The sequence below is a fragment of the Hordeum vulgare genome, chromosome 1H, assembly GCF_904849725.1.
Source record: "Hordeum vulgare subsp. vulgare chromosome 1H, MorexV3_pseudomolecules_assembly, whole genome shotgun sequence".
NCBI lineage: Eukaryota > Viridiplantae > Streptophyta > Magnoliopsida > Poales > Poaceae > Hordeum > Hordeum vulgare.
The window spans coordinates 57,436,220-57,508,308 of record NC_058518.1 but is presented as its reverse complement, the minus strand read 5'-3'; the positions used below and the strand labels follow the sequence as shown (position 1 = coordinate 57,508,308).

The window sequence follows — 72,089 nt, the reverse complement described above, 5'->3', positions numbered from 1 at the left end:
TTGTTTCAAATCCGGTGAACTGTTTTTATTTGATGATTTTTCTTTCAAAATTGATGAATTTTTACAAATCGATGAACTTTTATATCATTTTGATGAACATTTTTCAAAATCGGAAAATTTTCTAAAATTTAGTGAAATGTTTTCCAAATTTTGTGAAAAAAATCAAAATCAATGAACTATTTAAAATTGGCGAACTTTTGTTCATGCCTGATGAACCGTTTCAAAATCGATGAACTTTCAAATTTGTGAACTTTTTTTCGAAATTTCATGATCTTTATGATAATTTTTGCGAACTTTTTTAAAATTTCTTTCCAATTTGTATGTACCTTTTCAGTTTTATTAACTTTCTTTACAGTGACCTTTTTATATCGTTCACTCATTTTTCAATTGTTTTCATTTTATCATAAAATATGACGCATAATAGGCTCAGTATATAATAAGGATATTTTGTCTTCAGAATGAACAGCTAAGGGAGTTCGGCCTACTGCCTATGTTCGAAGGTTTGGGTACAGGCAGTCAGATGGAATTCTGACTCTACCATATTTTGGAGCATTTCTTGGGATAGGCCTCCATCGCTTCTCGCTATCTTTCCCGGGCCAGCCCGCTGCATGAGGCGCGCGAGCGCTAGTACTGTTATCCGGCGACTGCAAGGCCGAACAGGAGCTCATCGCCGGCAGCAAATAGGAATTTGCCCATAATACTCCGTGCCCACTCATGGGTCACACAGGATAGGCCATACTGTATTACTCGTGGCTATATTATATACGCAAGGCTTCAGGCTATATGAATTCCTCGGTATTTTCCTTTCTTCGTGGTTGTCGTTTCCAAACAAGTTAACGCTAAAACGATTTACGTCATCATTTCATTGATTTATCTTTTAATATTTTATCTAATTTTATTTTCCTTAGCTTTAATTTATTTTAATATTTTCATGTTTATTTATATAAAATATAAAAAATTATGACATTTTTTTCCTCTTCCCGTTTTCCCTCTTTCTTGTATTTATTCAATCTAACACATGACGAATAATTTTTATATATGATTAACAGTATATAAATACATGATGAGTATATTTGTAATAATTTACTTACATGATAATATGTGTATCATTTGTATCGTAAAAATCATAGTATGACCTGACAGGACTGGAAAGGTATCAGAATGCTATCTTTTATACAAAGGAACAAAAACTAAGATGTAATATTATAAACTGTCGGAGCTCAGGCATGCAATCGAATATAACTTTTGACGCACGAGTTGCCTATATGACGCTCTTTGCGTAACATCGCCCAGACAGTTCCATCAAAGGTAGGCCCATTTCTCAACATTAGGTCCCTGAAGTGGTTCTATATTTATATATTTTTATTGGCTTTCCACGGGTTTTCTTGTGTTTTTAATTTTTGTTCTTTCAGTTTCAGTTTGTTTCTTTTTAAAATTACAAATTTTGTAAAATGTTTATAATTCCAAAACATGCAAACATGTTCACGAAATTTAAAAACAAATCCTATTTTCAAAAAAATATAATTAAAAAGTGTGGCAATTTCTAGAATATGAAGCAAATTTTGAAAAATAGTATTTCAAAAATATTTTTAGTTCTGAAAAATGTTCACAAATAAAATTGCTCGCATTTTGTTTTTCGCAAAATGTGTGTATTGTAAAGATAACTTAAGAAAACCAATCGATGCTATATATATTGCGAGAGTGGCCGCTCTGCTAATGTACGTCATCCCAGTTTGCTACAGTGCTAGGTTCCGCTCGCTCCCGTGGATGTACGTCTCGCTCTCGCTCAGTCGTGCCATGGGCTGGGCTACTAACACGCCTCCCTTTGTGGCTTCCCTCCTATTGAGCATCAAATATGACATCCCGCGGACACACTCGGTTCATATTCCGCGTCTTAGGTGCCGGTCATAGAAGAATTAACTAACCGGCGCACAACCCTCCACTGATGTATGTAAGTGGAATTGCTCATCTAGATATTTTTTCCATCGGGTTTTCAGGAACATTTTCAATGATAAGACTATTTTTTTAGGCTTTTTTTTCTCGTTTCCTCCATCATGGGGCTTTGCTGGTTTTCTGGTTTGATTTCTGTTTTTTGTCTTCTATTTTCTTGTTTAATTTAATTTTACATATTACAGTCTTTTCGTCAAATTTAGTAAACATTCTAAAATACATTAACTTTATTTTCCTTTGTAAAATAATTTTCGTAAAAGATGAAAATTTTCAAATCCATGATTTTTTTAAAAAGACCACAAACTTTTTCCAGTGCATGAACATTTTCAGGATCAATGAACTTTATTGAATTTTAAATACCTTTTTTCAATTCCATGAAACTTTAGGAATTCATCACTTATTTTTCTTTCCAAGAGTCAATATTCAACCAGTCAACTGATCAACTGTTGGCCGAGCGGTCCAACTGGGAAAATTCTATCTGCCGCATTATGTGGCTGATTGTTGACCTTTCGCACAGGAGGTGCAAGCGAACGATCGGATTTCGGCCGGCCGTTAACACTTTCACCGATCCCAGTTTTGTGAACCTCCTAGAGGATTTTAGGTGTGTTTTTCCGGGTTTGAAAACTTTTTAGAAGAATCCCAGAACCAGATTTTTCAAAAAAAATTGTTTTCTTCTTTCTTTTATTTTTTTTTGTTTCTTTTTTTTATTTCTGGTTTTGTTCTAAAATTGTTTTTGATTTTCAAAAAATATTTCGGAATTTAAATATTTTTTCCAAAATTCGAAACTATGTTCCGGATTTTGAAAAAAAAGTCGTCAATTTAAAAAATGTTCCGGAACTTAATAGAATGTTCCAGATTTGAAAAAATGTTCGGGAATTTATAAAATTATTCCAGAATTTGGAAAATTATTCTGGAATTTGAAAATATGTTCTGAAATTGTTATCAAAAACGTTCCTGGATTTGAGAAAATGTTCGGGAATTTATAAAATTGTTTCGGCTTTTTTAAAAAAAATGTTCCTGGATTTGAGAAAATACTCCAGAATTTGAAAAAAAATGTTCTCAAGTTTAAAAAAATCTTTGTGCTTTAGAAAATTGTTCGTGTATCTTCATTTTAAAAAGGTTCATATTTTAAATAAATGATTCGGAAATTCTATATTTCTTCATTTTCAAAAAAATATGCGTTTTTAAAAATAACCGTGTTCGTAAATTTTCTTAAAACTATTTAGTTTTATTTAAAAATTATTTGGCTGCAGATTTAATTTGTAAAATAATCTGTTTTTTACTTTTACAAGTGTTTTAGAAACCATCACAGTTACCTTGTAAATGCTTTTTAAGTATATTTTAAATTTTTAAAAATTTGTTCTAACGTTTTGTTTGAGACATACTACAATTTTTTTCGAAGAAGCACTTTGTAACAAACGGCAACTCTCAAAAATTTCATTTAATTTTACAGTTGAAAAACAATTGAATTAGTAAAAACAGCAGAAACAGTTCATTAGCAGAAACAATACAACAACAAACAGTTTAGCAATCGAAACGGTTCACGTGTGACGAGCGGCTCGGCATATGCGCTCGGCCGAAACAGCTGAAACAGCGACGCGGCCCAGTAATCAGTTTCCCTGTATGAAGCTGCACCTATTGACACGGTACACGTCAAATAGGACGTCCCGTCCAAGTGTGCCCTGACGAAGTGACAGCGTAGCCGTGTGACGGCCATTACATGGCTGCGGGCGCGTGGGCTCCAAAACTTCCAGCCGGTGCAGAAGGCATCAATTACGAGGTTTCACAGAAAATTTTCTAGTTGACGCAATCTGCGTCAAATTGCGAAGCTTCGTAGTGGTGAGCGTCCCGAGGCGATCAGTGGCCCATTTCAGCTGTTCGCTTACTGTTATGGGCGAGTGATTTTTTCCTAGTTTTGGGAAGCTTCTAGAAGTTTCCTGAAACAGTTTTTCTTTTTCCTGTTGTTTTCGTGGCTGGTTTTCTTTATGTTCTTCCTTTTTTTTCTGATTCTGTTTCACTTGTTTTCGTTTTTGCTTTTATCGTTTCTTCTTCTTTCTTCTTTTTTTCCTTTTCTTTTCTTTTTCTGTAACTTTATTCAAAAATTAGAAAATTTAAAAAAATTATAATTCAAAATTGTTCACACATTTTAAAGTATGGGTTTCCAAAAAAAAATCATATTTATGAAAAAAGGTTTGCAAATTTGATTAAGTGTTCTTGATTGAAAAAATGTTCCCAAATTTTATTCCAGTTTTGAGTTTTTGAAAATATTAGTAAAGTTCAAAAACGTTTATAATTTCAGAAAATGTTAGTACATTTCGCAAAATGTTCAAGTTTTCCAACGTAATGTTCGCAATTTGAAAAGATGTTCTCGCTTTCAAAACAATGTGTCGAACTTCGAAAAACAATAAACAATTTGAAAAAATGTTCGCAAAAATCAAAATATGATCATAATTTTTAATAAAAATAAATTTCGAAAAATCATTGCATAAATTGTTCAAGTTATCAATTTGTTTACACTAGTACAAATGCCCGTGCATTGCGCCGGGCTAAAAAAATTTACAAAACCTACTTGTTTTGCTATTTTTGGACGGAAGGAGTTTCTTTTAAAGTTTTAAAATCTCCCCTGATAATAAAATAACCTGATTATGCGGAAAAATCAAAAACAAAACATGTTTACAATATCCGTCTACTCTCAAAAATCAAGCACGTAATTTATCATATTTTTACCCTAGAATAACATACAAAAATTATAGTGCATGCACTGGTTTCAAGTCCAATTGTTACTTATTAGCAATACAAAATTCAGTACCCTAACAGTGAGAAAAACAATTAGAGAGAAGATCAGCAACTCTAACCTCCAATGCATTAGGCAATGCAAAGTTTGGCAAGACCATGACCTGATGAGATATATGATTCATGCATTGGCCTATTTTGCCTGGAGGGGTTGCCATAGTTCTTCTCTAATTCAGTCTCAAGCATTCAAAAAGGTTAATTACAATCCCTCCAATTTCGTGATCTGCTGGCTTTCGTTGATACGGATAAACATTCCTTCTTGCATGCAAAATATATGGAACATTAGCATTTTCTGCCTTGCTGATTATAACATGTGCCCAACAATGTTGCTAGCCTGGGAAATAATTGATTAGTCACCCTTCATGGAAATTGAGAACATAGATTATTAAAGTTAGAATCCCTTGAGAAAATAAAATCAATTGCATAATATGCTTGGAACCTGAAAAAATGATTAATCTGTTGGAATGCTTATAAAATCGATTTAAATCAGGCCCGAGAAAGAACATGATTAACAAAATACACATATAGGATAGAACTTCAGAAGCACAATCCAAGTATAAGACGTCAAAAAAATGAACAGGATTGCACAATAACTTCTTATTTACTCCTACCATGGGCTTCGGTAGTTCCTCGATCAACAACTTCATGGTCTCAATTTAGTAATGAGAGCCAAAATCAGTGAAAAGATATGATTGTGCACTGAGGGTCCATATAATCAAGGAAGATGCTGATCTTATTTGTAGAATTGGGGTTTTATAGTACATGTCAGAGATGAGGAATAGGGACAGTGTGAATGCGGATTGGTGGTACAAGAAAATGTGTCATGATAATTAAGGTATGAAATATGAAAAACTGAGACAAAAAAAGAGAGCCAAAATCAGTGAAAAGATATGAAACTTGTTTCCTTCAGCAAATCTCCATGCTCCAAAGGATAGTAAATCACATAGCTTGACTCATTTGAGTGAGCATAATTATATATCTATGCTTTTCCGCCATCACTGACTAAGACCTAGGGCATACAAACACATGTGAGTTGTGTGTCTTGCCTATAATTAGTTAATGAACCACAATCTTCCTTCGATGACCGCTACCTGTAGACAAATAGCTTACATAGATGCATGCTAAAAAGACACTGTATTAAATAAGAAAATATTATACTACCTCACAACAAAAGTTTCTTCACACAATTAATCCATCACCGGACCAGTTGCTTAATGATGAGCTTATTACCTCACCTCGTCCTCGGCGGTGCCGCGACCAAGAGGAGCTTCCCATATGCACCCTGTATCGATAGTCTAAACAATGTTAGAACTGACACACTGCACAGACAGACATCAAACTGTATTTACCTAATCAAAAGACTGGCCTGGGTGATGTTAAAAAGATCGCTGCATAGGGGACGGTCCTGCATTGTATTTCAAGGACCAATTTTGTAAGGTAACTAAATTTACGCTGCCAGTATCCCTAAGAAAACTTACTTGAACCAAAATACATGTATCAAGCTACTGCTTTAATAACTTCTTGTTTCAGAAATCTTCGAAAAAGGAAGCTAGTAGCTCAAAGCCACCTGTGAAGAGGAAACCAAAGAGTGTGGATGTGGAAAGTTCAGAGAAGAGAAAGCCGAAGAAGAAGAAGACGAAAGATCCCAATGCCCCGAAAAGAGCAATAGCACCATTCATGTACTTCTCAAAGGCTGAGCGAGCTGTAAGTTACTTGCATCCATCCATATTTTAATTTTCTGCTTTCATGGTGACAAAATTTTAGTCCGAACACATACCCGCTCCATCCAAACTGCATCAAACCAATACCAACAGATGCATCATGAAACATATTAACTGCGTCCCCATGACGAGCCGGTAGCCTGCCTCCAGCGAGCTGGGCATGCTCTCCTAGACAGGAACCACCACGCCGTGGCGATGAAGCGGAGCTCGAGAAATCCCATCACCCCGGCGAACCAAAACAGGTAGGACAAATTTGGGGCGCTGCTTGGTGTCCCCTACGTGTCCGCGTATGTTGGCGGGACGATGGCGGCATTTTGATTGCAGTCGAGGACCGTGGATGTCGGCGTTACTGAGGCGTTGATGTGGCTAGGCAGCTTGAGATATATGGTTCCTTCGGACGTGGGCGACGTGTAACCGTTGAAGAGGATGCCTTTGGGATAGCAATTGCCCTTGCCGTCCGCCCTGTATTGGAAGGCGGCGCAGGAGCAGAAGTATGTGCTCTTGCAGTACTGGAACGTGACTGACTGGTTGAACCCGAGGTCGTAACCGTAGAAGTCGGTGTGCGCCAACTTGACGAACGTGGATTGCTTTTCCGACGTGCTGCAGTTGGTGGTGGGTCCACCATCTCGTACCCCGGCGCGCAGGAGCATCGCAGGGTGGGTAGGTACTCGCAGAGGGCGTTCTTGCCGCACAGCCCACGGACGGAGCACGGCTGCCTCACCGCAGCCCACGTGACGGTCCATCCTCCGGCCGCGTCCACGCTGTAGATCTTCGCGTTTCTGTCCTGCTCGATGGTCAGCCGTCTCTTGACGCCGGCGGCGCCCAGGTCGGAGGCCACGACGCGCAGGTTGTCGCTGGAGAGGAATACGCCGGTGTCCTCTAGCACGCCGATCCGCGAGCTGTTGTAGTTGGTCCGGCCGCTGTCGAACACGTTTGTGGTCGGGTCAGGCCAGTAGATGCTCGCGATCTCCGGGCCATCGTACAGGAGCCGCAACACGTTGTCGTTGTCGTAGTAGAGGGCGTAGTAGCCGGACCCCATCCTCGGCGTCACCGAGGCCTTCCTCGCCGACCCCATGGCCGGGAAAGACCCACCTCGATGCGTCCGGCCGGAGGTGGAAGAGGTTGCCTCCCCTGGCCGCGGCGTGCAGGAAGGTCCCGTTCCCGCCGCGGTCGTCCCGGAGCTCGGTGGCGTCGGGACACGCCTTGATCAGCGCCTCGGCGACACGCTCGTGGCCCATCCCCGCCGCGACGTGGAGAGCCGAGAGGTCGCCGGAGTCCCCCATGTGCACCACGCACGGCGGCACGGCGCGTAGGATGGCGCCTACGACGGAGAGGCGGTCGCCGATGGACGAAGCGAAATGAAGCGGAGTGCTGCCGTTGCCGTCGGCTTGGCTAGCAAGGGATGAGCCACATGGTGGCGTCCACTCCAGTAGCAGCCTCACCATTTCTGACAATGTTCGGCAGATCGATGGTATATACTTATATGATGTATGACTGTATGAGGCTATGAGCACAGGATTAACAAATTTGCATGCACTTTGAGAGCCCACGGCACGGATCCCTAGCTAAGCTAGCTCACCTGAACCCTGGAAGACGGCGCCGTGGAGAGCATTCTGCGAACTCAGGCCGGCAGCCGACGCGTTGGGGCACCTGGTCGTTATCGATCTGGCGGCTGGCACCGACCTGCTCATCACCGCCAAGTAGAGCGCCGACACGCCGGCGTTGTTAACCTCAGAGGCTAGCCCCGGCACCGCGGAGACCATAGCCTCGACTGCCGCGGCATGGCCGAGGCTCGCCGCCAGATGAAGGGCCGTGTTCCCAGCCTCGTTCCTGCACCACAAGGTGCTCTCGTCTCCGCCCTCACACGAAAGCTGGACGAGGAGGGACACGACCTTGCCATGCCCCGCCCTTGCCGCGTAGTGCAGCGGTGTGTCCAGAGTCGAGTTCGGGGAAGAGAGTTGGCTGCTGCCTTGGCCCGCCCCGATGCAGGGGTTTATTTAAAAAACGAAACGTTTTTTTCCACTTAATGAAGGACCGCGGCTTGATAACGAAGAAATAGAGGGGTGTTTTTACAAAACTGCCACGACGGACGATATCATATTTGCTTTATTATTAGGGAGAAATTTCCTAAAAGTTTTTGCATTGGTTTAATTTTTTATTTTCAGTTTTATCTATTACATTTTGTTTATTAATTTTCCCTTTTTAATTTAAAAATAAGTTGCAGAATTTAAAAAAAATCGAAATTCAAAAGGTAAACCTTGCTTTGAAAAATTGTTTAGAGCTTAACAAACTGTTTCTATTCCAAAATTCTTCTTATTTTTTCCAAAAATGTTCACGAATTGAAAAAATGTCAAGCTTTACAGTTTCTTTTTGAGAACTGTAAAAATGTTCCAGTTTCCAGTTTTTGTTTGAAAATTTTAGAAAATTGCGAAATTCTAAAACAAATCTTATTTAGAAAATATTTTCATTTTCATATTTTTCTGGAAAATTGTTCATAGATTCAAAAATACCTTTAAAAAATATTTATAGATTCAAAAATGTTTTTATTTTTATATTTTGTTCATATACTCGAAAAGGTTCATGTCTTCAAAAAATCTTATTTTGTGAATATTCATATCTTTAAAAAAATCTTATTTTGTGAAACGACCACATTTTTGAAATTTTGTACAAAATTATAAGACCTCCAAAATTTAAAAATTATATAAATGTTATATGGGGTTATCATACATTTTCTTGCAAAAAAGGAAAGAAAATACTAACGAGAACGTTTTCTGAAAATAAGTTTTTTTTGGAAATAAATGCATTTTTTAGGAAACAGGAACACAAATTGAAAACGGAAACATTTCTCAAAATTTTGGACAATTATTTGAATTTACAAACAAATTTTGAAAAAATGCACATTATTCGAATTTGTGAAGAAATTTGTATAGATAGAAAATTATTTGAAATTTCCAAACATTACTAAAATTTGTGAAATAAATTAAAAATGAGAACATTTGTTTATTTCCCAGAACTTTTCAAATTGGTGTACAAAATTAGAAATTTGGAATATTTTCTGAAGTACCCAAACGTCTTTTGTATTTAAGAACAAATTTTCAAAACATGAACATTTTTAAAATTGACAAAATAATTTGTTAACATTTTTATAAAAAATTCAAAACTTGAAAACATGTTTTAAAATTCCCCAAAATTGTCAGAATTTATGAACAGAAAATAAAAATGTGAACATTTTTAAAATTTCTGAAAATTTATTGAAAAATAAACATAAGCATGAAAATCACAAAAAGTAGGAATATAAAAAGGATAAAAATTAAAAAGCAAATAAAAAAGAAAAAATAAACGGTTCAGGAACCTTTCTAAATCGGAATAAACCAACTGAAATTTTATAGAGGGTTCCTAAAAGCAGGATCCCTACACAAAGTTGTAAGTGGTCAATCCCCATCAAAATAAATTTGTAAGTGGTCAATTAAGACACAAACACCGAAATATGCAAAGAGCGACCGACTATCATGATGCCCGAAATCATTAGTTAGCGAATACACCTTCCAACGATTACTCCCACCTTCACAGGTTGCGGCAAGTGACGCACGAACCGTTTTCACCGTTGGCTTTCTCGCGTCGAGATCTTCAAAACTAGATCACATGTTGATATTGTTTGACCAACTTTTTTTTCATGAAAAAAACCAGAAGAAAAATACCGGACGAAAAAATCATGCCTCACATGATAGAAAAAAAAACAGAAAACGCGCTTTTTTCCCTTTTAAGAGGAACGGGTCGTGCCACTCGCGAAGGCAAAACCGTGTCTCTCACAGAAGCAAAACCGTGCATCTCGCAAAAAAAAAGCAAAAAACATATTTTTTCAATTTTCGGGAGAGGCACGGGCGTACCTCTCGCAAAGGCAAAACCATGTGTTTCGTGAAAGCAAAACCGTGCTTATCGCAAAAAAACACACACCAAAAAACATTTTTTTTTCTTTCGGGAGAGGCATGGACGTGTCTCTCGCGAAGGTAAAACCGTGCTTTTCTTGGAAGCAAAAACGTGTCTCTCGTAAAAAAACAGCAAAAACGTTATTTTTTCCTTACCGAAAGGCACGGGCGTGCCTCTCGCAAAGAAAAAAACCATGTCTTTCGTGAAAACAAAACCGTGCCTCTCGCAAAAAATGAAAACACATTTTTCTTCCTTTCTAAGAGGCACGGTCGTGCCTCTTGCGTAGGCAAAACCGTGCCTCCTTCGTCGAAAAACAGAAAACGAGTTTTTCGCGTAAAAAAATGCGTTTTTTCACGAAAAAAATTGATTTTTTTTGCGTCCAAAAGTCACGAAAGACCGATGGAGAACCATAACACCAAAAAAACCAGAAAAAACCACTCAAAAAACGTGTGTGAAAAAAAATCAAAGAAACACGTGATAGCGGCTAGAAACGCGTCAAGTGGCAACGTGCGGGAGCGATCGCTGGAAGCCTCCTGAAGAGCGCTCGCCAGCTAGTTGCTACATAAAAATTACAAGTCCGAAGCGCACATCTCTCCTTAATAATAAGCAAATAGGGTTTCTGATAGTCCGTCGTGACAGTTGTGCATAAAAGTCCCTGAGGTTTTAGATGTTCAACCCACAGTCCCTGTTAAGTGGCACTCCACGTTTCGTTTTTACGTAAAAACCATTGCAATTCTTCGAAATTATGCCGCAAACCCTTATCCCCAGCCCCGGCCCTGCCTCGGACACCCACGCGCCCCGCCACCGCGAGCGCCGCCCGAACCGCAACAACGGCCCCGCCCCGCCCCCGCAAGTGAGGGCCGCCCCGTACGGGCCCGCTAACGCTTCCGCGCCGCGGCGGCAAGAGAGGTTCGGCTAACCCGTCCGCGCCACAGCGGCAGGAGACGGTGAACGCCCCCGCGCCGCAGGACGTGCGGCGGGGGGCGGGTCGGCGCCGCAGCTGGTGCAGGAGATCCAGGACAAGCTGGCGCGGGGGGGGGGGGGGGGGGGGCGGTGGAGTGCATGATCTGCTACGACATGGTGCGCCGCTCCGCCCCCGTGTGGTCCTGCGGCAGCTGCATCTTCATCTTCCACCACGCCTGCATCCGCAAGTGGGCGCGCTCCCCGGTCCCCGTCTCCGACGCCTGGCGCTGCCCCGGCTGCCAGTCCGTGCAGGACGTCTGCGCCCGCGACGTCGCATACACCTGCTTCTATCGCCGCCGACGCTACCCGCCCATTGATCTCTTCCTCACCCCGCACTCCTGCGGCGAGCCCTGCTCCAAGCCCCTCCATTTTGTTGGGGCGACTCTCAGCCGGAGGTAGAAGAAAAGAGAACAACACACTATAGTTTTTCGGCGACTAACGCCTGGCCGCACACACAGCCACTTCTTTCTTCCAGAGCTCAAACTCTACATCGGATACATGATTAGTTATAGCCTAGCTAGCAACCCATGCAACACACTCAGCGAAACCAACGCGCACGCACATGCCCTCATTGAGTCCACGATCCTCATGACTCGCCTGCACCCCACGACGCGCGCGGACACGTACGTCTCGGCTGGCAACCAACCGATCACTACATGCACTAACTAGCTAGCTATATCCACGCACACGACTATGACACGAACTCAAGCACGGACGCGGCAACACACCGACATCCGGTCTAGACCTACACACATACGTATACACACGGCCGTGACCTAGCCCGCGGACCCGACCTGACGCACTGACGCCGGTCGCACCGCCATTGCCCCGACCTGGCACACTAACGCCGATCGCACCGTGCTCCGGCACGACTTACTTCCAACACATTTCAACATTTTGTTATGATCATTTACCCATTCAAACATTTCGGGTGCTTAGTTGCTTAACCATCTAAATTATTTTAATCTCTTCCTGTCTATCTCATGAGCAAACTCGGACGATAATAGGAAAATGATTCCAGTATAGTCCCCGCTCGATCCGGTCAAGCAGGTCTGCGCAGCGCTGCGGGGAACGAGATGGACGCACAGAATATAACGGCGGCGGACGTATCAACTTGAGCGGCGATGGGGCCTTGCAAGACGATGTGCTGCCGGTTGCTCCGGTGAAGTCACCAAAATTTGATATGTTAGGGTATTCAGCCATATTTATTTGATTGTGACATAATATTTTTATCTCCCGTTGCAACGCACGGGTATTTTTTGCTAGTCTCTCCCTAATAATAAAGCAAATAGGGTTGCTGGTCGTCCTTCGTGGCAGTTTTGCAAAAACACCCCTCTGTTTCTTCTTAATCAACCCGCGGTCCTCCATTAAGTGGAAAAAACGTTTCGTTTTTTCATAAAAGCCCCTGTCCTCCACCGGTCCAGGATGGGGTGGATCGGGACGGTCCGGTCCCGATCTGGCTGAGGAGAAGGCCGGTCGACGGCGGCTCCGGCGCCGGCGAGCGTCGCGGCGGTGGTCAGAGGTGGAGGCGAGGCCGAGGGGAGCGTCGGGCCCGGCGACGACAACCCGCCCATCTTCCTCCCCCGCCAGCCCGCCGCCTCTCCGCTCCTCGCCCTCGACATCGGAGGTAAACTCCTGGTACCACAGCTCCCCGGCTTCTTCTGTATCCTGGTTCCGTCCTCGCTGGTCTTTATGCGGATGGATGTGGCCTGTGAGCGGTGACATTAACATTCACATCTGGAAGATTTGGGGCAGCATTTGCAGGCTTTGTTGGTTCTTCCTCGCGGAATATCTAATAACCATATGTAAACTTTTAGTCAAACAAGCTATTCCAACAATTATTTTTTCAATAACCGGCATAGTTGTTGTGATAATCATCTGATTTTAGTTGATAAAAGTTCAAACATATGAACAGGAGATCATAAGACTTGACGGTTCAACAGGATGCGGCAGAACATCTAAATTGACAAATATTGAGACATGTCCTATGCATGTATATGATAATACTTCGTCATGCATTAAGAAAACAGAAGAACATAGTCGAATCTGCATTGACCATCCATTCAAGCAAATGATGATATACAAGCTGAATGAACTGTAACAGAAGACTGAATGTACACAGCTTTCCTGCAGGGGAGACACAACACAACACACATAAGTACCATCATGTGCCTGTTCTTGAGTCTTTGTCTTCCTGAATCCCATGACCAGCTTCCCTTCTGGATCTATTCGGCTGAAGTTTACTGGACAATATCACATGGCATCAGTTATAATAGCAAAACAAGTGGCCATTTTCTTAAGAAAAAAGGTGCATCGCATATGGAGAAGGGAAAAAAGACCATTGCAGCTTTCATCTATTCCCAAAATCCTTTTCAACCTAAAACTGTTTCGATGTAATCTCAGGTTCTTAAAACCATTGACTTTACCCCTTTTGTCCCATTCCAAAGTGGTTGTCATTGACAGCGGTGGTCTTCACTAACATGGTGGCCCTCCTGTCGAGGCCTGTCTGAAAGCAGACGCTCAAGGCCAAGCCAACATAGCTCCATTGGAAAATACAGTATGTAGGATAGGGTGTCAAGGTACTAGCTAGGCTTGATCAGCGGTTGTTACTTGCTCGTGAGCTAGGGTGTTCTTCGGAGCATTCTGAAGTCTTTTGCTGTCAACTTTGTGGCTCATGATCGATTCTAGGAAGAGGGGAATCTAGAATTTAACTGTTGACAGCGGTTAGCGGTATTTGCAGTCACTCTTTTCTGGGATGCAAACATAGTGTTTTACTCTGTTTTCAGTGTGTCAAGTTTCAGTTTTTGCCCAACTCAAAAATAAAAAGGTTTTAACTTCTTTTGTTTTATGATTTAGTTATGTGTTGGAGTTTTATCTTTGTCCTGGGTTAAAGTGTAGCATTTTCATGCCAGGGACAACAACAGGGTCAAGCAAAGAAATCATGACACTGAAGGTATGATTTTTTTCTCGTGTTACTACGTACCGATGACCTTATGGGTTTATGACCCAAAAGATGAATACATTAATGCAAACGGAGACCATTTATGCAGTTCGCAATTGGAAGTGCTCCTCTATTTATTTGTAGTAACATGTATGGCATGCTTCACCTCTTCTTTAGCCAAAATATGAAATTTCAAATGATACATTCATTATGTGCGTTGCCGTGGACAGTTACATGGGATTTGAATTAATCCATTACCATTTTTTATTACGTGCTCCTGTCAACATCCACCAAAGTCATTCTTACTATTTACAATTTATTGTTAAAAATAATTCTTGAAATTAATTTTCATGGACTCATCCTATCACTAATAAATACTCCTGAAGAGTTGCAGGAATGATTTTTTGTCACCAAGCGACAGATTGTAACTGTTTGTGGCGCATTTAGGAAACATAGATTTTGCCCCTATAGTTGAAACTTATGCATACTTTCTTTGGGTAGTTTATATAATATATGGTGTGGAAGAATTGGATGCACATCCACTATTTTCCCCCTCTGAATTTACTGCAATGCATATTTACCTGGAGCTAGCATCACATATTGTATGTCAAGTGCCAAGTCAGTTTTCACTAAATACGAATTAAAAAAATATATGAATCGTTTCATTAGCTTTGGCTACACGTTTCGGATAATGCCAATATCAATATTTGCAAGTACTCCTATGAACTCATATGATGCATCTCCCACTTTTTTATTTGCGAGGTACCTGACATAGCAGTGTTTGGAAAGAACTTATTTCTGGTAGTAATTTCTCCATTATGAAACTACTTTCGACTGCAGTAGCTCGAGGACAATGTGGGCTACTACAAGACCAAGACATGCATTAAAATATGATTACATTTAGTAGTGAATGGTAAAGAAGGTTATGATTTTCTTCAAATTGCAAATTATTTATTCATGTTCAAAGAATGTCCTCTAGATGCTTATGTAGAAAATAGTTCATCATGCACATTTTTCTCGACAAACTGGAACTTCCAGTTATACTTGTTGTATATTTATAGGTTGTAGACTTATAGTTGAAATTTTCAAATGATCAGATATTTTTGTAGTTGTAGTTCGAGAAGTGCCTAAAACTGAAGTATGCACATCTTGACTAGAAGCTATACTCACTAGCTTGATTTCTCCTATGAGATGTAGAATATTTATTTCTGGAGTGTTGTTGTAGTTTCCTTTTTTGCCGTAGCTGCTTATCTATCAAATTTATTTTGTAGAGTATCTATGCATGTGCGGGTTATGTTTCACCCTGTGTCCTATAAATAATATGAATTCTTTCAATTAGTTCATTGTTTTGGAACTTGGCCCATGCCGCACGGCATAGTTCCTCGACACCAGGTCATTCCTGGATTATAACAACATCGGGAGTCTGACCATGTAGTCTACTTATTCGTAGTGAACCACATGTGCGAACCATGTATTCTAAACCCGATCAACCGTATTTCTCCGTAGGTCGACGAAATATGAGTCGGAGCATGTCTTAGGTTGTGGAAATGTGAGCCGAACTAGGAAGGAGTCTTAAGTTATTAAGGACATCTCTTTCCATTTCTCTCGTTGCAACGCACGGGCATTTTTACTAGTCTCTCCCTAATAATAAAGCAAATACGGTTTCTGGTCGTCCGTCTTGAAAATTACCCTAAAGTTTACATAAATTACCCACCATGTCACCGGTAAGTAATAGAAAACGAAAAATCTTGACCTGGGCCGGCCCATGTAAAAACGTCCTATATTACGCTCAGCACGCTGGGAGAATATCCAACACATCGTAAGGGTCGGCCCATGCACAGGCGTCTGCTTTTAGTTTCGTTTATTTATTTATTTTCAGTTCCGTTTTACTTTTTTATTTTAAATAATTTAGAACTTCAAATAATCTTTAAAATTTTAATAAACTGAAAATTATAAATCTTCATATTTAAAAATTAAAATGTTTGTGACTTCAAAAACTATTCGGAGTTTTGTAAAAAATGCTCGCATATACAATAAAATGTTTGCAATTTTAGAAAAATGTTTGTACAATAAGAAAAGTCCATGATCTCAAATACAATTCCCTGTATTAAAAGTTATTAAAGGCATTTAACAAAAAAATTTCTAATTCAAAATATGTTAATGCATTTAAAAAATGTCCTAAATTTTTTTATTTAAAATTTTCCGTTCCATTTTTGTTTATTTATAATTTAAATAATTTAGAATTACAAAAACTTTTCCCTAATAAAAAATAGGAATTTTGAATTAAAATGCTGACGAATTTTTATTTTGAATTAAAAATAGGATTCAAAAAAAGTGCCGGATTTTTATATTTTTTTTGCAAATTCCAAAACAATGTCCACGAATTTAACAAATATATTACTGATTTATAAAAATGTTTGTTTATTCCGAAAAACTTCATGCGTTTCAAAAAATGTTTGTGAATTTAAAATAAAATCCTCCAACATAAAAAATTATGTTCGTATTTTCTTGAATTGGTCGCCAATTCAAAAGAAAATATTTAAACCCGTTCTAAATATAAAAAATATTCACACTTTTTAGTAAATGTTTGTAAATTCTAAAAAAAATTCTCGATTTTAAAATTGTTCCCATATTTCTAAAATTGTTCACGAAAGATCTAATGTATGTAGTTAAACATTAATGCTTCTAAGTCTATGTGACAGTATACCTGTGTGAATTTTGAGGATCGGATTATTATTTTATGTTTTCTAAAAAAAATCTTGAAATTCACAATAAATCTTTGAGTTACCAATATTTTTGACAACCATGATATATAATTTTTGAAAAATTAAATATTGCTTCAACTTATGAATAAATTTAAAAGAAGAAACATTTTCTTTCATTTGTGCACAAAATTTCTAAATCAAGCGATGATATGTGAACATAACGTGGTCACCATCATTGAAGATTATGTTTTTTTTTGTTCCGTGGCAACGCACGGGCCATTTTGTTAGTTGTTTCTAAACGGGCTAGCCCGTGTTGGTCGGTAGCTTTAATCGTGTGTGCGGCGCCCCATAATTTCGACGCATAGTGCGTTGTATAGGAACTTTCGTCTCGCAGACCCATGTGGGCGGCCGCCTAGGAGGCGTATAGCATTTGCGCTATGGGCTAGCCCTTGTTGGTTTCTTTTTCCGCGATAATTCCATTTAGAGCTTGTGATCTTATACACCTGGTGAATAGCAAAATAAAAAATACTCCCTCCGTTCATAAATATAAGTTTTTTAAGAGTTTCTACTAAAAAACTACATACGGATGTATATAGACATACATTAGAGTATAGATTCAATCATTTTGCTCCGTATGTAGTCTCCTAGTGAAATATCTAAATAGACTTATATTTAGAAACGGAGGGAGTATAACTCTTTTGCATGCAACATGCTTCAGTGCATTGGGTGCGTGCAAAAAATCATGGCTGAATGACATTCAGGAGCTCGCAAAAAAGAAGGAAAAAATAGCTACGAATAGTCCGTTTCTCTAAACTTTCTTCAACTCCTGATTTTTTTCTTTTTCACGAGCTCCTCGAATGTCGAACTCCACCAAATTGGGCACGAGCATCACACATTTGGTTATCTTGCACCACAAAGAATCTTGGAAGTTTTCAGTTTTAGTGCTATTTCAAACAATTTTACTGCTCACATCGAGGAGCATTTGGACCTGAGTGCAAAATCACTGCGTCCCTTTTTCTGGACCTAGATTTTTGCTCATTTTCATGTTTGGTTTGAGCTTTGTCTCTAAAAAACATGTTTTGTACGTTTGAGCTGTCCTATATGACTCACAAGAAGCGCTACACTCGTGGGTGGGGCCTGCCCAGCAAGCAAGTGCAAGTCTGTTTATTATTGTTTTCCTCGTCTAAAAAAACTTGTTTACAAAACAAAAAGTTGTGTATTTGAAAAATATAATAATGCACTTTTAAAACTAGGAACTCAAAAAAAAGAAAAATAATATAGAAAACAGAAGTAAAACCAAAAAACTAAGGAAAAGAAACCTGATTCAGGAACCTTCTATAATTTTCCTCTTTTTATTAGGGGGAACGCTACGCATCCGCCGGATGATTTCTAAAAATTATCCGTCACCTAGCTAGCCGTCGGATGGCGATCTAACGCCCTGCATCCCCGCCGCATGGTTCTGAAACGACGCTCGAGTTGCGGAAACTTTCGCTTTGTTGCAATAAATAAACTTTGGATCTGTTAATTCCTGAAACAACGGTCGAGTTTCAGAAACAATTTGCTTGTTGCAGGATTTTTTTCTTCGTTTTTGCGGAAGAATTTTTTGCAACAAAGGTCATGTTTCAGGATTTTTTTGCAACAAAGGTCAAGTTGCAGAACCACTACCTAGCGAGCAGGGAACTCTTGGCGGCGGGGCGGCCGGCGAGCTCTAGGCGGCGGGGCGGCCGGCGAGCTCTTGGCGGCGGGGCGGGGCGGCCGGCGAGCTCTAGGCGGCGGGGCGGCCGGCCGGGCGAAGGGGCTGCCGGCGGGAGCGGCTGGCAGCAGTGTGCATTGGGCCGCCAGCGTCGGAGGCGAGCGGCTGGCGTCGCGGGCGGTGGGGGTAGGGAAGGGCCGGCCGGCGTCGTGGTGGAGGGACTGCGGCGGGAGCGGCCGACGTCGGGGGCGAGCGGCCGCGTCGTCGCCCTCCCAGATCCGGTAGCCGCCGCCTCCTTGCAGCGAGCGCGAGCGTGCCCAGCTTCAGAACCGTTTCCTGAAACAATGCTCCAGTTTCAGGAAACGGTCTCTGCTCCGTTGGCGCGCGGATACGATCTGGGCTGTCGGTTGAAACAAGATCAATGGCCGAGGAAGCGGTGGATAGATTGCTCGGATCAACGGGAGGGAGGTAAGAATTTTCCTTTTATTAGGCTAGTTCTATAAAAAGTTTCCTAAAACCTGCTGGAACCTGTTGGAAAATTCTTAATACTGGCCGCGCACTCACTTCGCTCGATCTATGATATGCAATGGGAGCCTTAATGATTGCTTTGAACGATCCTTAGCATTTTTGTCTCTTTTCTATTGCCTTTTCTATCGGTTTATTGTCTAGCCATTTTATTATTCTGTTTCTTTTTTATGATTATTCTAAGATCTCGTTAAGATTTTAGAAAAAAATCATAAAATGTTTTTTAATGATTCAAGTAAATTTAAAATATGTTAATACTTCTTAAAAATACATGAATATTTCGTTATAATTTTTTGGAAAATAATAAAAATCCATCAGCATTTTTAGTGAAAATTAAAAAACTTTCAGATTAAAACTGTCGCTGGTATTTTTATTTAAGTACATGAACATTCCACAGAGTGCACACTCTTAATTTATTTTCGTATGAATGTGAGGTGCACACATCACTAGTTGGCCCACCTGATGGTATCTATTAGCGAACCGTGTTGTATAAAAGTATCTCTAATAGCCACGCGATATAAGTGCTGCGTTGGAAAAGTTGTGTCTTTTGTACTCGCGCAGCCGTTTCGGGCGCTTCAACAGAGACACAAATACCACACGCGCGGCATAAGTGATTTAGCACACGCGGGACGAAACGGTATCGTGCCGTTTCGTTCGCCCACGGCAAGTTTCTGTCCAGCGTTATTTCGGTAGGATCCTATGCGCCATGGCGAGTGTCGCTATAAGAGCAGAATAGGACCACCCGCATTCACGGGCTTGTGTAATGTTCACGGTTTCCTCATGGGTTGGAAGAGACAAGAAGAGACGACAGATTTTGCCAAGGTTGAGCGTCCCTGTTCACTATTTTTTTTTTGCATAATCTAAAAAATTCAAAAAATAAATGATATGTTCGAGCGCTGCAGTTCACTAAAACGCTCTCTTTGTTTCCCAAAAAATAAAAAATAAAAAACGCTATGTTCTACTTTCTCTGTTTCTAAATATAAATCTTTTAAGATATTTCACTAGGAGTCTATATACGGAGTAAAATGAGTGAATCTAAACTCTAAAGTATGTCTATATACATCTGTATGTAGTTCACTAATGAAATATCTTTAAAGAATTATATTTAGGAACGGAGGGAGTAGCATGTATCACAAGTTCGATAGAAGCCAAGAAAAATGGTCGAGTTGTCACACGGTGAACACATATGCACGATCATAAACTACCACGCATCCTCGACTTGTCCTTCACCGCAAGACCGTGAATACATGTGCATCATTGTTCACGGATGCCATGTTCTTTTTTCCCTCTCTCTTTCGTTTATCTTGTTCGTTCTTTCACTGTGTTGAGCTGGGATCGATGGTTTTATTATTATTTTTGTTTTTCCTGTTTTTATTTCTGGATTTTAGTCATTTTATAATTTCTTGAACATTTATTGAAAACAATCCATGAACACTTTTACAAAAATCATGTACTTTTTCTAGTTTTTGTTATTATTCATAATTCACCAACATGTAATATAATTGTGACTATTTTTTATAATTCATGAACATTTATTTCAACCCTCTAATTTTATAAATCCGTGTATTTTTTAAAGTAATGAATATTTTTTTGTTGAATAATCCTGACTTTTAAAGAAATAATCATGAACAATTTCAAAATTCACTACATACATTTTATCATTTTAAGTAATATTTTATAAAAAGCTGAACATTCTTTACATTTTACAATTCTCTAGTCTTTTTGATCCAAATTAATTGACATACACTTAGGACAATTTTTAAAAATTTGTGAACATTTCATGATTCTTTAGTACTCCCTCTGATCTGAGGGAATAATATTTTCTTTTTTTCTGAACATAAACAAATGGAAAGAAAAATATATACCTTACTAATAAAAAAATAGATATTCTTAGTCCGTAATATCTTTTCATAGAAACCCCTAACGCTTTTTCTTAAATGAACTCTGTTGAGAAAATAGGCAGTTCTCCGAGTACATTAATCCACAGAATAATAACTAGCATGACATTGACTAGACTAATGACATACTGATCTTGAGCTAACCTAGCACATACTACGCATATAGTGGATACATGGTATTCTCCGTTCCTGACCGGCTGGTATGAGCTCGGCTCATTCCCGCAACCCGCGGCGGGCGGAGGAGGAGGAGTGCGCGAGGGCACCTTCTCTTCTCACTCTCCAATAGCATGTGGAAGAGACCCTTATAAATGGGTCCAAACTCTCCTCCACTAGCGGGGTGGGACTAAACTCCCACCACCTTGCCATGCCACCACCTACATGGGCCCTTGTAGATTTTCTGAAATTCTCTAATGGGCCTAAGGCCCACCTCCAAATTTTAACACAGTCTGTATAAGGGAAAAACATGTACGTTTTTTCGGAGCGAAGCTGCCCGATTTGGCCGAACAAATCCAGCCCATCATCAGCTGTCCCGATTGGCAGAAAAAAAATAAGAGCTGAGGAACAAGATTAGAACACAGGATGTCCTGATAGAAGGAGGTGCAACTTGATGACCAAGCGAGACAATTAATGGTTATGTTTAAATACATGTTGTACAAAATTTATATGATTTTATGGGCACTAAATGGGATTGAGCCTGTGGTCAAGCTGTTGGACCAGCTTCACTAGCGTGTGCATCATCTGCATCATATAAAAATAGAATATCCACCGTATTGTACTAATGTGTGTGGGTATTTCATGTTGAATAGTATCACATGGCTCCCTTAAGCTGAGTCTTTTCAATTTAACTCGAAGGGATCAGTATAATGAAATTTTATTAAGATTTTGTTAAATCTCAGATACCTTAAAATATTTCAAAGCTAGAAACATATAGATGTAAAACAACACCGGTCGATCTGGTCAGCTACATTAAAATAGATAATTTGTATTTTACTTATATTCTTCGTTTAGTGCTACTTGACTAGAATAGATAACCTTTTCTCTTTCACCTACAAAAATGTCGGTTATAAATGTCATTTGATATGTATTTTTTCTAGACTTTGGCATGTGCCTTCCTGGCGTCGGATGACACTGTGTGAATGTTGCATCATTGAAAACTTTTGTTGAACCGACGAATTCTGATTTATACTTTGCTACAATTGCACGTTATAAGATATTGTTATAGTTCTCCTCTCCTGTTGTAAAGCACGGATATGCTTACTAGTAAAATATAACGAAAACTGGTGTACCGTCCCAAAAGCCGCATAATAAGTGTTAGAAAAAAGGTCAGCAAAAGTACAAGAGAAGAAAAACAGACTTTGCCATGTTCTAGCATGGATCACGAGTTCGATAGAAGCCAAAACATGATCAAGCTCTCCAGTTTCACGCGTTGAACGCATATGCACGATCGTAAACCACCACACACACACACACACACACACACACTCAAATTGTCCTTTTACCGGCGAGCTGTCAAGTGATAATGCATGGCTACCGCGCCTCTCGATTTGTTAATCCGATAGATCGCGTGAACCTGTCGACACACAATTGACCGAAACCACAACACATGCAGACAGACAATGCACTACTGGTGCACCGTGTTTCTCTTTCCTGCTCCCAAAAAAATAGTAAGTTGTCTAGGCGATACCAGCACCGTGTGCTTAGTCAAATAAGAAGCACGCACGCGTCCCGCGCGCGATTTTGTTAATCCGGTAAAACCCAAACCCGCCGTTGATCAATCCGATCGAATCAGTCAAGACGTGCATGTCCTGCCCTAGTTCAAGATGTCCATTCATTCACCGCCTCACCGGCTCCCCGGTAGGTGCACCCCACGTGCAGCCCGTGCAGCAGCACGCCGCATGGCCACATGCATGGACGTCCCGGTTCAACGCACGCCGCACGGTGACCAGCGAGCGCGTGTGTGTGGGCTAGCTCCGGCGCAGCGCAAACGAGCCAACGAGCGGCCATCGCCATTCCGACGGCAACGCATATCATTGATTAACCGCGCACAGTGATTGAGACTCGAGGCCTTCTGTTCCTGACAGCAAGATTAGAAAAATGTACAGGCGTACAGCGCTCTGTTTTTATTACGTCGTCGACGGGTATGCGGTGCCGCGGGTGGTGCCTCGCCGCATGCGCCAAGAGCTGATTCTTTGCGTGCACCCATGCTTCCCACGACGTACGCCACCTAGAGGTGCCGATTGAGTGGTTGATGTGTGTACTCCTTCCGTTCACAAATGGCCACAAATACCGGCGCGGCAACAGTGGCCACATGTGGGAGTGTCAAAGATGAGGATGGTGATGTGATATCCGTCGGTGAAGAACGGAGCAATCAAGGAGCGAGTCCGAGGGCCGGGGAGGAGAAAGATGCAGGGAAAATGCTTGCATCAACCAAAAGGGACAGCTCGTCCCTTGTGCAGTTCACATCCACTGCGTCGAGGTCGAGCTGGTGCATCCGGGCTCGAGGGGCGTCTAAATTCGGCTCGGCCTAGGAGGTAACCTTTGTTTACAGTTTACACCACAGTTGTTAGGGTACGCATCTTTTCAGAACAGCGATCTGACTTTTGTTGATCCCTGCACAGAAAGTACACAGGATCGGAATAAACATATGACACAGAGATCAGCGGCATGTCTTGAAGGTCGAACTAGTCAGGGACAATCGATGAGGCAAAAAATTTGCCTCCGTTCCGAAAAAAAGAAGATGATCAAGGACAGTGGCGAAGCCAGGCAGAGAATTATGTGGGGTCATTGCTAATTTATAGGATTCTTTTCTTCATAGTGTACAGAAACTATGCAGTAATGTTTGGCTATTTTCCAAAAAGCTGTGGGGTCAGTTGTACGTAGAATTGCCACCCGTCAGGGTTTTAAATTAACGTCTTTTTGCACAACAACATGATTTTATTTATTCAGCAATGAAAGAACAAGATCGGAATAGCCGAAATGAACATTAGAGATTCGTAATAGACTCGAGAGCTATATCAAGATTCTTTAATGCCAGAAATCTCTAGCTATTTTATTCGCACTTTGATGTTTCTCTATGCAATAAGAGCTCTTGTATGACCTAGTTTATTACCATCAAACTCAAAATGTTTCCCTCCAAAAACGAACTCAAAAAAGTTAGCTATCCAATTTGTTGGATATTAACCAAGCATGCTCGTAGTACCTCGTGTATGTGTGTCTTTCACGGGTATTGAGGTTTGTAATGTAATAATGATTATTAGAAAAAAGAACACCTTTCTGTCAATCTCCACTCGAGACGAATACCAGAATTGCTGTGTATACTGCTCGCGTTAGCACATGATTAATTTATTTGGTCATTACGTTGTTTCTTTTAAGCAAGACAAAAAATTTACCATTTTCATTGAATAAGAAAGAAAGTTCAAAGTTTGTGGCGAGAGGCCGAATTACGAAACATCACTCTCATGGCATTAAGTTACGCAAATGCTTAGCCCCAGCAAGACATCACAGGCTACACTCCTCTTTAATCTTTGTGATAAATACCTCCAACCGCGCGGAAGACCCTCACATTCCGTTCCTTTCAAACCTTTCACGAAATGAGCAGCATGAGAGAGATGAATGGCCTTCGGGATTGTGTCATTCTGAACGAGTTGTGGTCTCACCAACCTTTAACGGAATTCATGTGACCCCTATCCAGGAGGTTTACGTCATGAAAGCCAAATCAAACTTTGATCATATCCCAAACTGTAACAGTGTATCTGCATATTGAAAGAGTAGATGCGCCATGAACTTGTTTACAAAGGGACGTTACTTTGTCGCACTTAGACACATACATATGATGTACTCCCTCTGTTCCGAAATATAAGATTTTTTTAGAGATTTGACTATAGACTACGTACGGAATAAAATGAGTGAACCTATACTTTAAAAATATGACTACATACATCCGTATGTACTATATAATGGATCTCTAAAAGGTCTTATATTTAGAAACGGAGGGAGTAGGTTTTTCTTTGCGAGCGGTGTCTGCCGACTTATATGCATGTATGGACACACGCATGCATCACGGACGTAGCATGCCCGCATAGTCGACTCCGTTTCGAAAAAAACAAGCATGGTCGACTCCGTTTCCAAAAGAACATGCATGGCCGACGCAGCAGTGCACGACGAGACATTATATGCCAGCAGAACGGCGTCCTTACCATGCTTGACACGCACTGCCACGTACAGTATAACAATCAATAAGATAACCAGACAGAACAAAGTGTCACGTACAGTAAAGAAAAATTAGGATAAGCGAACAGAAGAAAGTGTCACGTACTCTCGGAGAGAGATGGAGCACGGAAAAGGCAATCCTTTCAAATTAAACCGCCCCTTTCCGACAGTGCGACGTGTCCGGTTCACATATACAGTACAGTAGTACCTAACAAACCCAATCCACTGCTCATCTAAAAGAAAACAATCCACTGCTAATGCCTCATGCACATGCAGCTAGCTGCTACTAGCACGGCCACATCACTTGCCGTGCCGACGGCCGTCCGATCGCACGTGGCCACCATCCTGACGACGGCATATATATGCAAGAAAATGAGTTGGAGGGTGCGCCTCAATTTGTCTTCTTTTACGGTCGACATCGTACTGCACCGAAATGGATTGTATACATGATCACGGCGTCAGCTGGACGACAGGTTGAGGCGAGATTACGTTAGAGGATACGGAATATTGTTAGGCCCGCCAGGCCAGATACGGTGTCTTCACGCCAAGCAAGCCAGGGGTTCTTATATTAAACCCAAAAAAGGCAGGTAAATACAGCGAGTGAATCCCCCTGAATTAATCGAGTTTGGAAGCAACAGGTGAGATGCGTGCACTCATCCTCAAAATGGAAAAAACTAACCAAAAACGAAAGTATTTCACATACTAAACCGCGTTTGAAAAAGGCAGATAAATACAGCCAGTGACCCTTTTTTATGACAACTTATTTAGACGTCTTACTACATTGCGTGACCGTGATATTATGTTGTATCGCGTCTGAAATCTAGTGTCACGCCACACAGTGCAGCTGAGTAATTTTTTTTTCGAATGTGGTTCAGTTTATAAAATACTTCCATCCACGGGTTAATTTTATCGATTTTGCCGCACTCATCAAGTTATCCTACAGCTAGTACTTTTCAGGGGTTTGTACACTTGAGAAAGTTCTCAGCTAGTTTCCGTCTAAAAGTTCTCGGCTAAGTGCATGAGATTGATCATGAGGATACTGAACACGCCTCCGACCCAATTTACCACGAGCTAGTCTCCCTCCAGGCAGCGGACGCGGCGGTTGGTGGCGACGGGGGGGACGCGGAAGCGGCGCCGCGGGCGCGTCGGAGCCGGGCCGCACGAAGCAGGCGTCACGTGTTTCGACATGGGAAGGCAGCTTCAGCAACGCCAAGCACGCGTCACGGGGTTCACGAGTTCCAAAGAAGACCAAACACGGTCGAGTTGTCTATCAACACACGCTGAACATACATGCAGGCAACGACCATGGACCAACACAGAACATGGAGAAAAACGTAGACCATGATGATTCGTTGGTTACCGAGAACTGGCAAGCCGACACTTTGACAAGCCAAAAGTTTGGCTGCCAATTGTTTTGGTACCAACTTACTTTGCCAATCCCTCAAAAATTATCAAAAAAATGGTAAGTCTTGTTGTTGCTAAATGTTGCCTAGCCGATTTGTTGGCAGGGACGAAGCTAGAATAAATGTGTAATGGGTAATCTCTATGACAGTGGGGTCATGTTCTATAGATGTATAGTGATTAGTACTTAGTACTCCTTAGTTAGTGAAGATTTTACTAATTTCATTGGGGTCAATTGACCCCACTGCTAACAAGGCAGCTCCGTCCCGGTTTGTTGGCTATCAAAGCCAGGCATGCTTTGCACTGTACGAACTCATGCATGTGTGTACCGAAGTGCAACGTGTTAATGATCAGCTTTTAAAAACCCGTCGGTCGATCAAACGTTGACTGAAAAATAATATAATACCTATATTGGTGTGTATACTGCTTTATGTGGGCTATTTGTAAGTTGCTTGAAACCAAATTTTGGAGAAGTTGGATTTTGTGGAGAAGAAGAAGGTGAGATGGAAACGAGAGTGACGTGGCCGGCCACGGCATCTAGCCGAGACCTAGCAAGAACATTGATGGAGGCAGGGATGATGTCGTTTGCCATGACATCGCTAGCGGAGCAGAGGTCGGGTGTTCGGACGTTCAGGTGAGGACTCGGCCATTTTGATGCCGCTCGGACTACACAGCTCGCGTGACGTAGACGAGGGTGTCACCAATGGCCACGACGTTCCAAGTGAGGTCGAGCAAGAGATGGGGACAACGTGGCTTGTCGGAGCGTTGACAAGGGATGAGAGTCATGGGCACACACGAAAAAGGGGGACGTGACGAGGAGGAACACTCCACTATACCTCCCCTTGTTCTTATCCCAAGTGTCCTTTCTTCATTTTCCCTAATTAATTGATCCAAGTTCTAAAGAGCCAATATTCCAAACTTTGGTCATAATTGAAAAAAATTCGTTGTATTAATCTCTTCATAATTCGATGAATTTCGTCATCTGGGTTCTTTCATCCTATAATTTTCCGAAGGAAGCCACGGATGGCATGCGAGGATCGACTGGATGAGGAAACAACACCCCACCGCTGATGCCTGACGTGTAAGAGCAGTGCCCAAGCGGTGCTACAGCTTGCACCGACGAGACATCACCATGCCCGCGAGGTTGTGGCCAGGGAGAGGTCCCACATGTCAGTCATGGAGTTTCAGAGTTTTCAATCTGCAACGGGAAGTCATCCATGTACTTTCTAAAATAAATTAGTTGACACCTGTCTATTTATTTCTTCTAACAAATTGAGGATTGACACTTTTTCTATGGCACTTGCAAGCATCCACGTGGCAAATAGGTTGATGCTTGAATCACGACTCGAGAAGGCCGTGAATGGCAATCGGGTGTGAGGCATGCATGCATGGAGTCATATGATTGTGCTAAGAAAGTGATCTTACAATTAGAGCTTAATCACTTCCATGCATGTAGTTCTTCACACAACTTTTGGCAAAGACTGCATGCCCCACCCACCCCACATCCCATGTTTTTTCTTCTGGCTTGTAAATTTAAACATATTATATCTTTTAAATTGAAAGTCCAATTTGTATTTTGCTTGCATATTCGTGTTCCTTATGACGAGGGCTTTGACATAAGACCAATCTAGAATGCATTTCGACATGTTTTTAAAATTTCAACAAATTTCAACTACTGAAACCTAATAAAAATGAATGCTAAAATTGGTAAGTTTCAAAATTGAAGCTTAAAACCATGTGAGGCTCCAACGTCTTGACAAGTTTTGAAATTAGTAAGTTTATAAGAAGCAAATGATACTTTGTAAAACTTAATATTACGGCTATGAAGTTTTAATAATTGAAACGTGGTAAAAATTTAAATGGTGCCTAAATGCATTAAAAATGGTTTCATTCAATAGTAACCGTCTTGCTTCGTGTGTCTATAGGTTGGATCATTGAGATATGTATCTCTTTTCATCGGTGGCGATTGCTCATGGCTTTAGCACGATGTTTCGTCGACTGTCTCGTACAATAAATTTTGTTCCCTTCTGGTGAGAGAGAGAGAGAGAGAGCGCGCGATGACAAACGACACGCTTTCTGTTCGTTCTAGCACTTGTAGTTGATGCTTGATGATGATTTAACCCTGGATGCAATCTTGGTTACTTCTAATGTGTATTTTTGCACTGCGACTATGGATGGATTGAGAGCTTTTCCCACGGAATATAAATGTTGAAGTAAAATATGTCTTTATTGTTGCCAATGGACGCGGGAAGGGACCCCGAATCGGGCCCCTCAAAAAAAGGAAGAAATGCCGAGGCCGGCCCTGACTATCCACCGACGGCAGCATGCACGCACGTAACATGCAGGCATGGTCGATGGTCCACGCTGCTAGCGCCCGAGGCAGAAAACGGCAACAGCACGGCGTCCATGGGACATGCTTGCCACGCACCGCCACGTATCGGATAACAAAAAACTAAAATGATGGGCGTACATAACAAAGTGTCACGTACTCTTGGAGAGAGATAGGTGAAGAAAAAGGTAAATCTTTTCGAATTACCGGCAGTGCGACGCGTCCCGGTCGGATCGTCACGTACCCAACTAACTAATCCACAGCTTTTTTCTTTAACGAGGATCCATAGTTATCTATTGTTGATTGGTTCGGAATGGCTTATCACGCGTGGCGCGTGATGCAGCCCATGCTGATGACGATGGCATACGCACTTCTTCCATTAGTGTACGCCTCAACCTGATTTCTTTCACGGTCGGCACCGAAATGGATTGTATATGTGGTATGGTCACGCCATCGATCGGCCTCAGCTAGATGACAGGTTTGAGAAGAGATTACGTAAGAATACGAAACATAGCTAGGCCCGCCCGGCCAGATACGGTCTCTTCACGCCAAGCTAGCAGACAACACTTGTAAAAGGTTGTGATTAAACAAATGAACATATATCAGGTACATACAACGACCGGAGGAATCCCATTGAACAGTCGAGTCTGGAAGCAATAGGTGGGCCGTGGGCGGCTAAATGACGAGTCCCTCATTCAGTTTTTTTTTTTTTTTAGCACGAGTCCCTCGTTCAGTTATGACTTACTCCCTTCGTCCGATAATAAGTGTATTTTTTCCTTTTCTGTCAGTCAAACTAGTTGAACTTTGACAAATTTTATTGAGAAAAGTGCTAGCATTTATGATATCAAATTAGTATCAATAGATTTGTCTTTACATGAAGTTTCCAAATATATCATTTTCATGTCATATACGTTGCTACTATTTTCTATAAAGTTGATCAAATTTTAAAAAGTTTGACTAAGTACAAATCTATATGTACACTTATTTGTGGACGGAGGAAGTATGGCTTATCAAAGACTCTGCATCCTTCTGGATCCCTCCTCTGTTCAAATATAATAATAAATACTCCTTTCGATTCTAAATTTATTTTTTCAATTTTTTAATATAAACTACATACAAAGAATAGACATCTAAAATATATCTACATACATTTGTATGTGATCTTTAATGAAATCTTTTAAAAACTTATATTTATAAACAGAAAAAGTATTATCCTAATACCTTTCCTAAAAAAAGGCAAGGTTTTGACCGGGTTCGTCTTCCTTGTATACCCTCAGATAAGTGCTCAACTACTTTCTGACCAAAAGTTCTCAGATGAGAGCCAGAGATTGAGGATAACTTCGAACTGTTAGTTCTCCAAACAAAATTGTTTCAACTGCTAGGGTAAGCTGACTTGACAAAGGTAATACAAGACCACAGGTGCAAATTAGACCCCAAGTTTTATGTTTCAAACAATGCTTAAAAATGGAAAGAAAATGCCATAGGCCTATATATGTCAACTACTCCCTCCAATAAAGACCACTTATCTTAAATTTATCTAGGTATTAATATCTCTGGCACTAGAATATGTCTAGATACATATGTATCTAAAAAAATCTAAGACAAATAATATGAATGGAAGGGAGTATTTTAAAATCTTCCATCTATGGGCTATCAAAAATGGAGAAATTATGGATTATTCACAAACATGTCTCTTTTTATAGCTTACAATTTGGCATACTTTTTAATGATTTTTTTATAGATGCATAGAACACATGTAGATGTATTCATAGAAAAGGTCAGATTCATTTGGAACTTCTAAACATAATCTCAGATTTTCATCATAATTTTTAAATGTGGACCTCCCTATAGCTCGGGAGCCATATAGTGGCTCATAGTATATGACCTTTTGTTATATACATTTTTTGCTGAAAAAAACATGGCTCAAGAAAAAAACAACCATCATGAATGTACGCATTACCCATACGATTGTCGTTAAATATTTATTTGTAACTACAAAGAAATACCCTTGTGAAAAACAGCCCACACCAACATAACCTGAGAAGTACCAACAAAGCAAAATGTTTTTTTTTTGAGATGAACAAAGCAAAATGTTAGCCCAACGACAAGATCACAAGAGTAGATACACGATAAGTTGTTGTTTTACTGGTCCTCTTCATCGTTTTCATCTCTAAGGCAGTGATTTGCCACACAAATCATATTGTTGGCGTTTTTCGGCACCCTTTCAGATTTAAATGTATTTTTTTTATTTTTTATAAGGATTTATGCTACTTTTTCCTTTTTAAAATATAATGTGTATTGATTTCCGTGCAAGTCAACCATTTGAATGTTCGATCAAGATTATAAAATAAAATAACGACATCTACATACAATGCCTAATAGACAAATATGAAACTACTCCCTTCGTAAGAAAATACAAAAGCGTATAGATCACTAAAGTAATGATCTAAATATTATTATATTTCTTCACAGAGGAAGTACTTTTCACGATGGATAAAATGGTATAATTTTTGTGTTACAGTATTGATATGTTTCTCTAGAGGCTCAGCCAAACATGTACTCGTTTTTTTTAAGTACACTTCATGTAAAGCAACGGAGAGAGTATATAGCGTTTGGCCTTTTCGTAAAAAGATATTAATCCAAAGCAAATGCCAAACACACCACCAACCCCCGGGTTACAAAATTTACTCTTACTCCCTGGTCGGTAAGCATGTTAGCATCCACTTAATAAACCCCAATATAAATGGCCAATCCAAAGATGAACCATTCACGCCTTCCCTCTCGTTTTGTTTGCAAAATTGACTCGTTTTGTTTGCAAAATTGACTCGGAGCGGCGTAACGAACCCATTTCTTTCCTTGTTTTACACTAGTTAGCATGCACGTGCAACGCACGACTAACCGAATAATTTATAAATTGCTTTTTATATTAAAATTTTAGCAATGCCTCTACTTTAATCCTCAATCGAAACAACTACTCGTATTTTGTAATGCCACAGTTCTAAAAATTGTGTTCTCAAAATTTCAGATTTGAATTGTGTTCTCAAACATATCATAACCACTTAATTGACCTAAAACAGTCTAAACCTCACAAAGTAAGTGTGAAGAGACACATGGTATGAACACTCTTTTATAGATTATTCATTATAAAGATGGCAAGGTCTCAAATGAATTCAGAATTTAATATTTGTTCTTCAAAAAAGTCTAGGAAGCAACACAAAAGTAATGAGAGAAAATAATAACACATCAAAATAAGTGTCAATAAATATGAATATAAAGGATCATATGTGTGAGAATGCATCTACAAGAACAAACGCATCAACACAAATACTATACAACATTTACATAAAATTGAAAACTCAGATACGCAAGAAACTATGAAATTTTGAATCCACCATCCTCCTTTCTCAGTGGATAGGCAAAGCGAGTGTACCACCAGAGCGGCATAAATAAAGCCATAACAAATTAGTACTTCCTTATCTCTCCCTGTATTATTATAAACAAACAAAAATCAGACAACAAATAAGATGGTACAATTTAAGTGAACATGTGAGATAGTACATAATGCTCAGGGTAAGAAATATAAGACCGGACTACAGACCCCCAATATGATGGTATGGGAATGTCTACACACTCCAGCATTCTCAAATCTAGGCCCTGCAAAAGTTTCAAACCCCATTGTTTAGATGAAACTGTAACTGGCCATCTCCAATAATAAGATGGTAGGAATCTCCACACAGATATCAAAGAGAGATGGAGCTTCTGATCGAGTAGTACTTGCTTCAGCTTGACAATCCATGGAAGCGGACGAATCCAGATTTCCTGCAACTGAATATCTATGATCTCCACGATCAGATAACTCTTCATCATCGGCATTCAGTTCCACGTTGTCGTCGTCATCCGAGGCACCATAAAGGCACTCGGTCGGTACAGTTTCCACATCTGCTTCCTGTGAAGATCCATGAGGTTCAATTCCACCAGTAGACACTAGGAGAGTATCCCTTCTGACAACATTGAATAAAATACCATTCTCAATCTTTTCAGGCTGCAACAAGTCACCTTCAGGGACCATGATACTCGCGGAAAGACCAAATGGAGACCTAGGAACAGGTGTATCATGAGGATCGGAACCTGTATTGCCTGAGGTCCTACCAGGAGTAACAGGCCTTGGATGATTATCAACTGGCTCTCTACCAATTGGGTGACCAGCAAACAAGTTACTATTCGGTGTCAAAATATCACCTTCACTTCCCTTTGGTGATATTATTCTGAATTCTGGGTCAATCTCAAGGTTCTGAACAAAGCTGATGAATTTATTAGCCAAGGCTGTCCTCATGAGAGGGCCACCACTTCTCGTCCATGAGTTCAAGTCTATACTCTCAGATTCACTGTCACTGCTATCATGTATACTATGTTGGAGATGGTGATTTCCGTTAGATGGCCCAGCAGTTCCTCCAACTGCTTGATGGCTTGTAACAGTGGGAGATGTGAGCAACTCCTCATCGAGAGAACCAGTTGAATTTTCTCTTGCTATGAGATTCCATGACGGAATCCTTCTAGATGGACAGAGTCTAATTGTAGCACCATATCCTTGTGAAGCGGATGCTCTTTCTGCACTTCTCTTCAGCCTACGCATGTGGTTCAGGAAGGCAACACATTCATCTAATGCAAGCTCAATAGCACAGTTTGCCCTGATGGCAGAGAGCTTTTCCCAAGTGCATCGCCTACCCTGACTTGCTGCTTTCTGAAGCTCAGAATACAAAGGATTTTGTATGATCTTCGAATACTGACGATACAGAGAGAAAACGAACATTGGTAAGACTACTGATTAATGTGGTGAAGATTTGAAATGTGCACGAAAGAATGGATTAAGGAACATTCAAAACCCGAGCAAGAGTGGCTGGCATAACAATTGTCACATGACACCTCCGTGCACCTGAAGCCCACATGCAAAGAGTGTTCAGATAAGTAACCACATGCAAAGTGTGAGAATCCTCTCCCGTTAGCTGTCAACCCATCAGAGAACATACAGTTTGGAGTAGGATTGCCTAGTGACACACTGCAGTGCTAGTTCAGTTCGATAAAAAACAAGATGAGAGAAGATTGGATATCACCTTTCAGCAAATGAAGAAAAAAAGAGTAGACCAGGTTCAGACATGCTCTGTTTCACCTAACGATTCAGGTGTCAATTGGACGACCCAAGTTGCCACTGACACCTCCGTGCACCTGAAGCCACCCTAGCTGATGGCCGGCGAGCAGCAACAGCAAGATCACACCACACCACACCTCTCCCTACGGCCTCCCATCTCCTTCCTCTCCTCCCTTTTCTCTCCGCCACCGCCGTCCTGCAGATGCTGCCATGCTGGACATGCTGCCGTCGCCTCCTGCAGGGACGCGTGCGTCAGGGACTTGCTAGTGAGCAGCTCCAGCAGGAGCATGCCCAGGGAGTAGACGCCACCTCCGGGTGCGGTAGTCGCCGGCAACCGCGCGTAGGTGGGGTAGAGCGCGGCGCCGCTGCGGCCGAGTGGACCGACGAAGGCCGAGGCCGCGGGAGGCGGACGGGGGATGGGTGGGGAGGCAGGCCATGGCAGCAAGAAGAAGAAGAACATCACCACCGTTGCTGCTGGGACTTCAGAGAAGAGGCTGGTCAGCCCGGCAACGTCGTCGAGGTTCCTCCTCAACTCCTCCCGCCTGCTATCCGACGACCTCGACGTCTTCGCGCTGCCCCCGCCTCCGTCGCCGTCGTTCATTGACGTGCTCCCCGGAGGCGAAGGGCAGCCACCGTCCTTCGTCGATGCGTTCCCCGCTAACCTCTCCCTGTCGGCTCCCTTTGCCAAGGAGGCACCGACGTCGACCGTGCACCAAGCAGAGTCCTCCTCGTCGTCAGGGACGTCCTCTGCTTCGTAGTCGTTAGAGATCACGGGCGTCCAAGAAGAGGACGATCTGTGAGGGGAACGAAGGGGGAGAAACCCTAGAAGAGGTGTAGCGCGTCACGCACCTGGAAGCGGCAGCGGGGATCGAGGGCGGTGGGGTCGTGGACCACCTGGAGGACAAGGGGGCGGCGAGTGCCCATCTCGACCCGCAGCGGCGCCCAGAGCAGGTCGGCCACCCAGGCCGTCGCCTCGGGCTCGGCCGCGCCGTCCTCCCCCGCCGCCTCGGCGACCTCGGCGACGAGGTGCATGAGCAGGGACACCTTGCGTGCGAGGCGGAGGCAGTCGGCCCGCAGCGGCGGCCAGGTCGGCGGCGCCCACGACCGCGATCTCCCGCACGATCTCCGCGGCCGCCCCGGCCGTCGCCGCCATCGTGCTGCCCCGAGTCAGGACTCCGCGCGGAGGATGGGAAGGGGGGCGGCGGGGAAGAGGAGGGGGAGGGGGCATGCCAATCTCCAATGTCAACGTCGCCCGTGATCGTGGTGGCTGGATGGTCCCGTGATTACAGGGGACGTTGCTGGGCATGTTCTCCTCCTTTTCTCTATAGGAAGGCGGAGCACGGTCAGCCTAACTTTAATTGCTAAATGCACACTGTGGTTCTGCGTGGATGGTGGAGAGCCGTTAGATATTTATTTTTTGGCTAATTCTGTGGTGCTGATTGGTGTTTGTTTTTGTGGGGGTAATAGCTGTGTGTATCTAGGGAAGTTTACGTTTGATCTTTTATTAGTAGTATAGAAGAAGGAACACGGTCGAAAAATGGACACCTAAACACACATTCCTTTTTTTCCCCACTTTCTTTTAGCTTCCTTCTGTTAGAGTAAAACGAGATTGAATGAAAGTAATGGACGATCAGTCCTGATTTCTATTGATTCTCAAGTTTATATACATCTGGAAGAGGTGCGAAGAAGAGGTGCCTGTTCGGAGGCATCCCTCCAGAACAGGTGCCTGTTGGCAATAGAGAGATAGAATAGACATGACTTTTCGGGGTTGGACACCCTTTCCTAATTAATTTCTAACACTCCCCCTTGTACAACACCGTTCCTTGAATGCTTCATTGTTGAAAGTTTCTTGCATATATAGACCTTCCATCTTGATAAATCTTAGATAATCTTGAGAGTCTCCCCCAAAAACCCTGTGGGAAAAATATGAGGAGAATAGAGTAGATATGTTTCTTTACCATGAAAATGGTAATACCATCATAAGGAGATGTAAAGTGTATCAAGGGCTTTTCAACCTGATCTGCATATGAAAATGTGAGATCATGAGATCTCAACTTCAAGTTGATTTTATAATTACCAACATTGTAAGTTGCGATAGACTTGAGGTCTTGAAAAATTATTGGGTGATCATTCCAAAATGTGCTCGGGGCAGCATGTTTCTCTTAAGGAAAATATTTAAGGTGAATAAATATTCATCCATTATGTACTTAGTTTGAGAACTAAGTGAAGTTGGTGAGGGATGAAATACATATGATCATACTTAGCTATTAAGAGAATAGTCATGACACATATTCCGAAGGTGGAGTTATAGTGGCAATAATACCTCGGGTGGATACAATGACTGACGTCGTAAATCATCTTACAATAAATAATCTCACCTAACATGTACTTACTGTATTTGGAAATGTGAGCCATGCGTTACTTGAAAATGCTAATGCATTTGTTTAATTTACTTCTAGGAGTAAGTGACATCTATAAATAAATGATTTGTTTGAGAACAATCATAGTCAAGGTGATCCTTGGTGAACCTGGGTGTATCCTTCAATTTAACACACGTGATTAAATTATTGCTAATGTTTTGGACTTCATTCTTGAGGAAGTGTGTGACTTTAGAGTCGCTGCCAAAACGTATAGACTTGCATGCTTAACATTGGTTAGCCACTATGAAAGTATAACCACGATGTGATGTGGTCCTTGCGGAAGTGTTGTGACACTAAGTCATTTCCATACATTATGGGATCCATCTTGATGGATGGACGATCCTATAATTAGAAATATTGTCGTAGGCTTCATTGCCATGTGTTTTACCAATGTAATAGAAGGTAATCACAAGTAAATGCAAATATTTATGTAGTTCCCTATGGTATATTCAAGCAAAAAGAGCCTTGAATAATTGATATTGATAGATAATACCATTCAACATGCAATAATCATGCATGAATTTACTATGATAGTAAATCATTTTAGTGAACAACAACAATTGCTTCAGAGGAGCAAATTTTAGTACGGCTGATGCCATATAGCCATATGTGTAGACCTCAATTTATATAGGATGACACTTTAAAGATAATCATCAATATGGTGTAGATCTCGCAGTAATAGAAAACATAGTCTGACTATTGTCAGTACATGTTTATAATTCTATTACCTTATGTTATCTAGAGGTAGTCACATATTAATATTTGGAAGGGCACTTTGAAGGTAATCATCTTGTAAAACACAAGATGTAGACCTCATAGTAGTGATGAATAATCTACGAATTGTGCAGTAGATGTCATCAGTACCTTGTAATTCACAAATAAAAATTTAGATGCCGCCATATCAAGTATGAGACTACGTAATCCTTGTTTGGAATTACAATAAGATTTGCAAAAATTAAAATTAATTGCAAAAATATAGTTGTTCTCCTAAAACACATGCCTTAGGAATTATTTGAGGCAAGACATATATATTGTCTTAAATTCCGAAGGAATAAATGCACGTAAAACATTCTTTTGCATTTAGTATTACTGTGGTAATACATATAGATGCAAAACTTAATAATTCACATATCTATGTAATATATGAAGACATGAGGCTTCACATGATATTTTACAAGATGTAAAATGATGCATAATTGTATTTTATGCAACCTCCGAAGACCCCCACGGCCTAACATATGTATTTGTTTTAAAGCAGAGGCTTTATATAAATATAAATAATAACTAGCAAAAGGACCCATGCGTTGCAACGGGAGAAAGAAATACCACACGGCACACACTCTTAATTTATAAAAAAATGTCTATAATTTGAGAATTTATAGTTACGATACAAATAAAGATGGTCTTATCCTAAAAAAATGCAGTTCAAAATTTCACAGGTCTTCCATTTTAACACGGCTTGCATGTAGATTTAATACGTGCAAAGAATCAGTCAAGTGACCTTCAGTTTCATCTCTAATCCTGATTTTGTTGACGTGTTCATCCCCAACCCGGATGAGTACCGGTATGAAAGAAAGACGAATAATAACTTATTTATTAAGATTGCATCCTAAATAGTATTTTTATTAAACGTTTAACAGATAAAATAATATCATATTTAAATTCTACATATTTTTCTAATCAAATTCCATGTATAATATGTTTAATTTGGAGTTACGGTTTAAAAAATATGAGTATTTAAAAAATATTTAATATATACTACGAGTTTAATGTCATAAACAGTAAGGGCTTTTTTGTAAAATCACCTCGGTGGGTTTTCCGACGGAAGCGATAGCCTCTTTATTATTAGGTAAAGATAACCTGAGCCTCGGTCTGAACCGTAAAGTCCAATATGATGGCTCGTTTCATAACATTCATTAAGCCAGAGGGCTTAATCGCAAAGATCTGTTAATCCATGGGTTCAGCAAAAAAAATGTAGGAACTTATTTGTGATTATGAGAAACCACGAGGGCTGAAGTGAAAACACCCGAAGAGATAAGGTTCTCTTTTTTTTTTCTCTCCGGAGCGGTTCCTCACGGGAATTTCTCCCGTAACCGAGCGCTGCGGGGCTCTATGCGATGGAGCGGTCGATCGACGGCAAGAGCGGCGAGGGCTGAGGGGCGGCGCGATGGCGTCCTCGGTGCGCGGCTGCTCAAGCCCATGGTCATCTCCGGCTGAGGCGAAGTGGGTCCATCGGCGTTGGCGGCGCGAGCCACGCCGCCAGCGGAGGCGGAGCCCAGAGGTGGCGGCAGGGCTGGCCACGGCCTGGTGCGGCCGGGCGCGGGCACTGCTGGGCGGGCGGGGCCGGCCATGGTTTGGCGCGGACGGGCACAGGCACAGCCTGACGCGGGCTCGGATGGGTGAGGCCATGGCCTGGCGCGGGCGGCCACGGCGCGCCGCAGCACAAGGAGGCGGCCGGGCGGACGACCGCTAGGCACGTCGCGGCGCGGCGCAGAGGCCGGGTGGACGGACGCGCGGCCAGGGGCTGCTCGGAGCCGGCGCGGCAGCCGTGCGAAAGCCTCGTCGAGGGCCGTCGACGGTAGGAATCGGCTGTTGGTCGCCGCGCGCAGCCGTGCGCCGGGGCTGCAACTCGAGCGCTTGAGGGCGCTTGCCACGCGGATGTGCCTCGTGTTAGGGACAGGGAGCGTCGCGGGAAGGGGTGCTGCTGCCGTGCCTGGAGGCGTGGCCGGTCACTGGCGTCCGCGTCGCGCCGGAGGGCGCCGCTTCGACGCGCTGCAGCGGAGGGCGTCGTAGACCGTGTGGTGCCTCTGTCGCCTGCATCGCGCACTGGTGTTTGTGCCGCCGGAGCGTTGTCGAGGCAGAGGCGCTGGAAGGCGCCGCCGCCATGGCCGTGCATCAGGCCGATGGCCATGGACGCTGGTGCCGTCGATTTGCCCCGTTCTCCGCCGTTGTATTGGCCTACCTGCTCCGTGGAAGAGGCGTGCATGATAACGTGTTAGAGTAAAACGAGATTGAATGAAAGTAATGGACGATCAGTCCTGATTTCTATTGATTCTCAAGTTTATATACATCTGGAAGAGGTGCGAAGAAGAGGTGCGTGTTCGGAGGCATCCCTCCAGAACAAGTGTCTGTTGACAATAGAGAGATAGAATAGACATGACTTTTCGGAGTTGAACACCCTTTCCTAATTAATTTCTAACACCTTCCTCGCCCGCCACGCCTTCACGGTGAAAATGTTATCTATTCCGTTGGGCCGGCTTCATCAGGATTACGCAAGGTAATCCAAGCAGCGAGCAAACCCCGCACCACACACAACCGCGACCACACACGCACGCAAGCGCACCACCGCCACCAAGTGGCCGAGCTCGCGGAGCTATATAAATACGGCCCCGCTCCACTTTCCAAACCGCATCGTCAATCCGTCATCCATCCCACCACGCGCAACACGCCCTCCGGCCCGACCCGACCCGCCACGAGCGCGTCCCTCTCCGGGCAGCAGCGGGCAGCAGAAAGATGGTGGCGACGGGCGACGCGGAGGACGCGGCGGCGGGGTGCCGCGCGCGGGCGGCGCTGCTGGGCGGGTACGAGCTCGGGCGGACGCTCGGGGAAGGCAACTTCGGCAAGGTGAAGCACGCGCGGCACCGCGCCACCGGGGACCACTTCGCCGTCAAGATCCTCGACCGCGGCCGGGTGCTCTCCCTCCGCGGCGCCGACGACCAGGTCCGCCGCGAGATCGCCACGCTCACCATGCTCGCCCACCCCAACGTCGTCCGCCTCCACGAGGTAATTACTAATTACTAGTACTCTACTACTACTAAATTACCAATCGCGATCTCGGCTCCTGCTGCTAGCTGCCCCGTGGATCGTGCTCTCAACTGCTCTGCTCTGCTTGGTCGGTTCGATTTCATTTCCCCGTGATCGGCCAGTGGATCCGGTTGACGAATTAGCCGCGTGCGATGCATGTTTTGCTGCCCCGCTGCCTCCCCAGATGTACTACTAGTCTACTATGCACCATCCTTGATAAATTTGGGGAAAGGGATTGCGAGCCGGGTTACAAACGTTGATCGGATATGCGTTCATTATCTAAAAATCTTGATGACTGGGAAGAATCCTTTGCCACTGCAATTATCAACCGGAGATTCCTTAAAGAAATCAGACTTGGATGTGGGGGATTGCGAGCACCGTCATAATGCTTATCCATATATGTTCTGCTGTGCTCATACCAACGCTTATCTATAATTGTTGGAGGGATTCTGCTTTGGACTACATTAGTACTAGGTCTTAGCGTGTCACACGTAGGACACTAAAACCTATACCACGTGGTGTTGGTCCAGTTGGCAAGTTGTCTCCAACTGCATTTTCTCCGTTCGTTGGCCCAACTTCAGGCATGGGCCAGTGGGGCCCGTGGAGGCAGGTTTCCATTTAGAGCATCTCCAACGGTCTCCCTGTTCCAAAAAAAAATGCACATACAGGGAGAGTTGAGGCCAAAAAACTTGCTCCAGCAGCCTCTCTGTATCCAAAATATTTCTGGATCTCTTCAAAAAAACACTCATCTCTTCTCACCCCCCCCCTCCTCCACCACCGTGCCGCACCACCATGACGCCGGCTGCCGTCGCCGGAGCTCTGTCGATGTCTAACATGGACGCCAGAGTGAGAAAATAAGAAGAAAGTTTGGGGAGAAGTTTATAGGGAAACTGCCACAGTCACACACCTTTCACACCCAATAAATTTACTAAAAAACACCTAAACACACATATAGGAAGAGATTTTTGAGGAGGCTGCTGGAGATGTTCTTAGCAGCGTGCGATGTATGATGTGCTGCGCTGCTGCCTCTCCTGGCTGTGAACTCATATTATTATCGTTTCCTTGAAACAAATATTATTATAGTTTGTCAATTACTCATTATTTTGGCTAAATGCTATAGAATTGACAATATTTTTAAGCAATCTGAGCGAATGCCCTTAGACACGTCGGATCATGCACATGAATCCTAAATTGTTTACGTCACGTACCCCTCTGAGTGAACTATGAAGCTGATAGCAAAAATGGTTTGCTTAGGACGACAATCTGAGTGAACACATTCGGGTTGGCAATTTCAGTCTTTAGAGCAGGACAATTTTCAGATTTTATGTAGCATGGCAATTCTCTTCACTCAGCATGGCAATTTCTGAGCATTGCAATTTCCCACATGACAATTTTCACTTTTAGAACATGACAAATCCTTTACAACAGTACGACATCTTTATTTGTTTTCGCATGGCAATTTTGAGGTGTTTGTTGGGAGTAGTTTTTTTGAGCGAACATTCGTTCCTCCTAGCCTGGGGAACGATTGCTCGCTTGTGTGATGTGACTCCCTAAAGTGACATCACATGTATATTGACGTCCTTATTTTGTGGAATTGTTTGTAAAAAATGAGGAGGAAAAATACCTAGAAAGACGTCATTGAGCTGGGTTACAAAACATTGATCGGATATATAGGAGTTCATATCTAAACAGGATGACCTGGAACAATCATATGCTGCAATTATCAAAAAATGACAGCTTATTATGGAGAGTGATGTGTCCACCCCAGAGCGAGGGAGGTTCAAACTCGGGCAGGTCACAACTTGGGCGGGTGACAACTTATTGTCACGTTCTAACCATCCGGGGACCAAGGAATGCGATCGGTCCACATCATAATACAATTATCAACATGAGATTCCTTAAATAAAAAGTTACTTGGAGATGGAGATTGCAAGTTTGCAAGAATCATCATAATGTTTATCTATACATTTTTTTAAAGATTCATAGGAACACTTATCTATAATTGTGGGGGTTCTCTTCTGAATATTATAGTAGGGATGGGCTAATAGTCTGCAGTTCATTGCGCGTTAAAGGTAGACAACTATCCTGTAGCACGTGGAGTTGGTCCAGTTGGCCGGCTCTAGTTGCATAATCTTTGCTCATTGGCCCACCCTGTAGACGTGGGTTAGTGGGCCCACAGAGGCAGATTCAGCTCCACGCCACGCACTTCTCCATGCTAAGATTAATCCTTAGATTTGGACAGCATGTATCACCGTCAAGTATCCAATAATGCCGACCAGCTGCTGGCCACCCCGTCCTTATCTTTCTCTTATTTTCTGTGCGATGATCTTCTTCGTATTCTGTGAAAAATAATTGTTTTAGGTCTAACTCATGGTGCACATGAGCATATGGATTCGTTCATGTGGGCCGTTTAAGTAACATCAATGTCGTTTTATTAATCCTGCGATTGTTTTAACTCTTGGTTTTAGGTTGCTGCTAGCAAAACAAAGATCTATATGGTGCTTGAGTTTGTCAATGGAGGCGAACTTTTTGACAGGATTGTAAGCCCGTATAACTTTTATTTTCAATTGTCTCAAACCTTGCTTTGCATTATAAAATTCTCTGTCAGGTACATTTCTTAGTTTTAACACTTCAAGTTGATCTCCTTCCTAAAAATAAAAGGCAATGAAGAAAAAACTATCTGAACGAGAAGGAAGGAGGCTTTTTCAGCAGCTAATTGATGGTGTGAGCTATTGCCATGGAAAGGGTGTCTACCACAGAGACCTCAAGGTACTGACGGCTGAAGTATTTATTTGAAGCATCTGATGAAGCGATTATTGATCATTCTTATTGTTCCTGTATTATTATATACTTCGCGAGATGGCCAATATGGCTTGACTGTTCTGTGTTCTCCTGTTTATCCCACTGTTACATGTTACAGCCTGAAAACGTTCTTATTGACCGGAAAGGCAACATCAAGATCTCTGATTTTGGTCTCAGTGCTTTACCACAACATCTCGGGGTATGACAGAAAAACTTATCACACGATTTCTTGTTTTGATCATTATATTTTTATTGATAGCTTTTGCGAGGATATTTCCATTTCATTGAATTTAAGATCTGCAACCTTTCAGAATGATGGATTGCTGCATACAACCTGTGGTAGCCCCAACTATATTGCTCCTGAGGTAAAAGACTGGCCACCTTCAGACCAATTGTCTATTTTGCAGTATATTTGCTAATTCTTGGGCCAAATATATTCAGGTTCTGCAGAACAGAGGTTACGACGGATCATTGTCGGATATCTGGTCTTGTGGAGTAATTCTTTACATAATGCTCGTAGGAAACCTTCCGTTTGATGACCGAAATATGGTTGTTCTTTATCAGAAGGTAGATATTCTTAAAGAAAGAAAAAAAAGTGATATTTCCTGTCCTGTTCTGTTATGATAGTTCTCTGAAGCCATTCCAATGATACTACTATTATCTGGTTGCGTGTAGATTTTCAAGGGTGACGCTCAGATCCCGGAGTGGCTTTCTCCCAGTGCACAAAACCTCCTTCGTAGGATTCTTGAACCAAATCCGAGGAAGAGGATTAACATGGCAGAGATAAAAATACACGAATGGTTTCAGAAGGACTATATTCCTGTTGCTCCATATGATGACGATGATGAAGATGTACGGCTTGGTGCAATTCTACCTATCAAACAGGTATGACAAGATGACACAAACTATATGACGCCTAAGACCAATTTATGATCTAATATAGGAATCATATGTTTCGTATCTATAGTCACTGATTGGTGAATTTTGGTTTCTATTTTTCTATCCTGAAGCAAATTAGTGAAGCACCCGGCGACAAGAGCACTCATCAGATGAACGCTTTTCAGCTGATCGGAATGGCATCCTCCCTCGATCTTTCAGGTTTATTTGAGGAAGAGGTATGCACAAACATTTTCCAATTCCTCCCTTTCTGTATTCAGAGTGATTTGGTCTGCAAAGCTGGGAAGAAAAATCATATGCATAGCTTCTGAAGATAAACACTTCATATTCTTAGATCAAGATAATCACTGAATGCTGCCACTGAGGCCTTATACAACTCATCTGATCCAGCTGAATTTGTTGCAGGGAGTGTCCCAGAGAAAGATCAGGTTCACATCAGCACAACCACCGAAGGATTTGTTCGACAAGATTGAAGTGTCCGCGACACAGTCGGGGTTCCATGTCCAGAGAGCGCATAGCAAGGTGAGCAGAAGCTTCTCATTGTAAATGTTTTTCAGCATCACATGATTGAGTACAAGTTTTGAAGGAACTGAAAAATGACGTGCCGTGTTTTATTTCAGCTCAAAATAACGGGAAACTGCAATGGACCGAACAACCCCACACCATTCTTAGTCTGTGCCGAGGTATGATTCGGCGAGCTGAACCTTTCTTCGATGAAACGTGTGGGAAGGGTAACCAATGGATACCATATCAACTGCTAACATCTGCGGTGCTGTTTTTCTTTTCTTTTCTTGTCCCAGGTGTTTGAGCTTGGCCCCTCTCTTCATGTTGTGGAGCTTAGGAAGTCCCATGGTGACACTGCAGTGTACAGACAGGTAGACAAGAGCGCTAACAACAACTGGATTTGCCACTGCCATAACTTTCATCTTCAGTGCTGGTGCTTAGTGCGTGAATGACTTAATGATGTTGCTTCCTTGGAATGTATTTTGCAGCTCTGCGACAGGATCTCGAGTGACCTGGGAATTGACAAGATTTTTGGGATGGGGTCGCTCTTCGACGACAACCTCCCGAGCTTCGACAGCAGAGCCGCGACACCACTGGTTGCCTTGTGATGAGTGCTGTGTTGTAGGTACCCCAACTGACATGATGTTGTAGGACGCTAGGACCATAGCTGTTTATTGATTGGAAATGACGATGGTGGTGTAAGGATTAGGATCGTACAGTGTACAGAACTACATACAGATAGGGGAGTGGTGAAACTGACTATGTATGAAGGCCATCATCCTCAGATGAAGGGGTGTGATAGCGGCACAACAGTGGTTGAGCGATGTAATAATTTTTTTGCGCAAAAAGGCCAAAGGCCTTATATTACCGAAAAAGTGTTTTCCCTCGCTTTGTATTACTACAAAGCAACCAACACCGATACATAGATCGTTGGGGCGAGTAGTACAACAAACCGAAAGGAAGAAGAAGAAGAAACAAATGCCAACAACGACAGCACAACAAAGTGCGGATGATCCGCCACCGCTGCGCCCACCGGAAATAAACCACCATACGAGGCTTTGATCCTCCGCGTACCAAGCAACACCTCCAAGAAGGAATGCGACGCCGCCGACGCTGCTGCTCGGACGGGTCCTAGGGTTTCCCCCGGCATGCGGGGGGAGGATGGGGATAAATACCACCGACACCCTCCAGAAAGGAATGGTGGCACCGGCAGGCGTCACCGCATCGGAGCCGAAGACCGGCAAGGATTACTCCCGTACTCGAAACCCCGTCGTCCAACGGAACCGGAGCCGACCGGCCAAATCTCCGCCCACCACCATGCGCCATCTCGGTTGCGCCACCACCCACGCCGCCACATTGCGAACACCACCACGAGGCCAAGAGAACCGACGAGAGGCGCAAAAAGGCGGAAGCAACGGCACCGTTACCGAGTAGGAGGGAACCACCTCCCCCGCCGATGAACAAGATATGCATCGGTGTTGGTTTCTTTCCCCAAAGGCCTTATATTAAAGTCGACCAACCTTTACAAGGATATGTTTACATAAATGAAAAATTACACATGGTCTTCCTCCTGCACTTGCCATGAGCGAAGTTCGATACCACCTGTGGACATTCCAAATACCATGAGTTAGAGAAACGTTGTTGATGCAACGGACGGGAATCACATGTTGGAGCTAGAAGATGTTGACGACTACAATCTGCAAAACTTACCATCATCCAGGAGAAGAAGACGATGAACATGGTTGGATGCCCCCCCCGATCTATTCAAACATATACGGGAAGACATAAACTCGTAAGCTCCTTGACGATGTTGAAACTTGCCGAATGTTGCCGGTTGGAGGAGGACCTAGAGGGCCAAGACATGATGCGGCCGTCCACTTCACCGAAACATACATTTGAAGAACACCTACATAACACGAAGACACGACCAGATCCACCACTCTAGAAGAGTACTGACCACACACCCCCTTTGTTAGACAGTGTATTCTCTGTATAATACATGGTACTTGTATAAACCGTGTATAACAAGTTAGTAGGGCGTGCGTGCGTGATCTGTATGGTTAGGATGTTAGGATCTCTCTCTATCTCATTGTGTTTAAACTGTAGATAAGAGGAGATTGATCCTAACGTCCTCAACCTCCCTGATGTAAATCTGTTCGGCACTTGTGCCTATATAAACATGCAGCGCATCCCTGCTAGATGCATACGCTTCCAGCTATTTCACATGGTATAAGAGCCTATCTCTTCCACATCGCTATGTCATCTTCCTCCTTGAGCTCCACCATGGCTTCCTCCTTTGCTGCGCTAGGTCACACCATTACCGAAAAGCTAGCTAGGGACAATTTTTTGGTGTGGAAGGCCCAAGTCCTCCCACATGTGCGCGCTGCTGGTCTCATGGGCTACCTCGATGGCACCATGGCCGAGCCGCCCGCTGTTTTGATCGTCGAGATAGAGGTTTCAGGGAAAAAGGAGATCTCTTCTACTCCAAACCCTGCCCATGCTCTCTGGTACACGCAGGATCAGTAGGTCCTCACTTTTCTTCTTGCATCTTTGTCCCGAGATGTTCTTCTCCAGGTGCACTCCCTCATCTCTGCCTCCAGCATATGGACTGCGATCCAGCAGATGTTTGCGTCCCACTCCAGGGCATGCCATATCCAGTTGCATGGTCAACTCGGCAACACCAAGAAAGGAGACTCACCCATTGCCCTCTACTTCACCAAGATGAAGGGCTTTGCGGATGAGATGGCGGCGGCCGGGAAGGCCATCGACAACGACGAGCTGGTCTCCTATATCCTGCAAGGGTTGGACTCGGATTACAATCCGTATGTTGCAGCTCTCTCCTCCTGCCCCGAGGCTGATCAAAAGATCGGTCTTACTAAACTCTTCTCGCTGTTGAACACTGCGGAGGTGCACATCGACGCGCAGAACGGCTACTTCATCAACCTCGCCTCCAAGGGCGGCTCCCGCAACAACAACTCTGGCCGCCCTCCGTCTGGTGGCTATGGGGGGGGGGGGGGAGGGAGGCAACCCTGTTGCTGGCTATGGTGGGGGCGGCAATGGCGGCTTCTTCTCCAACAATGGTGGCGCCCCGTCTTCAGGAGGAAGGGGGATGAGAAGTGTCAGATCTGCAAACGTGAAGGGCATGCTGCTTGGCACTGCTTCAAACGTTTTGACATGACCTTCAATCCCCCACCCCCAAGCAACAAGGTGGTGGTGGTGGTGGAAATAGCGGCGGCGGTGGCAAGAAATCTGCTAACACCGTTGCTGTCGCCTATGGTATCGATACCAACTGGTATCTCGACACCGGGGCCACCAATCATGTGACCGGCGAGTTGGGAAAACTCGTTGTTCATGACCGTTACACTGGACCGGAACAAATCCACACCGTAAGTGGTCAAGCTATGGAAATTAAACATGTTGGTCATTCTCTTCTTCCTACTCTGCACAAATCTTTAGAGTTGAACAACATCCTTCATGTTCCCGAGTCCAAAAATCTTCTCTTTGGTTATCAACTCACTAAAGATAATGATGCATATCTCGTTGTTTAGCCGGAGTTCTTTTCTATTCACGATCAAGAAACGGGGGCACAATTCTTCACGGACCGAGTAAGGATGGGTTGTATCCTGTTGCTGGCCAACCGGTTGCTCATGGAGACACATCCTTGGAGTAACCAAGCCATCTACCTGTAGGTGGCATAGACGTCTAGGCCATCCCTCGTTCCCGGTGGTGCAGCAAATTCTTCGCAAAAATAGTCTTCCAGTGTCAAATAAAGTAGATCATCATCTTGTGTGTGATGCATGTCAACTGGCTAAAAGCCATCAATTATCATATTCTCGTTCAACTAGTGTGTCTCAAGATCCTTTAGAGCCCATTTTTCCGATGTCTCGGCCCCGGTCCTCTTTCAGTTGGTAGACAAAAATACTATGTCAGCTTCATAGATGATTTCAGCAAATTTAGTTGACTTTATATTATCAAAAATAAGTCCGATGTCTTTCAGAAATTTCATCTTTTTCAAGCACTTGTTGAACGTTTGTTTGATCGTAAAATCACTGTTATGCAAACTGACTGGGGGGGGGGGGCGAATATCAAAAGTTGAATCAATTTTTTGAACGCCTTGGCATCACTCACCATGTAACATGTATCCATGCTCACCAACAGAATGGTTCTGCCGAACATAAGCATCGCCACATTGTTGAAGTTGGCCTTTCTCTCCTAGCTCATGCATCCATGCCTCTCAAATTCTGGGATGAGGCGTCTCTCAGGGCCGTCTACCTTATTAATCGTGTCCCTAGTTGTTTCATTCACAATCAAACTCCATTAGAATGACTCTTTGGCATCACACCAAACTATAATTTTCTTTGCATTTTGGGCTGTGCTATTTGGCCTAATTTGCGACCCTTCAACAAACATAAACTTGAGTACCGCTCTAAGCAGTGTGTATTCATTGGCTATAGTGCACTTCACAAAGGCTATAAATGCCTTGATGTCTCCACGGGGCGGGTTTATGTTTCTCGTGATGTTATCTTTGATGAGCATATTTTTCCCTTTGCTTCTTTGCATCCCAATGCCGGTGCCCAACTACATGCGGAACTCGTACTACTTCCACCCACCCTTCTAAATTCCTCCAGTCTTGATAACCCTGCATGAGTCCAGAATGATCACATGGCAATTTCGAATACTTTTGACCCTAACTCTGCTGATAGTGTGCAGGAATCTGAAGCAGCTAATCATGATTTTATGTAGACTAATACTCCTGCAGATTCGATGGCCAACAGGATCTGTGTGGCACAACTTGTGCTACTGCTTCTCCTGTGCCGTACACCTTGGGATCGGCTGCTCCATCACCTGGGTCAGCTTGCTCCGTCCCGGGATCCGTACGCCAATCAGGTCCGCATGTTGTTGAGTGACACATGCGGTCCCCGAGTCAAGCCACGAGATCGGTGTGCTCCCTGGGCACGTCTGCAGCCATGGACCCCGCCCTGTCTCCTGCGGTGCTCGAGGCCTGGAGTGGTCCTCTGGACGTGGCGTGCCCCTTCTGGGCGACGCGGTGGAATCCTCTGCGGGGCCCACTCTATCCCCTACGGCTTCTGCATTTCACGACACGGTGGACTATTCCACGCCCGACGTGCCTTCTGCTGCCACTGCTGATCCCCAGGACGAACACTTGGCATCATCTGGTTTGCTGCATGCCTCTGATTTGCATGCAGGAGCTATTGCTTCGGCCACTGCTGATTCGTTCGACTCTACGTTGGTGCATGATAACCCACGAGTATAGGGGATCGCAACCGTTTTCGAGGGTAGAGTATTCAACCCAAATTTGTTGATTCGACACAAGGGGAAGCCAAAGAATATTCTCAAGTATTAGCAGTTGAGTTGTCAATTCAACCACACCTGAAAGACTTAGTATCTGCAGCAAAGTATCAGTAGCAGAGTAGTGTGACAGCAACAGTAGCAACGGTAACAGTAGCAGCAGCGACAACAATAGCGACAGAGTAACAGTAGCAGCAGTGACATCAATAGCGACAGAGTAATAGTAGCAACAACGACAACAATAACAACAAAGTAACGTAGCAAGGACCAGTAGGAAAAACTCGTAGGCATTGGATCGGTGATGGATAATTATGCCGGATGTTATTCATCATGCAACAGTTATAACACGGAGAGATATGTAACTAGCTCCAGTTCGTCAATATAATGTAGGCATGTATTTTGTATGTAGTCATACGTGCTTAGGGAAAAGAACTTGCATGACATCTATTGTCCATCCCTCCCGTGGCAGCGGGGTCCTATGGAAACTAGGGATATTAGGGCTCTCCTTTTAATAGAGAACCGGAACAACGCATTAGCGCAAAGTGAATACATGAACTCCTCATACTATGGTCATCTCCGGGAGTGGTTCCGGCTATTGTCACTCCGGGGTTGCCGGGTCATAACACATAGTAGGTGACTACATTTGCAAGATAGGATCAAGAACACACATATATTGCGAGAACATAATAGGTTCAGATCTGAAATCATGGCACTCGGGCCCTAGTGACAAGCATTAAGCATGGCAAAGTAGTAGCAACATCAATATCAGAACATAGTGGATACTAGGGATCAATCCCCGTCAAAACTAACTCGATTACATGATAGATCTCATCCAACCCATCACCGTACAACAAGCCTACGATGAGATTACTCACGAACGGTGAAGAGCATCATGGAATTGGCGATGAAGGAAGGTTGGTGATGACAATGGCGACGATCTCCCCTCTTCGGAGCCCAGAACGGACTCGAGATATGCCCTCCAGAGGAAGAACAGGTGGTGGCGGCGCCTCCGTATTGTAAAACGCGATGAACTCTTCTCCTTGATTTTCTTCCGGACGGAAGGGACTAAATAGAGCTGGAATTGGAGGCGGTGGAGCTCCGTGGGCCCCACAAGTCTGCTAGGTGCGGCCAGGGGGGGGGGGGGCGCCTCGTGGGCTTGTGGGCTCCACGCTCCACTTCTCCGATTGATTCTTGCGCCAGTATTTTTCATATATTCCACAAAAAATGCTCGTAAATTTCCAGGTCATTCCGAGAACTTTTATTTCTGCACAAAAACAACACCATGGCAAATTTGCTGAAAACAGCGTTAGTCCGGGTTAGTTCCATTCAAATCATGCAAATTAGAGTCCAAAACAAGGGCAAAAGAGTTTGGAAAAGTAGATAGGACGGAGACGTATCAACTCCCCCAAGCTTAAAGCCTTGCTTGTCCTCAAGCAATTCAGTTGACAAACTGAAAGAGACAAAAGAAAAAAAAATATGAACTCTGTTTGATCTTGTTGTTGCAATTATGTCTAACTCATATTCAGATTTTTAGCAAGATCACAAGCTAACCACATAAGCAATGACATCTAGGTCTCAAGGTAAACTCATATCAATGGCATAATCAACTAGCGAGCAATAATAATGAGTTTCAAATGTCAACACTTCAATCAAAACAATCAAGAAGCAATATGAATAGATGGTATCTCGCTAGCTCTTTTTGAGACCGCAAAACATAAATGCAGAGCACCTTCAAAGACCAAGGGCTGACTGAACATTGTAATTCATGGCAAAGAAGATCCAGTCACACTCATACTCAATATCAATTAATAGCAAAGAATGAAAATGACAGAGGTGCTCCCTAATTGGTGCCTTTTATAGGAAGAGGATGACTCAACAGAAACGTAAATAGATATGCCCTTCGCAGAGGGAAGCATTGATTTGCACAGGTGCCACAACTCAAGCTTTGAAGACAGAAATAAATAATTTTGGGTGGCATGCTTTCATTGTCAACGCGATGACCAAGAGTTTTTCACCATCTTCCATGCTACACATGCTATAGGCGGTTCCCAAATAGAAAAGTAAAGTTTTGACTCCCCCACCACCGATCAATCACACTCCACGACTAGCCGAATACTCGGGTGCCATCCATACCAACATCAATCCACGGGGAGTTTTGTTTGTAATTATCTTTTCGATTTGAGCATGGAACTGGGCATTCCAATTACCGGCCCCTTTCTCGTGAATGATAGTGAATAAACACATATCGACCATAACATGCCTAGCATGGAAGATAATGATCGCCCCTTGTCACCACATGAGCGGTTCGGGCATGCAAAACAGATTATTTCTTGAAGGTTTAGAGAGTGGCACATGCAAATTTACTTGGAACGGCAGGTAGATACCGCATATAGGTAGGTATGGTGGACTCATATGAAACAACTTTGGGTTTATGGAAGTGGATGCACAAGCAGTATTCCCACTTAGTACAAGTGAAGGCTAGCAAAAGACTGGGAAGCGACCAACTAGAGAGCGACAACAGTCATAAAAATGCATTGAGATTAACCAACATTGAGTGCAAGCATGAGTAGGACATAAATCACCATGAACATGAATATCATAGAGGCTATGTTGATTTTGTTTCAACTACATGCATGAACATGTGCCAAGTCAAGCCACTTGAATCATTCAAAGGAGGATACCATCCTATTATACTACATCATAATCATCTCAAAATTCATGTTAGCATCCAAGACAAACCATTATAAGCTCCTAGCTAATTAAGCATGGCATCAGAAACTATGATCTCTAAGTTGTCATTGCAAACATGTTTCTCTCATAAGAAAGCTGAATTAGGAACGATGAGCTAGTCATATTTACAAAAACAAAATAGATCGAGTTCATACCAGCTTTTCCAGGCTCAGTCACTTCATCATATATCGTCATTATTGCCTTTCACTTGCACGACCGGATGATGTGAACAATAATAAGAGTGCTCGTGCATTGGACTAAGCTGGAATCTGCAAGCAAACAGAAAGGAGAAGACAAAGTAATATGGCTCTTTGACAGATAAACAGATATGCATGCGAGAGCCAGTAAACATTATAACCATGGTCTTCTACCTTGACCCAAAGAAAAAGAAAACTATTTACACGGAAAGCTCCCAACAAGAAAAAGAAGAACGAGAAATCTTTTTGGGTTTTCTCAAACTAGACAAACACACGAGAAGAAAACGAGAAAAAGAAATAAACTAGCATGGATGATACAGTGGCAAAGTGTAAACACCGACTATCAAAGTGAAAGTGTGAGCATGAATATAAAGTCGGTGAGAAACACGTACTCCCCCAAGCTTAGGCTTTTGGCCTAAGTTGGTCTACTCCCATGGATGGTCCGGGCAATACCCAAAATCATAATGGGGGTTGTACGGGAGTGCTGCAGCTACCGCCTGAATAGTTGCCTCACGGAGGCGAGCAGCCTTTGCCTCCCTCTCATACTCCTCTGCTTCTCCTCTGGTTATGTAATATCTCCGTTTTACCTGAAAGTCAAAGAAGGCAGGAGCAGGAAGGGTAATATGGAAAACACGTTGTCGGTTAAATATTAACCGGTATAGGAGGGATTCATTATCCCTCTCAAGGAACTGATAGCGTGTCATAGCGGCGCGATCAAGGAAAGATGTATAGAGCGGGGGATCTCCTTCGCGGATGGGTACTCCAAGAAAATTTGCTATGCGAGTGGCATAGATCCCACCAAAGAAATCCCGTTCATTAGCATTATTATTCAGCCTCCTTGCTATTATAGCTCCCATGTTGAAACTTCTATCACCTGTTACTGCGCTCTTAAGAATACTAAGGTCAGGTGCGCAGAGGTGACAATGCTCAATCTTGCCGTTAATGCATCTACCTATGAAGAGGGAAAAGTAGTGCAAGGCAGAAAAATGAATGCTCCCCATGGTAGCCTGCGTAATATCTCTAGTTTCTCCAACAGTTATACTAGAGAAAAAAAACTCTAATCGAAGATTTAGGAGGATCATTGAGACTACCCCAAACATGTATCTTGCAAATTCTATTGAAATCCTCTAAATCCATGGTATACGATTTGTCATAGAGATCAAACTGTACGGATGTGTCACGGCCAGCTGAAAATTTGAATCTACGAACAAAAGAGGCAGTGAGAGTAGTATTGTCACATCCCTGACCCCTTAAGCAAGTTAGTCTTGTGCTCATGTCTTCTTTGCATTGCATCTAAGAAATTGTCAACAAGAACAAAGAAAGAGGTGAAGGAAAAACTCAAACCCTAGCCACTTCTTCAAATAAAGGAAATCTCAAAACTAGTTAAAATCAATGAACCCAAAATGGCCTCAAGAAAAGTTCAAACTTTCTGATAAATCATGAAAGTAAATGAGCAATGAAGAAAACCATTTTCTTAACATCTTAAGCATTTTAAATAAATGCAAAAGCTACTGGTTTCAAGTTTTAAATTTGAAATCAGAAACTTTAAACTTTCAAAAATATTGAAAACTTTGGAAATGGTTGGAAATATTCCAACAAATATTCTGGTGTGTTTAAAATAGTTTTTACAAACCATTTTGGAGCTGAAATAAATAGCTAAACAATAGTTAGCAAAACAGAAACAAAATAGAAAAGAAATAAGAGAAAGAAATGACTTACCTCTAATTGTCGCCAGCCCAGCCCACCAGGGGCTCCCCGGTCATCTTCCTCCTCCTGCCAGAAGGCAGGGGAGAAGATGAGCACGGCGGCCGAGCCGGCCACCCCCTGCCTGCCTGCTCGCTGCTGGGGGCCTCCGGGAGCACCAGCGCGATGCCTGCGTCTTCTTATCCTCCTCCCCGCGGCTCTATCCTCTCCCCTAGGCCTCTCGATCCCCTTTCCCTCTCGGATCTCTCTCTCCCCGAAGCTCCGGTCGCCCTCGATCTGTCGTCTCCCTGTCCTCCCCGACCCTGCCGGCAGCCTCACAAGATCCGCCGTGAGCTCCTCTTCCCGTTCCCCCTCTTCCCAAGGCCTTCCCCCTCCTCTAACCATGTTAGCCGCCGGAGCCCGAAGGATCTCGTCGCCGGCCATGTCATTGCCGTCGTTGTGGTACTCGGCTCGCGAGGCCGAGCTCAGGAATGAGCTCCTCGAGCTCTGTAGATGGCGTAGGGCCTCTCTCCCAGCTCGCTAGCCCCCTGCATCGGCACTTTCGTCGACGCCCGAGCCGCAGCCGCCGCTGGCCTCATCGCCGGCAATGATTCCGGTGACCACCGGGTCCAGCTCCACCCCAGATAGATGCGGCGTTTCACCAGCTGCCTGTAGCTCTATTCTGCGCCAAAAACCGACGGCTGTAGCGTTGTCTGGCTCTCTCCGGCGAGCCCTCCGCCGCGCGTGTGGTCGCCGCTGGCCATACTCCGGTGGGGGCCGACGTGGCCAAGTTAATCCAGTAGTTTAGAGGCTTAAACTCTCACTGACAGTGGGCCCAAGGCCAAGTCAACTCAGTTAAGGGGCTGGTCAGCGCGAGATTAACCCCAGAGAGGCTGACCAGTGGGTCCCCCCTGTCAGGTTTGACCTGAACAGGTCGGCTGACCTGCTGATGTCAAGCTGACGCAATAAAGAGAATTTTCAGTATAAGAATAATTCCATAAATGTTTAAAACTTCAAAAATTCATAGAAATTAATCTGTAACTCCAATGAAAATAATTTATATATGAAAAAGTATCAGAAAATTCAAGGAATCTGAATATGCCAATTTCAAACATGTTTGAAAATGTTACAGAACCCAAACATGTAGATTAATGAATAAGTCAATTCTTATAAATATTTTATAAATGGAATATGGAAAATATTTAAATTTCTTTATGTTTGACATGATCAAACACTGCTCTAACAACAAACCAGCAACTTAACATGACATCCCATGCATGTTAACATCAAGTTGATCTGAGCATCAGGTCGAATCAATTAAAACGGTATCTGAGAATACCTCGTTCGAAGTGATATTTGAACTTGATTCAAATCAACTTCAAACCTAATACATGTTGACTATATTAGTTTATCACCTTGCATTCTCATGCCATGCTCATGCATCATCTTGTTTGCATGTGATTGTTATTGATTGTTGCCATTCATTTCGGTAGGCTCCGCACCCCCGGATTCCACCGAATATCCGTCTGACGGATATTGTCCCTCCTCTGAGCAACAAGGCAAGCAACCCTTTTGATCATCCCGATAAATCCCATGTTCTTGCTCCAGCACTTATTTATTGCATTAGGATCAAATGCTTCAAATGCTTTTGCCAAGTTAGTTGAACCCACTTCCTTTGCATGACCTAACCTTGTCACAGTAAATAGCCGAACCTTGCAACCTAGCATACCTGGTAGTTGCTTGAGCTATGTTGTGCCTTATCCTGCTATGTATGCTATGCTTAGAGTTGTGTATGGTCTGTCATCTGGGAGATGAACAGAATTGTGAGAATGTGTTCGGTAAGCAAAGGTTGTGTGTTGAACCTGATTTGGTAAAGGTACCGGTGAAAGGCTGTGTAGGAGTACATGGCGGGTTGTTTCATTGGAACCGTCCTTAGGAACTTAGTTCCGTGTATGTAATCCAAGACTAGATACTACCACATGCTGGGCCTTGAAATATGACCCCGCTCGGCCTATTAATCGCTTAGTACTCGGTCCAGGAGTTGCAAGTAGTTTCTGGTGTTTATAGTCATGTTGGAGGCCGTGTATAGTGCTGACCTGAGAGGTGGGTTATGATGCGGTAGGCAGTGGCACGGTGTACCAAGTGGCACCCGGATGGTGGGCTTGGGAACCCTGCGCACATTGTTTGAGGCCGTGGCGGAAACCTCGGCCGGACTTCTGTACGGGTTGCTCTCAGATAGGCGATAAACCTGGACTAGGTACTAGTGTGGTTAACGGTCGTGGCCGACTCCCTCGCTAGGCTTCCGCTTGAAGGTTGCCGAGGTGCATGACGTGCACATGGCGATAAGTGGCGAGAGCGTGTGTGACGACGTACACCCCTGCAGGGTTATGATCTATTCGAATAGCCGCGTCCGCGGATATGGACTACTTGGAGACATATGTTGTTCATAGATAACTTCAATGGCTACTCATAAAATTGTCAAGACAAGCGTGAGTGTCGTGGACGGCAATTCCGTATGGAGACGGAATGATTCCACGATAGTGTATTGTTGTGGTGTTAGTGGACTCGTGTGTGAGAAATCAAGTTGTCAAAATAATTTCAAAATGCAAGTTGTCTAGCCACGAGTCGAATGCTGGCTTTCCGCATGAAACCCCACCATACCTTGTTGATACATTGCATGAGTAGTTAGTTATCCTAAAGTCTTGCTGAGTACCTTCGTACTCATGTTTGCTTAATAAATGTTGCAGAGTTTGCTAATGACCCTAATGGAGGGTTCTTCGTAGACATCGACGACGACGAGTAGCTGGTGTCCCAGCTACGATCTGACCCTACGTTGGGTCTGTAGTATAGTCAGGCCATGTGCCTTCTAGTTGCCCTGTTTGTACTCAGACAGTTTAAACTCTTCCGCTGGCTTGTAACTGAATGACTGCTATTATGGGTCGTGAGACCCTTAATGTGTAATATTATGTGTGTGGCTCTTCCGAGCCTCTTAAATAAAGCTTGTATGTTTATGGTTATGTTGTGATGCCATCGATGTATCTATACATATCGGTATGCCATGCGTACGTGTGTCGTACTTGATATGTATGGGGTTCGATTACCTAGTCGTGAACTTTAGTAGCACTCCTTACAAGGAAATGCCCCTTTGTGATCCAACGAGCCTTGGTAGTTCGCTACTGCTCCAGACACATTGGTTGACCGACATGTGTCCTTCTTAGCTGCTGTGTCTGTCCCCTTTGGGGAAATGTCACGCGATGTAATGGAGTCCTTGTAGCTTGCTACGACTCGTCTACACTCGCTGGTGACCGGCACCTGCTTTGTTGGGTCATGTATGCCTGTCCTTGTGCGGTACTGCCACTTTGGTTTGTGACTAGACTTGTCGATCCGGGTTCTTTGACATTGGAATGCTAGCGACACTACATACGTGAGGCAAAAGACGCAAACGGTCCCGGCTAAGGTAAGGCTGCAGCAGTGGAGTTAACCGTGCGTGAGACCGCAAAGAGATGCGATGTGTTACAGGCTGGATTCCTATGACTTAGGATCGGGGTCCCGACAAGTATACCGTTCACATTTATTGGAGATGAATTCTTCAAGTCCAACATTGTGAACAAGTGTATCAAACTCGTCTTTGAAACCTGCATCAATCATGAATTCATCAGAAGACCATTCACATGGTTGTACTAGTGCATTCCTCGGTTGGTAAGGATCGGGTTCCCGAATCGCGAGACGGGGACCCCTCTTGCTTGAGGAACCACCATGATAGTTTCTCCTGAACATCTTCCTTTTCTGAAATTTTTAGTGACTCTAAGGAAAAGTGAACAAGGCTTAACTAAATTCATAGCAACTACTCCTTCCAGTGCCTAAAGGCCATATCAAGCATAAAAACTACTTGGGACCAGCTAAAATTAGCATGCAAAGCTCAAGAACAGGGTCACCAAGGCAGCAAAAATACGCGACGAATAAGGCACTAGAGCAAAAACTAATTGGACCAATGGAGGAGTCACATACCAAGGAGCAATTTCCCCAAAACAGTTTGGTGAATGAGGCTTTGCACAAGGAGATCGAAAATCGCAGCAAAAAGAGCAAGAACACGGGTTTGAGCTGCGTGATGATTTTTTCTGGAGGTAGGAGAAGGAGATGGGAGCTAGAATAAGTGGAGGGGGGACACGTGGGCCCCACAAGCCTGGTAGGCGCGACCAGGGGGGGTGCCCGGGCCACCAGGGCTTGTGGCCAACTGGTGCATCCCCCTGACTAGCTCTCCATCTTAGAATTTTTCAAAAATTCTAGAAAAAATCATACTTGATTTTCACGGCATTTGGAGAACTTTTATTTTCGGGACACTTTTCTACGGACGCAAAAAGCAGAAAACAGGAAAAACTAAAGCTAAATCTATCATTTTTCTTCTAAGCAACCGAAGGTGAAAGCTTGGAACATAGGTTTGTGACTCCTCGATTCATCCATCCCATGGTCATCGAAAGAAATCCGTCAATGAGGTTGATCAAGTCTCCTTGACAAACTTTTTCGAATCACATGAAAAAAAGAACGGAGAATTTTCGAATAGTCACTAGGTTACCTCAATGGGGATGTGCATATCCCCATTAAGCAAATCATACTTCATCTTGACAGTAGGTATAGGGCATTCAAAGCTCCCAATAAGAATCGGTGAAGTTTTTTCAATAGCATTGATGCAATGTACTCGATATTGTTTCTTCAGAAAGTGCACCATATGCTCATTACCATTGACGTGGAAAGTGACATTGCCTTTGTTGCAATCAATAACAGCCCCTGCAGTGTTTAGAAAGGGTCTTCCAAGGATGACCGCCATGGCATCATCCTCGGGAATATCCAGAATAACAAAGTCTGTTAAGATAGTGACGTTGGCAAATACAACAGGTACATCCTCGCAAATGCCGATAGGGAAAGCAGTTGATTTGTCGACCATTTGCACAGAGATTTCAGTGGGTGTCAACTTATCCAGTTCAAGTCTACGATAAATAGAGAGAGGCATAACACTAACACCGGCTCCAAGGTCGCATAAAGCAGTTCTAACATAGTTGCCTTTAATGGAGCAAGGTATAGTGGGTACTCTGGGATCACTGTGCCAGCCCCGAGACCGATGTTCCAGAAGATTCACCTTCTATTCCGTTTTCGTTGTGTGAGTATTTTTATTGGTCGCATCATCATCATATCATTCGCATCATCAGCATTGCATCGGCATCCTGTTGCCGCCAGTTTTCAAAACTTGCATCCGTTGTTAGTTGTCGGTTCTCGTCGTTGTCCGTTCTGAGCCCGACCACACACGCACGCGCCCGCGACATCGTCAAATCCTTGTTTTCTAAAAGTGTGTTGAAAACTTCCTCTAATTGGGTTGAGACTTGACGTGCAGTCTTAATTAGTTGTAGCTAGCCCGCCTATCAAATTTCGTCGCAATCGGAGTCCGTCTGGTACCCGAACGGTCGACCGTAGCGGCACCGTATTCGGTCTATCGTCAGACGTCTTTCGGTATTCTAAATCACGCTGCCGGGTGCCGTTTTCCCGCTCATCTCCGGCTAACCTACTCTACACGGCCACTTAGCCCGTCCCGTGTTCAGAATTGTTCGAATCCGACCGTGCGGTTGAAACCGGGGAGAAATTCTGTTAAACCTAGCCCCGCTTGCCTATAAATAGACACCTCCCCTTCCATTTTTAGCCTCTCCCTAACCCTGCCTCGGGATCCGCGCAACCCTAGCCTCTCTCTCTCTTCCCTCCCTCCTCAGCCGACAGGGCCCGCCCGAGCCCATCGCCGGCCCTCCGGGCCCATCCGGCGCGCCGCTGCCCGACCGAGCTGCCCGTGCTTCTCCTCCTCCCATGACAGCCTCCCGTGCTCCTCCTCGTCTTCCCGTGGGAAGCCGGCCGAAGCCCTCGGTCCCGCCGACCGCGAGCTCGCCGGAGTAGTGCCGTCCCGCTCCTCCTCCCGTCCAGATCCGGCTGCCCCATCGCCGGATCTCGTAGCCCTCAGCGGCGCGAGCCCTGCCGCCGTGAAGCTCACGCCGCCTCCCTGTCGCACCGCCGCCTCCTGCCTCAACCGACGCCGTCGGTGACCCCGCGCTGACCGGATCCCGCAGAGCCCTTCGCTGGAGCGCCTCCACTCGAGACGGCCGACGCCGGAAGCCCGAGGCTGCGCCATTCGTCGCCTCCTGATCGAGATCCAATCAAGGACGAACGCCCCGTCCTCCAGCCGCGCGTTGACCCCGCCTGGGCCGGCCTCCTCTCACGGCGGCCCAGCTGGCCAGCGCCGTCGGCCCAGCTTCTTCGGTCGCCTCCAGGCCCGAGCAGCTCCTCCCGCCTCGGCCCAGCTTCTCCTCCCCACCAGACCGGCCCCGAGGCCCAAGGTAATCAACCCCCTGGCCCCTTTAATGTGCGCCCGAGCGGGGCTTGGTTATGTTGCGCCCGTGTGAGTTCCAGCCCGTAGATGGTTTAGGCCCAATAGTGTTTTTTTAGGAATTAGAATTTAATTCTATCTCAGGAATTGTTAATTATTTAAAATGCTCGTAGATTCTTAACCGTAAGTCGGATCGAGGCAAGTTGTATATGGATCTTGTGTAGTTTTGCGCGTAGATTATGTTTTTGCAACTTGCATATATGTTTGAAGTAGTTTGACCCGCCAAATGCCTAGTTTTGCATGCTGTCCTAATATTTATTTTCCCTGCATGTACGGATTGCTCAAACCCCGTAGATAAAATGGTCATGTTTTAGGAACCCTTTTGCCATGTATTTTAGGGTAGTCTTAGGTATTTTTGCATGTAGGATTCCGTAGCTAGTTTGCTATACCGTGTTTAGGACATTATCTCGCATATACGTGTGGCGATATTCTTGTGTTGCAACCCCTCATGTTATATATGTTTTCGGGGTAGAAAAATCCATAGAATTTAACTGTGCTTTTAGTTTTAGCTTTTGAGCAAGTTAGTCTGTGTGATATTTTGCCGTGATGCCCTTTTGTTTATTTTGTGGGATTTAATCCGTGCGTGATATGAAGGAGTTGTCAACTAGAGATTTGCCCTTCGATATGTATGCTAGCCTCTGGTGATTTTGGTTGCAACAGAAATCAATGTTTAGGTGTGGTTTGCTTGCTCTCAAGTTGCTAGAAAATAGTGCTGATTTGGAGATGCTGAAATATTTCTAAGTCTGAAATCTGTTATATTTTGTTGCTGTCTTGTCTTGATTTTATCTGGTGATCTGTAGCTCTTCTGAGGTTGGTGCAATGGAGTTAGTTGTAGACTTTAGGATTCTCTAGTATGCTGTGATTTTTCATGCCATTTGGAGTCCTGTAGCTTATGGTTTTGCTGCTGTCAAAATGCCTTCAAATCGAAAACTGTAGTTTCATAAACTGTTATTTTCACTAAGTCTGAAACTGTGTGTGAGATGCCCTTTTGTGAGTTCTTTTCCTAGTGTTCCATGCTTCCATGCTAGATGTTATTAGTTGTATGTGGTAGTGCTTCTTGCCCTCTATCGTCTCATGCCTTGGTTGAGTATATTGGTTTTGTGTAGCTCGTAGTTGTGGGGTGTAGAAAATGCTATGTGGCTGATTTTGGCAGATTGTAGTGATTTCTTATTTAGCTCGTAGTTGTTGAACCGTTGCTCCGTTTTGATCGTGTACTATATGAAACTTGCTTAGAATCTCGTGTAGTTTCATAAGATCTTGCTGGGTGTATGTTTTGAAATGCTTGTGACTGTTGTTGCACACATATTGCATTCATGCCATCATATCTTGCGGTGGTTGTATCTTTTGAACCGTAGCTCCGTCGGAGATGTTCTCTATGTGTAAATTGCTTGTAACGACGCGTAGAATCATGTGAAACTATTTGTTTTGCTGTTTAACAACCATTTAAATGTGTTAGTTCAGATCTGGACAGAATTGTAAATTAACACGTGAGGTCGACTCGGAGATGCTATATGCATTTCCGACCTCATTTAAAATGCCTAGATAGTTAGCTTAGTTACGCTTCACCTCTTGCCATGTTTAACCATATTTAATATTTTCGTGTATCTAATCAGGATAGGACTAAATAATTAAACGTGGAGTTTCGTCAATATGCAACTTGTTGCACATTGAACTTCACTTAATGTGTAGTGTTTGTTTGTCATGAATTGTCATGCCATGTCTTGCATGTTCAGCTGCTCATGCATCATATGTGTTGTGCATCGTGTGGTGAATATCGTGTGTTGATGCTTGTTTTCGGTTTGCTTCGTCTCGATAGAGTTCTGAAGCGTGTCGGAATGTGAGGACCCGTTTGACTACATCGGCTCGTCTGCTTCATGGAGTCGCACTTCTTCCAAGCGGGATCTCAGGCAAGATGACCATTTCCCGAGATACCATTACTATCATTGCCATGCTAGTATTATCGTTTCTGTCGTTATGTCTCATTGCCTACCACCTGTTAAATATCAGCCTCTCAACAATGCCATGAAAACCTTCAACCTGTTCACAACCTAGCAAACCACTGATTGGCTATGTTACTGCTTGCTTAACCATGTGTTAGCGTTGCTAGTTGCAGGTGCAGTTGCTTCCATGTGATAACATGGGTTCCTTGTTATATCACCGTATTAAATGCTATTTAAATTAATGCACCTATATACCTGGTAAAAGGTGGAAGGCTCGGCCTTTCTAGCCTGGTGTTTTGTTCCACCTTTGCCCCCTTAGTTTCGGCTACCGGTGTTATGTTCCATATTTGAGTGCTCCTAACACGACCGGGGTTGTTATGGAGACCCCCTTGATAATTCGTTTTAGAATAAGACTGGTCCGGCAAGACCCAACTTTGGTACTACATTTGCCTAATAACTAAATAAATGCATAGGGACCCGTCGACGCCCGCGGAGTAATTAATGAACCCCCGGGCCAGTGCTCCTCATGAGTGTTGGTCCAACCCAGAGCACTGTGCGGGGCCAATCCAGGGCAACTTGGGTGATTTCTATCAGGCCACCGTACGCGTAGCTTATCCGTTGTGTCCTGAGAACAAGATACGCGGCTCCTATCGGGATCGTCGACACGTGGGCGGCCTTGCTGGATTAGTTTTACCTTTGCCGAGATATCTTGTGCATCGGGATTCCGGTGATGCTTTGGGTAATCTCAGAGTTGAGGTTTTCCACTAAGGAGTCCGACGAGATCTCGTGGTCGAGGATTTCTATGCGGCTTGTGGTAATTTGTGATGGACTAGTTGGAGCACCCCTGCAGGGTTAAATCTTTTCGGAAAGCCATGCCCGCGGTTATGTGGCAACGTGTAAACTTTGTTTAACACTGCTTCTAGATAACTTGAAGTTAACTTAATTAAAATATGCCAACTGAGTGCGTAACCGTGACTGTCTCTTTCGTGAGTTCCTTCTCCGATCGAGGACACGGTGGGGTTATGTCTGACGTAGGTAGGTGTTCAGGATCATTCATTTGATCATTATTAGTTCTCGTCCGCTATGCGTAGATCACCCCCTCTTTATTCTTGTACTCGTAAGTTAGCCACCTCACATATGCTTAGTCACTTGCTGCAGCCTCACCACTTAACCTTACCTCACCTAATAAGCTTTGCTAGTCTTGATACCTTTGGAAATGAGATTGCTGAGTCCCCTGTGGCTCACAGATTACTACAACACCAGTTGCAGGTACAGGTAAAGGTTACTAGACGCGAGCGCGTTGATTGTTCATTTGGAGTTGCTTCCTCTTCCTCTTCTTCATCGATCTAGGATGGGTTCCAGGCCGGCAGCCTGGGATAGCAAGGATGGACGTCGTTCTCTTTTCTCGTTTGTTTTCGTCCGTAGCCGGACCCTGCTCTTCTTCGTAATATTTATGTATTGTACTGATGTGACTCTGATGTAGCTTGTGGCGAGTGTAAGCCTATTCTATACATATCTTATCTTTTCAGTACATGTACTTGTAACGATATCCATTCTTGCGAAACGGCGAGATGCGCTTCTATCCCTGACGAGGCCCTCGTGCCAAATTGAGGATAGGATTGCATCTTGGGCGTGACAACCACCTAGTTTCTTAGGAGTTCCACCCTTGAAGGTATAATTAGCGAGCATGGTGGAAATCTCAACCTCAGGTATCCTCCTCTTATTAGTCACAATATCTTTCATGTACTTAGCATACAGAGACATTTTGAGCATATCTGTCAAATGCATTTGCAGGAAGACATGTCTAATTATTTCAACAAATCGCTCAAAATCCTCATCATCCTTTTTCTTGGATGGTTTGGAAGGAAAGTGCATGGGTTTGTGAACCCATGGTTCCCTTTCTTTACCATGCTTCCTAGCAGCGAAGTCATTCTTATCGTATCTCTTATTCTTAGGCTGTGGGTTATCAAGATCAACACTAGGTTCAATCCCCACATCGTTATCATTGCTAGGTTGAACATCTTCATGAACATCACTATTGATATTATCATTAGGCTCATGTTCATTGATACGTCTCCATCGTATATACTTTTCCGAACTCTTTTTCCCTTGTTTTGGACTCTAATTTGCATGATTTGAATGGAACTAACCCGGACTAACGCTGTTTTCAGCAGAATTGCCATGGTGTTGTTTTATGCAGAAATAAAAGTTCTCAGAATGTCCTGAAAATTTACGGAGATTTTTTTTGGAATAAAATAAAAATACCTGCGCAGAGATCCACAGGAGGAGGTGGACTAGTGGGCCACAAGCCCACAGGTCGTGGCCACCCCCCCTGGCCGCGCCGTGAGGGCTTGTGGGGCCCATGTGGCTCCACCGCCCCCAAACTCAGCTCTATATCTTCCGTCTCGCCCGAAAAAAAAATCAAAGAGAAGGATTCATCGCGTTTTACGATACGGAGGCGCCGCCACCCCGTGTTCTTCATCTGGAGGGCAGATCTGGAGTCCGTTTTGGGCTCCGGAGAGGAGAATTTTCTGATAGCCACTAAGTCACCTCAATAGGGATATGTATATCCCCAACAAGCAAATCATACTTCATCTTGACACGAGGAATAGGGCATTCAAAGCTCCCAATAAGAATCGATGAAGTCTTTTCGATAGCATTGATGCAATGTACTTGATATCGTTTCTTCGGAAAGTGCACTGTGTGCTCATTACTGTTGACATGGAAAGTGACATTGCCTTTGTTGCAATCTATAACAGCCCCTGCAGTGTTTAAAAAGGGTCTTCCGAGGATGACAACCATGGCATCGTCCTCGGGAATATCCAAGATAACAAAGTCTGTTAAGATAGTGGTATTAACAACCACAACAAGCACATCCTCGCAAATGCCGATAGGGAAAGCAGTTGATTTGTCGGCCATCTGCAGAGAAATTTCAGTGGGTGTCAACTTATCCAATTCAAGTCTACGATAAAGAGAGAGCGGCATAACACTAACACCGGCTCCAAGGTCACATAAGGCAGTTCTTACGTAGTTTCCTTTAATGGAACAAGGTATAGTGGGCACTCCGGGATCACCAAGTTTCTTAGGAGTTCCACCTTTGAAAGTGTAGTTGGCAAGCATGGTGGAGATCTCAAGGTCTGGTATCTTCCGTTTATTAGTCACGATATCTTTCATGTACTTGGCATACGGAGACATCTTGAGCATATCAGTTAACCTCATCTGCAGAAAGATGGGTCTTATCATCTCAGCGAAACGCTCAAAATCCTCATCATCCTTTTTCTTGGATGGCTTAGGAGGGAAGGGCATAGGTCTCTGAACCCATGGATCCCTTTCTTTACCATGCTTCCTAGTAGTGAAGTCATTCTTATCGTACTTCTTAGGTTGTGGGTTATCAGGATTAACCGTAGGTTCAATCTCCACATCCTCATCATTGCTAGGTTGAGCATTATTATGAACATCACTGTCCATATTGTCACCAGGTTCATGTTCATCACCATATTGTGTTTCTGCATCAGACGTAGAAATATCATTAGGTTCTTCAGGTGTGACAATATTTGGTGAACTGGCATGCAGGTTTCTATCATCCTTCTTCTTCTTCTTAGGATGACTGGGTGTATCAGCATTGATTCCTTGAGAATCTTGATCAATTCTCTTAGGATGACCTTCAGGATACAAAGGTTCCTGAGTCATTTTGCCTCCTCTAGTAATGAGTCTGATAGAGTTGTCATTTAATTCATTGAGCAAGTCATTCTGAGCTTTAAGTACTTGTTCTACCCGAGTAGTAATCATAGATGCATGCTTACTCAGAAGCTTCAGATCATTGACATTTCTGTCTACACAAACACTTAAATGGCTAAGCATACGAGTACTTTGTTCCAAATGTCTGCTAACATAATCATTGAAACTCTGTTGTTTGGCAACAAAGTTGTCAAATTCATCAAAGCATAGGCTAGCATGTTTATCAAAAGGAATATCACTCTCATCAAACCTACGCGGAGAATTCACTTCTACTATCTGTATCGGGTTATCGAGACCATGGATCTCTTTGATAGGTGGTAAATTTTTGACATCTTTAGATCTAATGCCTTTCTCTTGCATAGATTTCTTGGCTTCTTGCATATCTTTGGGACTGAGGAATAGAATACCTCTTTTATTCGGAGTTGTCTTAGGAGGTGGTTCGGGAATAGTCCAAGCATTATCTTTGATCAAGATGTTATTCAGTAGAGTCTCAGCTTGTTCTACAGTTTGTTCCCTAAAAACACAACCGGCACAACTATCTAGGTGGTCTCTAGAGGCATCGGTAAGTCCGTTATAGAGGATATCAAGTATCTCGTTCTTCTTAAGAGGGTGATCAGGCAAAGCATTCTGTAGCTGGGCGAGCCTCCCCCAAGCTTGTGGAATACTCTCTTCTTGGAGTTGAGCAAAGTTGTATATTTCCTGCAAGGCAGCTTGCTTCTTATGGGCAGGGAAATATTTCTCACAGAAGTAATATACCAACTCCTGGGGACTACTCACACATCCAGGAGCAAGAGAGGTGAACCAGGCTTTAGCATCATCCTTTAGAGAGAAAGGGAAAAACTTAAGGATATAGTAGTGGCGGATCTTCTCCTAATTAGTGAAAAGGCTGGCTATATCGTGTAGTTTGGCAAGATGGGCTACGACCGTCTCAGACTCATAACCGTGAAAAGGACCAGATTCGACTAGAGAGATTATCTCAGGATCGACACATATATCATAATCCTTGGTGATAAAGATAGGTGAAGTGGCAAACTTCGGGTCATATTTCATCTTAGCTTTCAGAGATTTTTCCTTCCACTTGACAAGTAATTTCTCAGCATCATAGGCATCCTTACACACAAGAAAATCCTCAGCTATCTCTCCCTCCATAACGTAACCCTCAGGTATATCAGGCAATTCATATCTAGGAGAGCTAGATATAGCAGGAGCAAAAGCAGGTTCTATCTCAATAGCATCGGCAGTTTCAGAAGCATCACGAGCATTGGCAGTAACTCTAGCAATATGAGCATCAAGGAACACCCCTAGTGGAACATCAGGAAAAGTAGTATCTCTAGCAGTATCAAGCATAGCATCTCTAGCAATATCAGGCAAAGCAGTATCAGGCATAGTATCTCTAGCAGTATCAAGCACATGCGACATATCAAGATTTCTAGCAGGAGGTGATGTCGCAAACTTACTCATAACTGAAGGTGAATCAAGTGCAGAGGTAGATGGCAATTCCTTACCTCCCCTCGTAGTTGAGGGCAAGACTTTGGTCTTCACATCCTTCAGATTCTTCATAGTGATCAGCAGATATAAATCCCAAGTGACTCCGAGAATATAGCAATACCTCCCCGGAAACGGTGCCAGAAAAATGCTTGATGTCAGCTGTGCTTCCCCTTGCAACGGCACTAGAAGAATGCTGCTAGCACTCTCCGGCAATCGAAGCTAGAAGAATGTTGTTGACGGCCCACCAGCGCGTGGGATCGTAGCAGTTTTCGAGGGTAGAGTATTCAACCCAAATTTGTTGGTTCACAAGACGGGAGGTGAGAGAATACTCTCAAGTATTAGCAGCTGAATATGTCAGATTCAACCACACCTGAAAGATTAGTATCTGCAAGCAAAGTAGTAACAGCAAAGTAGCGAGTAACGACAGTGGCAAGGAACAACAGTAGTGACAGCAGTAGCAAGTAGCAATAGTAGCAAGCGACATTAGTAGCAATAGTAGCAGCAGAGCAAGACAAGTAACAGCAGTAGAAACAGTAGTAACAGCAGTAGAGCAAGACAACTAACAACAGCAACAACAGTAGTAACAGAAGCAGAGCAAAACAAGTAACAACACCAGTAGGACAAACTCGTAGGCAATGGATCGGTGATTTGTTTGGATGATATTCATCATGCAATAGTTATAACAGAGAGAGATATGTGGCTAGCTCCCGTTCGTCAATGTGATGTAGGCATGCATTCTGTGTGTCGTCATACGTGCTTAGGGAAAAGAACTTGCATGACATCTATTGTCCATCCCTCCCGTGGCAGCGGGGTCCAAAAGGAAACTACGGGATATTAAGGTTCTCCTTTTAATAAAGAACCGGACCAACGCATTAGCACTTGGTGAACACATGAACTCCTCAAACTACGGTCATCATCAGGAGTAGTTCCGGTTATTGTCACTCCGGGATTGCCGGATCATAACACATAGTAGGTAACTACAACTTGCAAGATCGGATCTAAAACACACATATATTGGTGACAACATAATAATTTCAGATCTGAAATCATGGCACTCGGGCCCTAGTGACAAGCATTAAGCATGGCAAAGTAGTATTAACATCAATCTCAGAACATAGTGGATACTAGGGATCAATCCCCATCAAAACTAACTCGATTACATGATAGATCTCATCCTACTCATCACCGCTAGCGAGCCTACGAATAGATTACTCACGAACGACGAAGAGCTTCATGGAATTGGAGAGGGAAGAAGGTTGATGATGACGATGGCGACAATTTCCCCTCTCCAGAGCCCAAGACGGACTCCAGATTTGCCCGCCAGATGAAGAACAGGTGGTGGTGGCGCCTCCGTATCGTAAATGCGACGAAAACTTCTCTTTTTATTTTTTCTGGGACGAAAGGGAACTTATAGACCTGAGATTGGGGAGGGCAGAGCCGTGTGGGCCCCACAAGCCTGCCCACCACCACCAGGGGGGTGGCTGAGCTAGGGCTTGTGGCCCACTGGCCCACCCCCTCAGGTGGAACTTGGCGCAGATATTTTTCATGTTTTTCAAAAATGCTCCCCGTAAAGTTTCAGGATGTTTGGAGAACTTTGATTTCTGCACAAAAATAACACCAAGGCAATTCTGCTGAAAACAGCGTCAGTCCTGGTTAGTTCCATTCAAATCATGCAAATTAGAGTCCAAAACAAGGGCAAAAGAGTTTGGAAAAGTAGATAGATGGAGACGTATCAAAGCACAACTATATTCTCCGAGTCACTTGGGATTTATGTGTGCTGATCACTATGAGGAATCCGAAAGATCCAAGAACTAAAATCCTGCCTTCCACTACGAGGAGAGGTAAGGAATTTCCATCTAGCTCTGCACTTGATTCACCCTCAGTTATGAGTAAGTTTGCGACATCACCTCATGCTAGAAATCTTGATATGTCGCCTGTGCTTGATGATGCTACTTCTGCTGCCCATGATGCTTATGATGATGCTATGCTTGATAGTATGCCTGATGATGCTATGCTTGATACTATGCCTGATGATGCTATGCTTGATACTGCTTTGCCACTAGGTGCATTCCTTGATGCACAAATTTCTAGAGTTGCTGCTAGATGTGATGATACTTCTGAAACTGCTGATACTATTGAAGTAGAACCTACTACTATGCCTGAATTGCCTGTTATGCCTGATACGCGCTATGTTATGGAGGGAGAGATAGTTGAGGATTTTCTTGCGTGTAAGGATAGCTATGATGTTGAGAAATTACTGCGCAAGTGGAAAGAAAAATCTCTGAACGCTAGGATGAAATACGACCCGAAGTTTGCCACTTCGCCTATCTTTGTGACTGATAATGATTATGAATTCTCTGTCGACCCTGAGTTAATCACTCTAGTCGAATCTGATCCTTTTCACGGTTATGAGTCTGAAACGGTTGTAGACAATCTTACCAAACTGCACGATATCACCACCCTATTCACTAGTAAGGAAAAGATCCGCCACTACTACATGCTCAAGTTGTTTCCTTTCTCGCTAAAGGATGATGCTAAGACCTGGTTCACTTCTCTTGCTCCTGGATGTGTGCGTAGTCCCCAATATATGGTCTACTACTTCTCTAAAAAATATTTCCCTGCCCATAAGAAGCAAGCTGCCTTGCAGAAAATATACAACTTTGCTCAAAGCTGAGGAAGAGAGTCTCCCACAAGATTGGGGGAGGCTCATCCAACTAGTGAATGCTTTGCCGGATCACCCTCTTGAGAAGAATGAAATACTTGATATCTTTTATAATGGACTTACTGATGCTTCCAAAGACCACCTAGATAGTTGTGCGAGTAGTGTTTTTAGGGAACGAACTGTAGAACAAGCTGAGATTCTATTGTATAACATCTTGTGCAATGAGAATGCTTGGACCATTCCCGAACCACCTCCTAAGCCAACTCCGAAGAAAAGAGGTATTCTATTCCTCAGTCCCAAAGATTTGCAAGAAGCCAAGAAATCTATGCGAGAGAAAGGCATTAAATCTGAAGATTTCAAAAATCTACCACCTATCGAAGAGATCCATGGTTTCGATAACCCGATACAGGTAGAAGTGAATTCTCTACGTAGGTTTGATGAGATTGATATTCCTTTTGATAAACCTGCTAGCCTATGCCTGGATGAATTTGATAACTTTGGAACAGAATGCTCGTATGCTTAGTCATTTAAGTGCTTGTGTGGACAGAAACGTCAATGATCTTAAACTTCTGAGTAAACATGCCTCTATGGTTACTACTCAGGTAGAACAAGTACTTAAAGCTCAAAATGACTTGCTCAATGAGTTGAATGAAAATTCTGTCAGAGTTGTCACTAGAGGCGGTAGAATGACCGAGGAACCTTTGTATCCTGAGGGTCATTCGAAGAGAGTTGAACAAGATTCTCAAGGAGTTAGCACTGATGCACCTAGTCATCCTAGAAAGAAGAAGAAAGATGATAGGAACCTGCACGCTAACAACCCTGTTGCTGCTACACGTGAGAGTCCAAACGATGCCTCTGTCTCCGATGCTGAAACACAATCTGGTGATGAACATGAGCCTAATGATAATATCAATAGTGATGTTCATGAAGATGCTCAACCTATCAATGAAAAGGATGTGGAGATTGAACCTGATCTTGATAACCCACAACCGAAGACTAAGAGATACGATAAGAATGACTTCGCTGCTAGGAAGCATGGTAAAGAAAGGGAACCATGTGTTCAGAAACCTAAGCCCTTTCCTCCCAAACCATCCAAGAAAAAGGATGATGAGGATTTTGAGTGATTTGTTGAGATGATCAGACCTGTCTTTCTGCAAATGCGTTTGACGGATATGCTCAAGATGTCTCTGTATGCTAAGTACATGAAAGATATTGTGACTAATAATAGGAGGATATCTGAGGTTGAGATTTCCACACTGCTCGCTAATTATACCTTCAAGGGTGGAACTCCG

General features: G+C 43.4%; 2 protein-coding genes and 1 pseudogene across 2 annotated transcripts; 1 reads left to right on the top strand and 2 right to left on the bottom strand.

Moving 5' to 3' along the window:
- Positions 1-32,444: 32,444 nt before the first annotated feature.
- LOC123396567 (triacylglycerol lipase SDP1-like) lies at positions 32,445-34,490 on the bottom strand. The gene is made up of 3 exons (XM_045091470.1): positions 34,334-34,490; positions 33,939-33,988; positions 32,445-33,838 (listed from the first exon to the last, which is right to left on the bottom strand). The coding sequence occupies exons 1-3, from the start codon at positions 34,488-34,490 to the stop codon at positions 32,735-32,737; spliced, it is 1,311 nt and encodes a 436-aa protein (XP_044947405.1). The 3' UTR covers positions 32,445-32,734.
- Positions 34,491-35,023: 533 nt separating this feature from the next.
- On the bottom strand, positions 35,024-35,354 carry LOC123396556 (annotated as a pseudogene).
- Positions 35,355-40,031: 4,677 nt separating this feature from the next.
- LOC123422584 (CBL-interacting protein kinase 17-like) lies at positions 40,032-45,503 on the top strand. The gene is made up of 12 exons (XM_045107712.1): positions 40,032-40,404; positions 42,894-42,965; positions 43,087-43,194; positions 43,346-43,426; positions 43,539-43,592; positions 43,669-43,794; positions 43,903-44,112; positions 44,238-44,342; positions 44,530-44,646; positions 44,745-44,807; positions 44,925-44,999; positions 45,117-45,503. Exons 1-12 carry the CDS (start codon positions 40,135-40,137, stop codon positions 45,234-45,236), a joined length of 1,401 nt encoding a protein of 466 aa, XP_044963647.1. The 5' UTR covers positions 40,032-40,134; the 3' UTR covers positions 45,237-45,503.
- The last annotated feature ends 26,586 nt before the right edge of the window (positions 45,504-72,089 follow it).

Bases quoted from the DNA above. Each gene is read 5' to 3' on its own strand.
- LOC123396567 (XM_045091470.1), bottom strand. From the start codon at position 34,490: ATGCTCCTGCTGGAGCTGCTCACTAGCAAGTCCCTGACGCACGCGTCC. The intron at 33,989-34,333 runs GTGTGGTGTGAT...TGTGGGCTTCAG, and splicing joins AGGCCGTAGGGAGAGGTGTG to GTGCACGGAGGTGTCATGTG. The intron at 33,839-33,938 runs GTTTTGAATGTT...CTGTATCGTCAG, and splicing joins TGCCAGCCACTCTTGCTCGG to TATTCGAAGATCATACAAAA.
- LOC123422584 (XM_045107712.1), top strand. From the start codon at position 40,135: ATGGTGGCGACGGGCGACGCGGAGGACGCGGCGGCGGGGTGCCGCGCG. The intron at 43,795-43,902 runs GTAGATATTCTT...GGTTGCGTGTAG, and splicing joins TGGTTGTTCTTTATCAGAAG to ATTTTCAAGGGTGACGCTCA. The intron at 44,808-44,924 runs GTATGATTCGGC...TTCTTGTCCCAG, and splicing joins CATTCTTAGTCTGTGCCGAG to GTGTTTGAGCTTGGCCCCTC.